The sequence below is a fragment of the Thrips palmi genome, unplaced genomic scaffold (genome assembly GCF_012932325.1).
Source record: "Thrips palmi isolate BJ-2018 unplaced genomic scaffold, TpBJ-2018v1 HiC_scaffold_18, whole genome shotgun sequence".
Taxonomy (NCBI): domain Eukaryota; kingdom Metazoa; phylum Arthropoda; class Insecta; order Thysanoptera; family Thripidae; genus Thrips; species Thrips palmi.
Window position 1 is genome coordinate 10,816,532 of NW_023144627.1, and position 69,325 is coordinate 10,885,856.

Consider the following 69,325-nt stretch of genomic DNA (forward strand, 5'->3'; position numbering starts at 1 on the left):
AATCAACTCCCATTTCTTTTGCTTGCGTTGTTTGTTTTCTTGGGAATGAATGAATGGCTTTCCTCTTCGAATCCTCGTGACTGTTTCGAATTTTTGGCGCGCTCAGCCTGTGTGTGTGTGTGTCGCGCACCGCGGGAAAACCAGGCCGTCTTTTCCCACATGCTGATGGGGGCGTGTACTCCTTGTCTTCCATTTGTTCGCCGACACTGGGTCAGCACACACACACACGCTCACTCACTCACGCGTGTGTGCAAGGTGCCTTGTCTATCGCGGCCCCTGGCCTTGCCCTGCTTGGAGCCAGTTCAGTGGGTTTGGGCAGTCTCTCCTCGCGCGCCGCGCCATTCAAAGCCAGCCCAGCTGATGCAACGGGTAAAGGGCTAATCATTTCGTTTCTGAGTGGTTTCTGTGTCGGGGGGAGGGGGAAATGACGATAATGCGTCGGCTTTGCTTAAGAGGGCCGGGCCCAATTTATTGTATTTATAATATTTACAATGTCTTTTCTCGTGCAATCACGAACATTTATACTTTAAAAAAATCTAGAACACAGCGGTTTTTTTTTATTCTCAAAAAAATATTACAAACAAGCACACGACAGTTATGAGAGAGGATCACATTAGCTAAATGGGAAGACCGACTCGAGTCTGTGAAGACCAGTGTCACGCTCTCCAGAGAAATCGGCCCGATTCCGATATGCAAGTAGCACCATTTGACTAGGGGATCATTTAATGCCAAAAAAATGTTTGTTTTCTTTTTCTGAATATTTTGGACCCTTTGGATCTAAGCCTCAGACTAAGGAGCATGGCACTAACAAATCAACCCTCACAATGATAATTCAATTCATTTACAAAAATAATTCAAACCGTCAAATTTAAATTCTAGGCGACACTTTTACTTTATACGTCGACATTCAAAATCAATTCACATGACGTCGATTTATGACGGGAAACTTAACAGGGTGCTGAGAATTCTTTATAACAAGACGGTTTTCCTTCTGTGCAAGCGAACATTCAAAAGAGAGTGAGTTACTCCCTGCCATGGCCGGAAAAGAATGGTTGTTGCATCAAAATCACGTCGCCTACAGTGTCACAACAATGGGTGAAGTGCCAGAAAAACAACATACAACGGTAAGGTATAAAAATGAAAAATGTGAGAGAGCAAAAAATGGAGAACTGCAGGAAATTATTCCTCGCTTAGAAAGATATGTTTCTAATCATTTTCATAACAATGGGAACCTTCTTTCATTACGGGCTATACACAGCGGGTTCACGCATAACAATATTCTCTTTGGCTGTGCACGTATAAACTTTTCAAAATGTACACTAAATACATTAATACATTAAAATCTTATTTGTATTTACAAATTTTAAGAACACGAAAGTTACAAAACAAGTTGACCAGTCTGTCATTCGGGGACAACTCTAGGCCCCTAAACGGATAGACCCCTTTCGTTCATTTCTCTGCATTACTTGTTAATCAGTCTTTGGTTGACATATATCCCTAAATGGGCGTACAGCTTTCCCGATTGAACTCAAACCTTTGTCCGGAATAAGAAAAGAAAAAACAGAAGGACGAAACCCGCGCGAAAGTCGCAAAAAGGGTGTACAGTTGTCCCCGGCTGAGAGGGCCGTAACCAATCAGGATAAATCTAACAAATATCATTCACAAAGTTGGGCCATATAACATTCATTTTTAGACACTGACAAAAAACAGGAAGAAAAACACATTCGCGAATGTGACATCACAGAAACTAGAAACAGGCCTCTGGGAGGGTCTCTCAGTCGGTTTAAGCCAGAAAGCTGCCCGATCGAAACAGGGATCGAAGCAAAACACGGAGTAGGTTCTCAACAGATCTGAGTGCACACTTCTCGACGCCGCGGAGCGCCGCTGGGGCGTCGACGGCGTGCTCGGCACGTCCCCGTCAACGTCCCCGAGTCCAGGCGGCCCCGGCGACTCGATCGCAGTCGACTAGATTGCTACAGCAGCGGGTCCTTGCCGGAGTCCTTGCCGGAGCTCTCGCGCGGCGCGGACACGCAGCACACCGCGGCGGACGCGCCCGCCGAGACGGCCGACGCCGCGGACGCTGCCACGGACGCCGCCGAGGCGCTGTGCTACCTGGCCACGGTGGGCTTCTTCTTGTTCTGCTTGGCCATCTTGCGCCGCTTGACGATCATCTCGTAGAGGACCTCCATGCCCTCGTGCAGGCCGTCGCCGGTGATGGCGCAGGCGGGCTGCACGTGCCACATGTGCGTCTGGCCCGCAGACACGGTGCTCTGGCTCAGGCCCAGCTCGTGCAGCCCCAGCAGGCGCTCCAGTTCACGCGGCTCGCGCGCGCCGGGCAGGTCCTGCTTGTTGGCCAGCACCAGGATGGGCACGCCCGCGTTGTCCGGGGACCTGCAAGCACAAGGAAGGCACACTTAGTCTCTCTGTTCGCAGCCTCGCATGACCCCCAGCGGCCGACAAGCCCCGGGTTCGAATCCCCCTTCACCGGCGCATTTTTACCACCGCGAACGCCGCTAAGTAGAAGGGGCACTTTCACCGCCTGCTCCGGGCCCTATTGTGGGGCACCCGGTCTCATTCAGGCCAGGCCCTGGCCAGGCAGCCCCGCCAGCCCAGCCAGGCCGTTGTAATGGGCAGAAACTGACACCGCCGGGGCGCGGCGGCGGGGCGCGGCGAGGCGCGCGGCGGCACGGCCCAGCCTAGTTGCCCCGTAAGTGGTCCTGGGCGACCTGTAAACCACCGACCGACCCATCCGGGATGGGCCATCCCACCGCCTTCCTAGCCGTGCAATGGAACGGCCCATTAGCCCACACGCCACTCGCAGCCCGCGGGAAAAGCGATCCGAAAGGAAACCTCTCCGAGCAGCCCAACGATCGACTGGAAACAGTTGTATTTTGAGGACAAGTCGCCCCGAAAGGGTGACGCCTGCACTGTAAAAGTATTGACAGTCACTTTATGACGATTTCAAGGCTAATTTTCTGTGGGGTGTCCGCAGTACGGCGTGGTGCCTGCCGGTTTTCCCAGTGCACCCTGCACGGCATGCACGCCACTGCACTGTACAACTGCAGCATGGCCGAGCACGGCAATGAATGGGCAGAGCGACGCGCCGCGCCTTGGCATTCTATTCTCACTGCCCTATGCAGCCAAGCAGACTGAGAGCCGTCGCCCTGTCTCTCTCGCGCCTGCACGGAACGCCCCGCGAGCGCGAGAGAGACAGAGCGAGTCTGCTGGTGGCGATCCAAGGCCAGGCGAGTCAGGCTCGCTGGATGGAGCGCGCTGCCTGGACACTGATTCCGAGAGTCGTCGCTCCGTCTCTCTCGCACCCGCAGGGGACGCCCGTGAGTGCGAGAGAGACAGAGCGACGAGTCTGCTGGAGAGCGAGACAGTGTCCTCAATCAGCCTGCTGGGCGCACGCCGCCACCTCGAACGACGGCAAGCCGACGGCCACCTGCCCGACGCCCAACAACCCCGCAAGTGCGCGGCGCGGCGCGCGCAGATACCCGCTTCTGTCGCGAGTTGCGCCACTCTGCGCCGCGGGCCGGTCCGCTGTGGGAGAGGTGCAGCACATTTCCCACACCGTCACATACGGCCTGCCTGGGCTGCCTGCCCTGCCTGCGTGCAGTGAGGCTTTCACTCAACCGGTTCCACGATCGCACCCCGGGAGAGGCGAGCCGCCGGCCAAAACTTTTTATTTCCCTCCTCATCGGACGGTATTTATTGTTTTGGCCGCTCCCGTGCAGCGACTGCGGCGACTGCAGCCGGTGGCAAAAGCGGCATTCCTCGCCATTTCATCCGCGCAATCGCACCCGGCACGCGCACTTCACGCCTGTCTGTCTGTCTGTCTATACATCCGTCTGCTGTCTGTACTAAAGCGCTTCAAGCGGCACGAAAAATGTAAACACATTTCTTACAGACATCCCAGAGTCTCTCTCTCTCTCTCTCTCTCTCTCTCTCTCTCTCTCTCTCTCTCTCTCCGAGGCGACAATGCCCCAATAGTAGCTGCAGGGCGTGGTGGCGGAGTGGGTGGCTGTGTGGCCGCCGTGCCGGTGGTCTCCATCAAGGAGAAGAAAGGCCCCTCTCTCTAGGAGCAGCACCGTGGCCGCCAGGCCGCCGGCATACAAATGACAACGGTGGGCGTGTGTGTGTGTGTGTGTGTGTGTGTGTGTGGCCTACGGGCAATGCACCGCCACTGGGCGGACGGACAGGCAGACACAGACAGGCAGACAGACAGGCGGACAGACACGAGACAGACAGGCAGACAGACAGGCGGGGCATCAAGAAGTGGGCGTTTTCGCGCCCAGGCGCCTCTTCGTATTCCGCAAATTCATTCCGGAAATGAGCGAGATGGTATTATAAGGGAAGCGCCGCCGTCCCGCGCGCGCTTCGAGAAAAGACAGAGCGCGCGAACGAGATATAGAGGAGAAAGAGAAAGAGGGGGATAACTTCCTGGAGAGCTCGTGATGCAATGTGATGGACAGCGTACCGTACCGTCCGACTGCGCTGGGCGCGCTGGGGCCGACGGGGATGCTGACTCACGGCCAGCAACAACAACAGCAACTAAAAGGGCAGCGCACAGTGGGCCAGAAGGCCGGCGGAGGCGGCCAAAACCCTAGACGCGTTTTGAGCTCCAGAGTCGCTAAACGGGACTCGAACCGAACGTGTGACCCCACCGATGGATTCCTCATTCGGAGAGCAATCCATTGGTGGGGTCACACGTTCGGTTCGAGTCCCGTTTAGCGACTCTGGAGCTCAAAACGCGTCTAGAGTTTTGGCCGCCTCCACCGAACGCTAGAGGTCTGCTGAGGCCTAACAGCGCCGATGACGATGACGTGACCGGTCTTCTGGCCCACTGTGCAGCGCAGCGCGCGATCCAGAGCGCCCGGCTGGGGAGGCAACGCGGCGGCACCGCTGTGCAACGGGGCGGCCTACCCCGCCGTCCGCGGGCGCTCCACTGAGTGCAGCGGGCGGCACAAAGCAAAGGCTGGACACAACGACTCGTGTCGGCTTCGAGTTGACGCGACACACACACACACACACACACACACACACACACGCACGCACACGCACGCCACTAAACCGGTAGCCCTATCGCCCTGTCGTCGCCCCGATATACGCCGCCGGCATATGCATGGACGCCAAGCAGGTACACTGCAGGGCCGGACTGCAGGGCGGCACAGAGAAGAATCCCCGAGTCGAATTGGTATTCCGGGGGCGTGGGGGCTCGGCTCGGACGGCGGCGACACGGCGACGACGTCGTCGGCGTGCTCGCAGTGTAGTACACCGCGGCGCGCGCGTGACGGGCACGACGAGACACGCAGCCACGCCACGCCACGCCGCACGTCTCCAAGTCCGAGCCAGTCATTAGAATGGACGGGGGCGGTGCGGTGGGCGAGGTGGGCGTCTCCAACGCGGTTGTCACAGCAATCTGCCTGCCTGCCCGTCTGTCCCGCTTGACCTACAGTGGCCGCGAAATTCCGGCGGGAAAAAGGGCAGTCAGGCAGGCACACAGTGGGCCAGAAGGCCGGTGCAGGCGGACAAAATTCTAGACGCGTTTTGAGCTCCAGAGTCGCTAGACAGGACTCGAAGCGAGCGTGTGACCCCACCAATGGATTCCTCATTCGGAGAGCAATCAATTTGTGGGGTCAGACGTTCGGTTCGAGGCCTGTTTAGCGACTCTGGAGCTCAAAACGCGTCTAGAGTTCTGTCCGCCTGCACCGGTCTTCTGGCCCACTGTGCGGCAGTCCGGCTTTCGAGGTCAGGGGGCCGGAAGGGCCGGGAGGGCCGGGAGGACAGCGATCATCCCAAAGTGACGACCGCGGCCGAACGGCCCAAAGGGCTAAGCAGCCGTGAAGCGCCATTCGCCATGCTAAACGGCCAGGCGATGCCGGGCGGAGTGAAAAGCCAACGGAGCCGTAAACGGGCCGCGAGGCCGCGGGTTCAAATACCCGCGCGCGAACCTTCTTTTTATTTTCCCCACTATGGACCGACGGCGCGCGTATAGAAAACACCGGCCGGCTGCAACGAGGTACAATATACAGTGCCGCGCGGCGCGGGTTGGGTCGGGTCGCCCGGGTCAAATCAACGTCGTCTCGCAGTCCGCCTTTGGCGCGCCTCTGGCTCCTCTGGCTCGCGCGGCTAATAGTGAGCCGAGTCGAGCCGACAAAAAGCCGAGCCGAGCCGGGCCGGGGTTTACGAGAGCCGGCGCACCGGGCCGTCCCGGGCAGTCGACGCGCGCCGCGACCGACCAGGACGCCGACGGCCTGCGCGTAGCTACGCCGCGCCTCTCGGGGTTAGGGAATGACCCCGCCGCATGCAGCGGCACGTCCGAGGCGGTACCGCTAGCAGTGTGCCGGCAGAGCACCTACACTCAAATCGGAGGGGACCGACGCTAGCCACATTCCACACGCAGGTCGGACATCACGTGGAAAAGGACTTGGTGAATTTACAAGTCTGTCTCGTGGATGTGCTTTCTCTCTCTGGCCGCGGGGCCGCCGTCAAGGCGACAGTCCTTGTCGCTCTTTGGGGTCCCTGGGCGCCCTGGGCGGCCCTGGAGGCCGCGGCACAGTGGGCCAAAAGACCGGTGGAGGCGGCCAAAACTCTAGACGCGTTTCGAGCTCCAGAGTCGCTAAACAGGACTCGAACCGAACGTGTGACCCCCCTCGTTCGGGGAGCAATCCATTGGTGGGGTCACATTCGGTTCGAGTCCCATTTAGCGACTCTGGAGCCCAAAACGCGTCTAGGATTTTGTCCGCCTGCGCTGGACTTCTGGCCCACTGTGCGTGGCCGGCCGAGACCGCGGCGGTCTTTGCGTCCGGCAGGCCGCGGCAGGCGCAGCCGAACCCTTATACGGACGAGCCGGGGTAATTACAAGCCATCGGCCCGGTATGGGGCCGGCGCGCCGCGGCGGGGCTGCAGCCGCTGCAGCGCCAAGTACGGGGAGCCGTCGAGGGAGCCGTCCGAACCAGGAGATCCGAATCTCAGCCCGATATTACACTCGTTCGCCTCTGCGCAACCGCGTGCCGATGGCGGCAATGGCGGCGTTAGCTCGGCGTTAGCATAGCACACACTGGCCATGCAGATCACACGCCGCGGCATTCCATCTTATCCATCCATCTATCTATCTACCCCGACGCGTGCGCGAGCCACGTGGTGGCATTGCCCAACCCGTCCCTCTGGATTCCTGCAGTCAAGTGAAATATGACTCGCTCGCTGAAATCCCGCAGAGCCAGCTGCAGACAGGTGCACCGCCTGCAAACGCCGCCACCGCGTGCCCCGGTTTCGATGGTCCAGTGGTCAACGTCGCCGACCCCGGTCCCGAAGGTCCCCGGTTCAACACCCTCCGGCGGCCGGAAAAACTTTCGCGTCACGTGGAAGCCGGTCGCCGAATGACGATAAATCTGACGGGCCGGGCGCGCCTCGGGCGGAGCGCGGCGCGACGCGGGCTGGAGGCGCTGCTGGGGTGAAAGCGGTTTGAATCGGCGAGCCGCAAGCGCAGAGCCGCAAGCGCAGAGCCGCAAGCCGAGAGCCCCGGCGGAAAAGTCCGATTTAAATTTTGCCGCGCGTTCCTGTTGGCGGTGGCGGCCTCGAACCGCAGAGGCACGGCACGCCACGGCACGGCACGGCGCGGCATGCGTGGACCGCTAATTGCGGCCACAATCGCACCGAGGTATCGATAGCTCGCTTCCAGGAGAAATACCTCGTCAGCGGTGGCGGCGGCGCCGTGTGTGAAGTATCGACGGAACGCCGCAAGCGGGCGGGGAAAGAAAAAAAACACACACACACAACCAGAAAAATTCGCAACGCGAGTTGCGCGCGATGAATGAAGCAACTTTTTCTCTCTCTTTCCTCCATCGCCGCCACGCGAAGAACGAAAAAGAGATTTTTCTGCGCAAGACGTGCGTCGTAAATACATTCTTTGCTGTTTTTTTTTTTTTGGCCGGGTACGTGCGTTACGTGCTTCATGGACACCGAGCGGCGGCTCTCTGCAGCAATGTCCGAAATGCGATATAGGACACGAACAGAGAGGAATTCGGCGGAGCGACCAGATAGGCACTGAATAGAGGGGCAGGGGCGTCCCTCCCCGCGACACAGCCTACAGTGCACCGCCACCGCGCCACTGCACGTGTGGGAGAATAACAAGGTGGTACAGACGATTGCACATTGCACCCAGTTCATCACAAAGCAGGCCCCCTTTTTTTACCCCGAGAGGGTGCATTAGGCTTTCCAGCGACTCTCTCTCTCTCTCTCTCTCTCTCTCTCGCTCTAACACACACACAAAGACTACTTTCCAGTGTGGGCGGCATAAACGGCCGCTATGAAAAATTACACGGCCCATTGCAAAGTCCCACCGAGAAGGCGCACCGCGCCGCAGTGCGAGCAGAGCATTGAGGCCGATCGGCTGCGATCCCATGGGACGCCATGTGGAAATCGATTGTGTTCGAACGGGCCGATGCACGCAACACACACACACACACACACACACACACACACACACACACACAATGGTCAGGGCACGCGCGGGAGAAAGTCCCTCCGCCCTGCGCTGTCTCTTTCTCTCTCTCTATATATGTATCCCTTTGAGCGAATTGCAATGTGTATCCCTTCAATCAATCTCCTTTCTGATGGCTTTGAAAGGCGCGCGGTGGCGGCCGAGACTCGGGCCGAGGGCGGCATTCAAACCCTTTCCCTTGTCGTCCAGCGCCTTCAAACAATGCGCCATTGTCCGTGACGAGACGCAGCACCGCCTTGCTCACCGCCGTGCTCACCGCCCGGACAAGTTCGGCGCGCCGTTCGAATTTGGCGCGCCGCGTGCCGCGCACACTGGGCCACAAGATCTGTGGAGGCGGACAAAACTCTAGACGCGTTTTGAGCCCCAGAGTCGCTAAATGGAACTCGGACCGCACGTGTGACCCCACCAATGGATTGCTCTCCAAGCGAGGAATCGATTGTTGGGGTCACACGTTCGGTTCGAGCCTCATTTAGCGACTCTGGGGCTCCCAAACGCGTCTAGAGTTTTGACCGCCTCCACCGGTCTTCTGGCCCACGCTGTGCTGTGCCTTGCTGCGCCTTGCTGCACTCACTCGCCCTCGCCACCACCGCCTTCCCTTTGTGTGATAGATGAACCGGCGAGTTCCTTCCACCACCGCCGCCTGCAAACGTTAATTTGCTTTTTGTTCTGGTCGCACTACCAGTAGTAGAAAGCAGTGGCTGCAGCGTGCAGCGTCCGCGCGCTTTTTCGAGCCCTTTTCGACCGCCACCCTTTCTCTGTCATTAAGTGCACGACTTGCGTACGTTTGCTAGCGTCGAGAGGCGCGAAAGTCACACATTATTCGGACCACGCACGACACACACACACACACACACACACACACACACACACACACACACACAGAGTCCAGCTGCCGGCTTTGGCCGCGGGGGGCGCGCACCGAGGCTGGCGTGCCGAGTTAGCACGCACGCACGCAGACCGCGACACTGTCGCACCACTACACTTGCAACACGCCACCCAGCAGCGGCCGAGGTGCGAAGCAGCGCAGCGACAGCCAGGCATGGGCAGTAAAGTAAAGTAAAGTATCGCGATACTCTATCGCGATACTTTTTTCGGTAAAGTATCGGTATCGCGATACTTTTTTCGGCAAAGTATCGGTAAAGTAACGCGATACCGATTTTCCTAGTAAAGTATCGAGAAGTAACGAGTCGATACTTTTTTTTTTCTTTTGGAGAGTAGAGAAAGCAAGAATATAGTGGAATAGCCGTGGCCGTGGCCTTGCCCCTTCTCGCCTGCATATTTGTTTGTCCTTCTGGAGGTCCCTCAATCCTCGGGGCCTGGGAATGGCCCAGAGGGGCGGGGTGGGGGAGACATTGCGGCCAGCCGACGGCAGCACTGGTGGTCACCACGTGTTTGCTGCACTTTGCTGCTTTTGTGCAAGCAGGTCGCCGGCCCCAGCGAGGGCCACCGGGGCCCGATCAAGGGCCCGCTATGAGTGACACGCAATAAACATAGCACCCTTCTCGCCAGGAAGGAACCAGGCCAAGCGGCCATCGGCGGCTGTGTCTTTCCTTTGCTCCCCCCCTCCTCCCCCCCTCCCCTGTTCGCCCTCGTCTTTGATGAACCCCGCGGCTGGACAATTTGCGACTTCATTTCATCTGCAAAGCAACGCTTACCTGCACATGGAAAATATTGTCAGTGTTCAATTTTAAATTTCTTTTCTTTTATTTAAAAATATCGAAAAGTATCGTCGATACTTTTGAAAGTAACGGTAAAGTATCGAGTTACCCATCGGCAAAAAGTATCGGTAAAGTATCGCGATACTGAAAATTTTGATAGTATCGGTAAAGTAACGCGATACCGATTTCAAAGTAACTTGCCCATGCCTGGCGACAGCGTAACTCGACCAAACAACAAAACCCGTGCGCGGTCCAGCTGATGTTGTTGTTGTCGCGTATTGCGCGTACAAAGCGCCGCCCGTGGACTTCATTGCCTCAAATTTGCATGTTTCTGACTCTGTCGCCGACAGACAGACAGACAGGCAGACAGACAGGCAGACAGACCGGCTGCCGCCGTGTTTCACGAGATGGAAAAGGCGCCATCGTAATACTTGTTCAATTTTTGGCGCCAAGCCGGCGAAGCCTTGGGCGGTCCACGGTGTAGGTGCCATGCGCGAGCAAGGGGCTTGCAGGACGACGCGAGGCGGGCGCGGTTGGAATGTCGCGCGGCGGGTAAAAGCCCCGCCCCGCCCCACCCCGCCCCGCCTCACCCCGCCCCGCCCCGCCACGCCCCGCCCCGCCCCGCCTCACCCCGCCCCGCCCCGCCTGGCCGGCCGGTCCGCGCGCCGCAGCAGCCCTAGTGGTGGTCATCAGGTATTCATGCAGCCCATGGCGGCACACACACACACACACACACACAGCGCGATGAATGCAACGAGTACACGTGGCCTCAATCTCCAAGGGCTTAACAGTGTGGTGTGCCCTCCCCCTTATCACGAGCACGCCGCCAACGAGGGGGTCGCATCACCGGCGGCGACCCGGCGGCGACCAGGCTGACCCGTCCTGCACACAGTGTACACACAACCCGGGGCGCCATCAAGATGACGACGAGCAAGGAGGAGGAGGCGGGTAAGGCAGGCGCATCCCACGTACAGTGGGCCAGAGGCGGCCAAAACTCTAGACGCGTTTTGAGCTCCAGAGTCGCTAAACAGGACTCGAACCGAACGTGTGACCCCACCAATGGATTCCTCGTTGGAAAAGCAACGCATTGGTGGGGTCACACGCTCTGTTGCCCGTTTAGCGACTCTGGAGCTCAAAACGCGTCCGGGATTTTGACCACCGGTCTTCCAGCCCACTGTGCCACGGCCGCACGGCCCGACAGCCGAGAAACGGCGAGAAAAACGCGGACCCGCCGGGATTCGAACCCGCGGCCCGCTGACAGCCGCAAGTTTCCCTTGGCACGCCGCTCTCGTCGTCCATCAGCGTGGCGGAAGGGAAAACGCCGCCATCGCGTCGCTTTGAACCGGAAAAGTTGGGGCCAACTTAATTTACGGCGAAACCCGGCGGGCCCGGGCGGGCCGCTCCATCTATGCAGTGCACGTTGCAGTCAAGGCGGGATGGCCACTTTTTGGTCCCCTTTTTGCCCGGCGCTCGAATGGGAAGCCCCGCGGGCAGCACTGCACCGCACTGCACCGCACTGCGCAGCACGACAAAGATGAGTCCAATTCACCGTGATTGGCCAGAGGGAGGCGGGACCGGCCAGGCAGCGCTCGACAGCCACGAGCCACTTACCTGCAACAGAAAAGAAATCAAGACATTAGAGCGGGCGTCTCGAGAGGACCAGGAAATACACTGGAGGCAGGGCAGCAGCATCGCACGGACCGAGAGCCAAAGCGAGTCGACGGAAACAGGAAATTCAGTCTGCAAGTGCAGGCCTCGGTGTGCCGTGCCGGGCTGTGCCCGCACAGTGGGCCAGAAGACCGGTCGAGGCGGCAAAAATTGAAGAAGCGTTTTGAGCTCCAGAGTCGCTGAATGGGACTAGAACCGAACGTGCGACCCCACCAATGGATTCCTCGTGCGGAGAGCAATCCATTGGTGGGGTCACACGTTCGATTCGAGTCCCATTCAGCGACTCTGGGGCTCAAAACGCGTCTAGAGTTTTGACCGCCTCCACCGGTCCTCTGGCCCACTGTGGCCCGCCGTGTTCCAGATGCAGCCCTTCAGGCCCGTCAACTTTCTTCGGCAGTGGATCCCCGCCGGGCAGGCTGCCAGCCGGCCCGCACCACCATCAGTCTCCTCATGTCAAGCCGCAGAGCGAAATTCATGTGGGGCATTCCGGGCCGCCCCGAGCTTGCCGCCGGCTTGCCGCCTACATGCTCCCCCTCCCCCAGGACCACATATCTCGGCGCTATGGTATGGATCTCCCGTTTCCTTCCTCCAGGACGTGGCCCAGTGCATGCTTATGGATGACTGCGCCAATCCGGAGAGTGCGCGGCCAGGCAGCCAGCCAGGCAGCCAGCCAGCCCCGATTCCAGGGTCCCGCAGTCGCCCACGAGATGCATTCTCAAATCAACTTACTCCATGAGAACGCGGGCAACTCGCCTCGCCCCCGAGCCGAGGTACAGGGTACGGCCTACGGCCTCTAAAATCGCTCGTTCCCAAAAGTTACGAGCCCAGGGTCCTAAACCGCCGCTCCGCCCCCTGACCCACCGCCGCCGCGTCCGGCCGCGTGGCGGTCCTCCCTGGCCGCAACTTTGGCCCGATTAGTTTTAGGCCTGCCTGTACCTGGCTCGCAATTAATAAAGTTGCGCGGTCAACAATAGTCGCGGGCCTTCGGGTGAGCCGAGCCGAGCCGAGCCGAACCGAGGGATGGCCGGTCTGGAGCGGGCCGCGGGCGGGACCGGCCACCAGAAGGAAAAGCTCTCCGCGGCCGCCAGAGCCGGTCGGCTAGAGTGCAATGCAAAGCTACCACGAAAAAATGAAAACAAACACAGAGGAAAGCACGCGTCAATTTTTAATTTTTAACGCCAACCGCCGCCATTAATTCCCCCTCCAGAGTCCATTCCATTCGGGCGCGCGGCGGGAGGCTGCTGGAGTCTGCGTCTAGCACCGACTTGCGCAACGAGGAGGGAGAAGAAGAAGAAGGAGGACCAGCGAAAGAAAAATCTAAATTGCTAACCGACACCACCTAGCACGCGACACTCGCGCGCGCGGCGCGGATTCAGATTGGGATTCGGACAGGAAAATAATGCCCTAGGATGGACGGACCAACGCCTCCCTGTTTCCAGAGCCTTTGCTGCCCGGCTGTCGCAACGGTCGTGTGTGTGTGTGTGTGTGTGTGTCTGCAGCGCGGCGTCGTCATGGAAACACGTGATCGCGCACGCTGCAGCGGCCATCACTACCAATACAGCCAACGAGGCGGCAGCCAAAATGGCCCTCCGAGTGGTAAATGGCCGGCACACACACACACACACACACACACACACAGTGTTATCCGCCATGGGGCCCCGCGGCGTAGAATGCCACACAGCCGGCGCGCCACGGCCGCACCACCGCCACTATCCCCATAACGAAGGGCCCGATCTATCTTCACGGATTAGACAACCATAGCGCATACTACTATATATTTTCGGTCCCGAAAGGAATAAAGTTTCTCCGGCGGCCGTTTTCTAAAACGGTTATGTTTCGTTTGGGGGCTGGGGGACGGCCGGCCGGTCCTTGACGGCGGCCTCGCGGACCGCGCGCGGAAGTGGTATCGAACGGCGTTCACGACGACGGGGCCGACGGGGCCGACGGGCGGGACACACAGTGGGCCAGAAGACCGGTGGAGGCGGTCAAAATCTCGGACGACTTTTGAGCTCCAGAGTCGCTAAACAGGACTCGAACCGAACGTGTGACCCCACCAATGGATTGCTCTCCGAACGAGGAATCCATTGGTGGGGTCACACGTTCAGTTTGAGTCCTGTTTAGCGACTCTGGAGCTCAAAACGCGTCCGGGATTTTGACCGCCATCGCCGTACTTCTGGCCCACTGTGTGACAGCCCAGCGAACGCCTGGCGACGTCTCGAGGCCGTGGAGGCCGTCGGGGCGGACGCGGGCAATCCGTCGTGGCAGAGGCCCGGACGGCCCCGGACGGCCCCGACGACACTGTCGTCTTGGATAACGGACAAGGGGACGGGGACAGACAAGCGGAGTCCGAGCGGAGTGGGCTACAAACGAGTGCAGTGCAGTCCGTAAGCCCTGCCCGCCCGACGCGTCTCCAAGACTCTCCGAGCGTCTGTCTCCAAACGCCGCGCGTCGCCGCCAAGTGGGGATTACTCGCAGACGAGCCGAGCCGCCTCATCCAGGATTAAACGCGCCGCCAGCCGGACAGGAAAAGGTGCTACACTTTGGCGGTCGTCAACGCCGTGCTCGAGCGGGCCGGACACGGTGACCCCCCCCCTCTCTCTCTCTCTCTCTCTCTCTCTCTCTCTCTCTCGCTCTCTCTCGTTTCTGGCCGATGGTTGTCTGTCTGCGTCTTGTCGGCCAGTGCCACGCCCGCTGAATCGCAATGGTTTCGACACCGATTCCCCAGCGCTGCGGCTTGCATGCTGCATTGGATGCAACACCGTGTCCGACACACACACACACACACACACACACACACACACAAACAGGCAAACGCGCAGATACACGGTGACCCGCGCGCGCGACTTCGTCCATGACCGGTAGACCTATACCGGTGCTACCCGTTCGCTGACGGTACTGTACCGCTCCATTCCGCGCGTGTCTCTCTCTCTCTCTCTCTCTCTCTCTCTCTCTCTCTCTCTCTCTCTCTCTCTCTCTCTCTCTTTCACTCTCTCGATGCCTAGCGGTGCCGCGCTGTGTGCGAGCGAGAGAGAGAGCGCGAGGACGGACCCATTGACGACAACGAAGCCACACGCGCCGAGCCTCGCTCCGTTCGGCCTCTCTCGCTCTCCTCCCTTCTCCTCCTCTCTCTCTCTCTCTCTCTCTCTCTCTCTCTCTCTCTCTCTCTCTCTCTCTCTCTAGCCGCAGCGAGGATCCGAGAGATTTGAAACGGAGGAGCGAGTGCAGCGACAGGCTGAGAAACAGCCCACTGTAAAAAGGCAAAAATAAAAGGATTCTCGGAGCGCGTGAGTGGGGTATTCGAAGCCGGGATCGGACGATGCAGTCGGACTGGCTGCACTTTGACGCGCCGGTCCGGACTTTACGAGCCGAGCCTCGCCCACAGTGTGGGCCCCACTCGACCCACTCCGAGACTGGTCCCCGCAGTCCCTGACGCGTCTCGGACACGGCCTCCAGCACGGCCTCCAGCACGGCGTCCAGCACCTCCGCGACGACGCCAGGGCGCGCCGGGGCGTGTCGCCATCGCGCTGACGCCGGCTTTTACAGGAGGAGCGCCGCGGACCGCCGCCAAGCAACCAATTTAGACGCCTGCCAGCGCTCGGCAGGGCTCGGCAGGGCTCGGCAGGGCTCGGCAGGGCTCGGCAGGGCGACCGCGCCGACGGCACGCCGACGGCAAGCCGCCGAGGCCATGCAGTGCACCAGCCATTAGCCCGCCTTCGATTAATCGCTCCTAATCGAACGACCCGAACGACCGATACGCATCTGGCTAGAGAGCCGCCGCCGCCGCGTCACGCCGCGTCACGCCGGGCCCACATTCAGATCCGGATCCGCTCGGCCGCTCCGCCCCGCGGCCGCACATTCATATTCGGGTCCGCGGCGTCGCCGCCTCGGTCAGCGCGCTGCTGCGCTGTCGCTGCGCTGTCGCCGCCACGCGAGCAGCACGTGATGGCGGCGAGCTGCTGGACCGCGGCCAAGAAGGGCGAGGTAAACAAATCGACGGGAGCGCACCGCACAGTGGGCCAGAAGACCGGTGGAGGCGGCCAAAACTCTAGACGCGTTTTGAGCTCCACAGTCGCTAAATGGGACTCGAACCGCACATGTGACCCCACCAATGGATTGCACTCCAAACGAGGAATACATTGATGGGGTCACACGTTCGGTCCGAGTCACGTTTAGCGACTCTGGAGCTCAAAACGCGTCTGGAGTTATGACCACCTCCACCGGCCTTCTGGCCCACTGCGCACCGCCTCGCCGCACTCTGTCTCTCTCGCGCCCCCACGGCACGCCGCCGAGCCCCGCGAGTGCGAGAGAGAGATGCACCGGAAGTAGTGGAGGAAGAAGACGAAGAAGGCGACGAGGGGAGAGTGGGCGTGGCCACACTGCAGGGCGAGGACGGCGAGGGCGGAAGATGAAAACGGACGAGCTCGCCGACACAAACATCCAGCCTCAATTCGATTCAACGCGCACCGCCGCCCTACACCCAATGAATGAATGAATGAATGAATGAATGAATGAATGAATGAATGAATGAATGAATGAATGAATGAATGAATGAATGAATGAACGAATGCTGCACGTCAAGAGCGCCCCGACGAACGAGTCACGACACTTGGGGCACAACATGCGACGAAGCACTCCGCCACACACTCCCACAATCTCTGTCTCTTTCTCACACACACACACACATACACACACACACACATACACGTAGCTTTCTACACGATTTGGAGCACCCGAAACACTCAGACACTCAGAGAGGCGGAAACAAATGAAAAGAAGCCGTGGCCCGAATACAGCAGTGCGAGAGAGACGAAGCAACGAAGCACGCTCCAACGCTAGCGTCGCTAGTGCACTGTGCAGATGACGATGCAGAGATACTGATTCCGGTTCTCGGCCGCGACGCCGCGACCCCCAAAGGCCAAACAGCAGCAGGATGTTGCCGACAACACCCCTTACACTGTGGCGGGGCGCACGGACACGTGTGCGAGCGCGAGGGAGAAAGAGAGAAGTGGAAAATGTATGATGCTGCTGGTGCCAGCATCAAGGGATAGGAACACACGCAGCGACACACACACACACACACACACACACACACACACACACACACGAAGTTTGCCGGCCATGTGGGTAATGCGGATCTGATCGTTGCAGCTGCTGGCAGCCAAAGCCCCGACACCCCCATCCACAAAATCACAGAAATCAGAGCAGAGCGCGCGCCGTCTTTCGCGCGTAGAGCAGCGAACGAATCGAATCCGTTTTCTGTCTCTCTCGCTCTCCATACCGGCGTGAATGCATGAACTCGCCGTACAGTGGGCCAGAAGACCGGTGGAGGCGGTCAAAATCCCTCTCCGAACGAGGAATCCATTGGTGGGGGGTTCGCGTCCCATTTAGCGACTCTGGAGCTCAAAACGCGTCTAGAGTTTTGGCCTCCTCCACCGGTCTTCTGGCCCACTGTGCGCCGCGCCGTGCCGCCGATCAGAGCGGCGGCATGTATTGGGCGGCCATGCCGTGCAGAACAGTGAGGGCATGGCGGCCATGGCGGCGTGCCACTGACACGGCCGGCCAACATATCGCCCCACACCGCCAAACGGCGAACCGGCGGCGGAAAAACAGCAACAAAAACGAAAACACACGTCGGAAAAACACGGAAAAAGCGCGCCTTTTCAGCGCCAGGCCGCGAGGCCCGCGAGGCCGACACACCGTCAAATCACAGCCTTCCATCCGCGCGCCGCCCCACCGCCCGCCCACCAGTCCGTCGGTCCGGCGGGCCTTTGGCGGCCTCCACCTTGGCACGGCGATCCGATCGCACTCGACACTCGAAACTCGAAGTCCGTCCGCAGTCCACACGCAGTCCGCATCCAACGGCGCTACGGTCCAAGGGCGGGCGCTCCGCTAGCTCAGGCCGACTGTGCTCAACCAATAATCCCCATCGGGAATCGGGACGTGGGCGGAACTTCTAACGGACCGAAGCACAGCAAAAGTACACAAAAAAATGTAAACAAAAGTTTCTAAACCCAATATTTTTAAAAAACTGTTTGAAATTTAGCTAAAAATTCAGAACGGATTTCTTTTTCTTTTTTTAATGTTCTGTGCGGTCATTTTGAGAAGGTGTTGCCCTCTCACTTGCAAGCCAAGGCAGCCAAGGCGTCGGCCGTCACGAAGTGGCTGGGCGCCAACCCCCCTTCCCGGGTCAGTGCCGCCAGCACACCGATTCCGAGAGTCGTTTTCGCCGCTCTGTCTCTCTCGCCCTCACGAGCGCCCCGAGTGAGTGCGAGAGAGACAGAGCGACGAAAACGACTCTCGGTCTGCAGTCCGGTCGGCCGGTCGGTCCGGCGGGTCCGCGGGGTCAGCCCCTCCGCCTTTCGGCGCCTTCACCGGGCTAGGCGTCTGTCTCTCTCGCACTCTCGCCCCTCCGCCTTTCGGCGCCTTCACCGGGCTAGGCGTCTGTCTCTCTCGCACTCTCGTCCCTCCGCCTTTCGGCGCCTTCACCGGGCTAGGCGTCTGTCTCTCTCGCACTCTCGTCCCTCCGCCTTTCGGCGCCTTCACCGGGCTAGGCGTCTGTCTCTCTCGCACTCTCGTCCCTCCGCCTTTCGGCGCCTTCACCGGGCTAGGCGTCTGTCTCTCTCGCACTCTCGTCCCTCCGCCTTTCGGCGCCTTCACCGGGCTAGGCGTCTGTCTCTCTCGCACTCTCGCCCCTCCGCCTTTCGGCGCCTTCACCGGGCTAGGCGTCTGTCTCTCTCGCACTCTCGTCCCTCCGCGGGGGGTGCGAGAGAGACAGACAGGCTCGGCACCAGCCGGCCAGAGATACTCCAAGTCGATACAGCGCCGATATAGGGGCTCAGCGTCGGACGGCCGGACAGCCAGCCGGGGGACCTGCCCTCCCCCCTCCCCCCCGAAAACCTGTCCGCCTAATTATGTTTGGGCCGGAAGTGTGGGTGGAGGCGCGCGGAAGAGGCGCCCCCCCCTCTCCAATCTCCCACACCGGGATGGGTTGATGCACCAGCAGCACGGCTGCACTCGGAAATCCGTCTCTGTCTGTCTGTCTGTCTGTCTGTCTGCGCGTCCGCTTGCCGCACGCACGTCCACGCGCGACGCAACCATTACTGGATTACACTGGAAAAAGTGTAGCGGAGGAGCCGCATTCCCGGCAAGTGGCACGGCGTGATTCACATTCCGCGGCCCGCCTGCCTGTCTGTCTGTCTGTCTGTCTGTCTGTCTGTCTGTCTGTCTGTCTGTCTGTCTGCCTGTCTGTCCGTCCGTCTGTCTGTCTGTCCGTCCGTCTGCCCGCTGGTCCGCGCGACTTCCCCGGGGCGTTGCGATCCGTTCGTGGAGCGCCGCACGGTCCTGCGCGCTCGGCATCGACAGAGTGCCGTAAGTGCTCTGGCGCCGCGGTGGAGTTACGGCCTTGTGAGCGCAGCGCGAGATGAAGCAGCGGCGTGGCGCCACGGAGTGAGTACGCGCGGCGCGGTGCTGCGCGGTCGTGAGGAGAATGACTCCACCGACTTGCAAAAGACAAACCACCACACCGTCGAAAACAAAAGGCGAAGGTTCTCTCTCTCTCTCTTCCACGCTCTCTAACCAACACGTGTCCCTGCTGCATCCGACGCCCTCGCACTGCTGGCATGAGTGATGACACGGGAAGGAAACAGAGACGGACCCATTTTTTCACCTCTACCTCTCTCTCTCTCTCTCTCTCTCTCTCTCTCTCTCTCTCTCTTGGCCCCTCCAGTTCGCGCATCGCACCCGCCCCGCCTAGCCGCGCAGACCGCTGGAGCGGGTAACGAGTGGCCCGCCCCGCCCCGCCCCGCCCCGGGTGTCTCGTTGCCGTCACCCGAGACACTCCGTCCACCGAGTCCGGGCCGAGTCCGGGCCCCGCAGCTCGGCAGCTTCGCACCTGCCAGGCTTCCCCGATTCCATTCGACCGCCGGATCAAGCCAAGTCCTCGTGCCGGGCCTGCCGTGGGCCTGCCGCGGCCGGTGAGGGAGTGACTACACCGCAAAATTAATTTTGAAAAGCTTAAAAAAATGCAAAAAGTTAAAAAAAATAAAATTTGAAAGTTTTTGGAGGCGGAAATTTTACGCGAAGGTTTCCCTGGAATGCACATCTGGTCGCCGGGGTCGACGGGGCGGTGGCGTCACCGCGCAGCAAAAGACGCTAAAAACGGAGGACGGTTCTGCAGTGTCGTGGCACTCTGGAGCCACGACTTGCAACAGCGTCCCGCCGTCAAGAACAAAAGCCTCATCTGCTCATCGAATAAAACTTTTTCATCACGGCGCCTCGTAAAACGGACGGCCAAATTCACGAAAACAACGTCCCGGCGTTAAATCACGCTCCCCCTCGCTGGGGCATGCGAAGTGAGTCCCCGGAAAAAAGGCACAGCCTGCTTGATTTGCAGCTCGCCGATTTCATATTTCCCGCGTCCTCGATGAAAAATGCGCGTCAAGCCCCCGGGGCTCTGAGGGGCCTGTTGCACAAAGGGCGCCCGTCTTTATCAGGTCCAGGAGGACGACGAGGAGGACGACGAGGAGACGCGTCCCAGCAGCCGAGGAAAACCTCGGCCCCAAATCAATACAGGACGCTACGCCGCGCTGCCGTTGGGTGCCGACGCTATTCTTAGATCTTTGGGCACCACACTGTTTCCCATGCACTGCACTCAGGGCGCAGCTGCGCTTGGGGAGGGGGGAGGGGAGGGGGAGGGGATGGGGGGAGGGGGAGGAGGCAGCCCCCTCAAGGTGCAGCAGTCCCCCCAGTCCCCACGGTCCAGTTACTACGCGTGTGTGCGTGTTATGAAATCCGAGATGGGCGCGTCCACAGCCCAAAATGGCTGGCCGAAATTTCGAAAAAATAAACAAACGAAACAGTGTACGTAAATCATATGAAAATCCCACACCACCAGAAGGGCCACCACCACCACCAACGCGCTGCTGTGTTGTTTTGTCTGTAGAGCGCGCCGCGCGCATTTGAGAACACGGGGGTTTATGTTTCGCTGTGTGTGTGTGTGTGTGTGAGAGAGAGAGAGAGAGAGAGAGAGAGAGAGAGAGAGAAGAGAGAGAGAGAGAGAGAGAGAGAGAGAGAGAGAGAGTGAGAGAGAGAGAGTGAGAGAGAGAGAGAGAGAGAGAGAGAGAGAGAGAGAGAGAGAGAGAGAGAGAGAGAGAGAGAGAGGGGGGGGATGCTGGCTGGGCATCTCCTCATTAGACGACGCGCGAGACGATAAGCCGCTCTATCCGGCTTCAGAAAAAAGAGAGAGATACTGTAAAGAGAGGGAAAGACAGGCTCGCGCGAAATCTAAACGGGAGCAGCCAGCGAAGCAGCCAAGGAGAAGGAGAAGAAGAGGCTGCTGGTGTTGCTCGCGGCCAATCAGTCCACCAGGGCCGGCCAGAGTGCGCCATCGAGCGCGCGAGCGCGCGTGTGTGTGTGTGTGTGCATTAGCGTTTGCCTAAATGAAGAAATACCGCGTGCGGGCGGTGAGGGGTCTGTCTGGCAATTATAACCACGCGGCGCAGAGACACATCCGCACACACACTGCAGTGTGTGTGTGTGTGAGCTCACGCACACAGACGCGCGGCCACACACGGACGGTAACGAGCCCTTGTGTGTGTTTGAGGAAAAGAAGCACCATGTCACACAACGCCACCCTTCCGACACACCGACAGAAACACACTCACACACACCTACACACTCACGCAAACGCGCTTAGCCGGGAGAATGAAGCCAGACAAGCCTGGCGTAGCCTGGCTAACCGCGAGGCTCTCTCTCGCTCCGCGTTCGTCCACTCATAGAGGCGGACCGTGAATCGACAGTGTGCCGGGCAGCGAAACGCAGCGAAATCCGAGTGGCTCCCACCTGGAACCGCCAGGAACCTGGTGCCGCCGCACTGCAAAAGCGGCAACGTCAACAAAACTAGGCAGGAAGTAGGTCCGCCTGGTCTGACCCTGGTCTGCCCGCCACCGCCGCGTGGCCAGGCCGGACAAGCGAGCCGTTTTACGGTGGTGAAGGCGAGAGAGGCAAGCTTGGCGGAGAACCTCGGTCCGAATCAGTTATGACGTACTCCAGGTTTTAGTGGGTAACTCTGTCTCTGAGTCACACACCACTCGGACAGAGTGCACTCCACGGCACTCCGTACTAGCTAGCCCCGCCTCTGGAAAGCCGCACTGAAGGCCCTCCTCAGTCCAAAACACGGAGAGATACATTCATGAGCCACGAGGAGCCCCACGGGTAAACAACGAGGACATATCGCGGAGCCCCAATCTGTGTGATAGCGATGACGGCAACGATGCACCGCGCATACGAGAGAGAGAGAGAGAGAGAGAGAGAGAGAGAGAGAGAGAGAGAGAGAGAGAGAGAGAGAGAGAGAGAGAGAGAGAGAGAGACGGGGGCTGAAGGAAGAAGGGCAGAGATGAATGGGCCGACCCTCGTCCAGTGGTCAGTGCCCTGTCGATACCACCCCGGAAGGGGCAAGCCCGCCTAGCCTGCGAAGGGCCGAAAGGGCAGGGAGAAGGAAGGACCGAGGTTTCGCAGACAGTCGTCAATATCGTTTTTTCTTCCCGCAATCGCTCTCTCTCTCTCTCTCACTCTCTCTCCCACTCCAACCCCCGCGCCACCACACTGTCCTTCCTGATGGCACGGCGGTGGGGCGCGGGCCGACCAACCTGACTCGTGTCCCGATAATCGGCGATAACCTGACCGGGAAGCGCAGCAAGCGTAGCGCCACTCACCTGAAACAAAGAACAATCCACAATTAGGTTCGATCAGTGGATAAGCAGAGCGGCAGCGCAACGGGCCGGTGGAGCAACCACACGCCGATGCACGCGATAGGGAGACACACGCGCTCTCAGCAAAAATCGGACAAATTAACATTAAAAAAAAACGACGTTGGAATAAAAATTGCCTGTGGTCTTTATAAGATTTTTAAAAATTTTAGAATCTATATTTTATTTGAGTCTCCATTGCAAATTTGCAAGCAAATTTGATATCTTTATAAGCCGAACCGCCGGAAATTTTCCCGGATTTCACGAATTTCCTTTGAAACGGTGACACACGTCGTGGAAAAATTTATCTCGCTGATTTTTTTTTTTAAATTTTCATATGTCTTTCTTTTTTGTCCGCCAGCTTTCCGATCCTTGATTCGAATGACACCGCGATGATTGGCCAAGGACCCGTCCGGCCGGCCCTGGCGGCCCTGGCGGCCGTGCTGGCGGCGGTGGCCATATCGGGACCGGTCGAAAAGGAAAGGAATTTTCGACGAGTCGTTCGCCTGGCCCCGTTCCATCGGCGGGATCCGGCCCGAAAAAAAAAAAAAAAAAACACCACCGCGCAAAAACTGTACCGCCTTGCCAGCGGGGAGAGGAACTGAAGGGGAAAATTCGGGCTGGCGCAGTCTGGGAAAGCGGAAAAGCCATCGGGGAAGCCGCGCTGGCGCTTTCCAGCCGGGAAAACCTTGGAGTTTTCCGCGTTGCGGGTCAGCCGGCCACTCCACTCGGGAAGACCCGATTCGGCACGACACTGTGCAGGCGGCCAGGCGGGCAGCCGTTATCCAGGATTATGGTAATCATCCACGCGAGGATGAGCCGAGCAGAGGCTAGCTCCGAGCCGCGGGCCTTCATAGGCCATTTCCTTCTCTGTCTGTCGGTCTGTCTGTCTGTCTCTCTCTCCCCGGCGGCGAGGCGTGATGCAGGTTTCGAGGTCAGCCGAATCCCCACGGCATTGCAGGCGATGCACCTTGCGCGCGGTCCGCGCAGAGTAGCGGAGCACAACAACCTTTCCAACACAGTGGGTCGGAAGACCGGTGGAGGCGGCAAAAATTCTAGACGCGTTTTAAGCTGCACGGTCGCTAACAGGACCCGAACCGGACGTGTGACCCCACCAACGGATTCCTCGTCCGGAGAGCGATCCATTGGCGGGGGGTCACACGTTCGATTCGAGTCCCATTTAGCGACTCTATGTTGTCTATGGCGACTCTGGAGCTCAAAACGCGTCTAGAGTTTTGCCGCCTCCACCGCTTTCTTTGCGTTCAACATTGGCTGCCGATTGCCTATCGAGGCTAATTTGGCGTCGACTAAGACGACGGCGTGTCGAGAGAGTGAGAGAGAGAGCGCCACAGGTGGGTGCTGATCAATACGCCCGAAGCGACGCGCCCACTGAAACCCCCCCCCCCTCTCTCTCTCTCTCTCTCTCTCTCTTGATGCGAAACCTGCAGCGAGGCAACCCCATTCCATCATCATAGGCTGGTCCCAAAGGGCACTACCTCCTCCACCACGGAGCGGGGTAGCGCGCCACAGATTCGCAAACTCCATCTTTTTTCGCGCTCTAAGACGGTGGTGGTTTTGAGGCGCCGTTTGAACCCTTTGAACCGTCCGGATTTCGGCGGCCCACTTCGCGTCACTTCGTGGAGGCGCTAAAGTGCAGCGAGGTGACCCCGAAACAAAGCACTCCGTTTGGCTGCGCGCCCGGCGGGGCGGGGTGGGGCGGGGTGGGGCGGGGCGGAGCGGGGCGGGGCGGGGCGACACGCTGCCCGCGGCTCTCAGGTGGCGGCAGGTGGCGGCAGCACCTCGCCGTCAACACAATACAGTGTACCACCGCGATGCTATCAGGGCATTAATAAGAAGATCGCGGTCAGACGCGCCGCCAGGGCCCGCCGCGGTCGGCGCCAGACTGGCCAGACGCACGCCGTCTCTCTCGCACCCCTCGCGCGCCGCCCTGCGAGTGCGAGAGAGACGGTCAGACGGACACACCGCCGCGCTGCGAGGCTGCGAGGCCCTCGGGGCGTGGAGGAGCATGTGGGGCAGCAAAGGGCATGCGGGACGCCCGCGGCACGCCCGCGGCACGCCGAGACCCCCGCCAGCCTGAACGGCCGGCACGGCCAGCTTGCACCACCAGCGTACTTACAGTCTTACAGTGTGCCTCTCGGGGGGACTTCGCCGCCTCCGTCAGCCTTCGCAAGGCGGCGGCGGCCCCGAATCACAAAGGACCGGCCGGTCGCGTGTGAATTCCCCTTCATAAAAGCGCACACACGCACACACACACGCACACACACCTACACACACGTACGGGTCATGACACCCCAGAGAGTAACCTTTCTCTGTCTAACGTGTCTGCACGCACACACGGTGACGGACAGCTGTGCCGGGCAGCCCACAGGGCAGCCTCCTCGCTGGGAGCGAGTGAGCTGTACTTCGTGTGGTGGTGCACAGGTACAGTACCGGGTTCAAATCGGTCGACCCTGCAGAAAACCCGAGGCCCTCGCCGCCTCTCATACCGACCCATTTCACTTGTTGTTGTTGTTCTAGCTTTTGTTGTTGTTGTTGTTGTTGTTGTCGCGGTGGGGCCCCTAGGCCTCTGGGCCTGGGGGACCGTTGCACGCCGCCTTTACGGCTGGACCCGCGAGAGTGAGGCGGGCAACATCATGGCCGCCGTGAACCCGGCCGGCCTGACCCCGCGGGCCGCACAGCTCACCGCCACACCGCCAAAAACAACAAGAGCGCCCGGATGTCCATGTTGATGTTGTTGTTGTGTCCGCTTCCGGCCATCCCCGTCGCGCCCAATCACACGCATCCATCACGGCTGCCTCGCTCGTCAAACGGCTCTGGTTCGAGTCCCGGCGGCGGCGGCGGAGAGACGCGAAAAACCGCAGCGCAGTGTCTGCAGCACTAATAAGTCGACTGCATTCCCAGTTGTTGTTGTTGTTGTTGCTCCAGGTCCTGCTTCGGCCCTTGCAGTGGCGCGCCGCAGCTTCCGGCCGCCGAGAGTCGAGCGAGGCTTGGCGAGGCTGGCCTAGAGGCTGGCCTGGGCGGCCGGCCGGCTCCCCACATCCGGAGGGAGGATGATAGGATAAAAGCGACTCTAATTGTTGTCTGTCTGCGCGACGCGGCGGCAGTAGGCGGCAGCGCAGACAGAGGCAGCCAGTCGCTGAGATACGCATCGCCGGTCGCCATGGCAACCAAAGCGAAAAAGAGTAAGGGGAGGGGGCACAGCGGGCGTGGAGGCGGAGGCGGACAAAACTCGAGACGCGTTTTGAGCTCCAGAGTCGCGAAACAGGCCTCGAACTGAACGTGTGACCCCACCAATGGATTCCTCGTTTGGAGAGCAATCTATTGGTGGGGTCATACGTTCGGTTCGAGTCCCATTTAGCGACTCTGGAGCTCAAAACGCGTCTAGAGTTTCAGCCGCCTCCACCACCCGCCTCCACCGGTCTTCTGGCGGGCCCCCGCACGCCCGCCGAGGGGCCGCACCGCGACATCTCCGGGACCCGCTCCGAAAAAGCGCGATGGGGTACTTCAGGGTGACCCTCACGGAACGGCGAGGCAGCGGGGGTCGACAACGAACGACGGCGTCCTCGAGAGGCCGTCGAAATAAAGACACAACTTCGGCGAGTGTGCCGGCGAGTAGAGCGGCCCCACGAGGGGCGCGCCCGAAAATGACTCTGGCGAAAGGGGCTCCGGCACGGAGTGGGGGTGTTTGTCGAGGGTTATTACTGGAGCGCCCCGCCCCACCGTCCGGCGCCGCCGTGCTCTTGACGCCCTCCGCGGCGCCCCGCTGCCCCAGTGCACCGCGGCCATGGCGGCGCGCGTCCGAGAGGGCAGGGCGCCCCGGACGCGGCCCCCGCCGCGCCGCCGCGCTCGGCAGTGCTGTGCGCCGTGGCCGCCGTGCGCACTGACACGATTGTAGTGGGAAGTTTCTCAAGCGCGGCCCGGCCTGGCCTGGCCCGGCCCAGGACCGCCCGGCGCGGCACTAGGCGCGGCCCTAGAGGACCGCCCGGCCGCCCCCGCCTGCCGCGCCTTGCGCCACCACGCCTACACTGCTAGAAAGGGCCGCGCCACACAGTGGCCCAGAAGACCGGTGGCGGCGGACAAAACTCTAGACGCGTTTTGAGCTCCAGAGCCGCTAAACAGGACGCGAACTGATCGTGTGACCCCACCAATGGATTCCTCGTTCGGAGAGCAATCCATTGGTGGGGTCGGGGTCACACGTTCGATTCGAGTTCCATTTAGCGACTCTGGAGCTCAAAACGCGTCTAGAGTTTTGGTCGCCTGCGCCAGTCTTCTGGCCCACTGTGCGCCTCACTGCGGCCGACCACCACACCACAAGGCCTGCACCGCCTGCACCGCCAGCTCATCCTGTTAGGGATGATCCTCCACGCCACGCCACGCCACGCCACGCCTGCGACCAAGCACCCCGCCGTTACACCGTTAGGCACCAGCAGGGGGAAGCCACGCCACGTCGCAACGACCCGGTGTTGGCGCCAGCCGGGGAAAACCGCCCCGACCGAGCAGGCAGGCAGCAGGCGGGCAGGCGAGGGCGAAGGGGCCGTGGAGTGAGGCAGGCCAGGGAAGGGGCACGTCGTTTGAATTTCCCGCCCTTCACGGCGGAGCTTCAAGACGCCGGCCCTCTTATCCGGATGCTCGATAAATCACCGCTGGAGCCGCTGATTGCACAAAGCGCACAAAACAGCGAAAAAGAAAAAGAAAACGCCAAAGAGCAGACGGCAGCAGAGCAGCCACCGCCCCCATTGGCCCAGTAACCCAGTCAGTCCAGAGTTGTTCCAAGCGAGGGGTGGCGCGGCGATGGCGAGGCGAGGCGACCTGGCCGAGTAAGCGCCCCGTTCTTTACAGCGGGCAGCTTGGCGGTGGTGGGGTCGCAGCCCCTACACTGACCGCACGCACCGCACAGTGGGCCAGAGGACGGGCGGAGGGGGTCAAAATGCCAGATGCGCTTTGAGCTCCAGAGTCACTAAATGCTCCTCGAACCGAACGTGTGACCCCATCAATCGATTGCTCTCCGAACGAGGAATCCATTGGTGGGGTCACACGATCGGTCCGCGTCCTGTTTAGCGACTCTGGAGCTCAAAACGCGTCTGGAGTTTTGGCCGCCTCCGCCGGTCCTCTGGCCCACTGCGCGCCGCCACCGTCAGAAACGGCCGCGGCCGGCACCTCGAGGAGCATGCGAAGAAGCGCGATACCCATCGGACAAAACGGCGAGCTAACAGTCGTGGGAAAAAACACGGCGGCGAGGTGATACCATCATCGGGCAGGGTCCACGGCCACACCGCAGACGCGCAGCGCCGAAACAGCGACCTCTCGCCCCACATCGACACACTCATCGAGCTATCGAACTCGAAGCCCCTTTGTTTTGGCCGCCGATCACAACGTACGGGAGGCGTTGGCGCGTCTGGTTCACACCGCCGGTGGACCGCCGGGTGGCGGTGGCGGTGCATGCGCGTTGCGTCAGCGCGTCAGCCTCGCCTTATCTCTCTCTCGCACATCGGTTCACTTGAAATGTCACAACCTGGTCCCTCTCCCAGCAGCTCCCAGGCACTGCGGCACTGCCACGCGCTCCATGACGAGGCCAGCACGTATTGTCCCGGTCCGCGGCCCCGCCATGTACCCACAGTGGGCCAGAAGACCGGTGGAGCGGCCAAAATTCTAGACGTGTTATGAGCTCCAGAGTCGCTGAATGGCACGAGAACCGAACGTGTGACCCCACCAATGGATTCCTCGTTCGGAGAGCAATCCATTGGTGGGGTCACACGTTCGATTCGAGTCGCATTTAGCGACTCTGGAGGTCGAAATGCGTCTAGAGTTTTGGCCGCCTCCACCGGTCTTCTGGCCCACTGTTGCTGCCTTGCCCCCGAAACCGAGCCCCCGCTTCGTGACCGGGTCCTGCAGGCCGACTCCGAAAACTCTCTGTCTCTCTCGCACCCGGCCGGGACGCCCCACGAGTGCGAGCGAGACAGACAGACACGGTTCAGAACCAGCCTCCTGGGAAAAGTACACGACAAACGACACGCGCCGAGTTTGGGGTCGCCCGCCGCTTCATTTGTGGCGCGTGCCGCTCCGTCTCTCTCGCACCGCCGCGATACGCCAGCACGCCTCGCGAGAGCGAGAGAGAGAGCGAGAGAGAGAGAGAGAGAGAGAGAGAGAGAGAGAGAGAGAGAGAGAGAGAGAGAGAGAGAGAAGAGAGGGCGCGACGGAGCGAGATCGTGACCCGCACCACTCCATCACGCTACTTCACTGTAAATTCTAGCGCAGGTAACACGCCCGCTACATGCGACCCGAACTAAGGAAGGGAACCACTGGGGAACCACAACTAGGGAACCGGCGCGTTTCTCGGATGCCCAGCCAGGCCAGGCGGGCCAGCAGACTGATTCCGGGAGTCGTTTTCTGTCTCTCTCGCACGCATGCGGTGAGCCGAATACGTAGGTTTACGAGAGAGGCAGAGCAACGAAGACGACTCTCGGAATCAGTCTGCAGCGGGTCGCCGCCCAAGTTCCGCCTTTCTTCAGTGTAAGTACTTCTCGGAGCGCCGCCAGAATCCCCCTTTCCCAGCGCCTTTTTCGTTTTTACAGTGTGCAAATCGCCGGCAGCCCTGCGGTGCCCTGCGGTCGCCGGCGGCCGTTTGCGAGATGTTGACCCCGAAAATGCTAGTGTAGTGGTGAGTCGCGACGACTTTCGTCAAGTTTACGGAGCGCAGCGGCGGAGCGGCGGTCGTCGGGACGCGACGCACAGTGGGCCAGAAGACCGGCGGAGGCGGCCAAAACTATAGACGCGTTTTGAGCTCCAGAGTCGCTAAATGGGACTCGAACCTAACGTGTGACGCCACTAATGGATTCCTCGTTCGGAGAGCAATCCATTGGAGGGGTCACACGTTCGGTTCGAGTCCCATTTAGCGACTCCGGAGCTCAAAACGCGTCTAGAGTTTTGGCCGCCTCCACCGGCCTTCTGGCCCACTGTTCGGCGCCGCCAGACTGCCGACGCAGCTCGACGCCGCGGCGCTCCGCGACTAGACGGCCAGACGCTCCACTCGCGCGGTGCGCTTTGCTTCCGAAACTACCGCTGCACTTTTTTCGCCGCAGTTCCCGCTTCCCGGCGCGGCGGCGGTCGGCGCCGTTCCGAGAATCCGATACACGCCGCGCAGCCAGCGCAGCGCCGTCCCGACTCGACGGGAGCTTTCGGGGCGGCGACCGAGGGCCTGCCCGCCCTGCCCGCCCGACCCGGCGCCCTTTCCGAACGGACAAAACTTCAGGCGCGTTTTGACCTCCAGGTCGGCCAGAAGCGACTCAAACCAATCAATATACTGCCCGTCGAACGGCGAATCCTTCCGCTCTCCGAGGTTTGGACTCGAGTCGAGGAGAACTGCACCGCGGTCAGAACGTTTCCAGAGTAAAAGTGCCCTTCCGGCCGCCGCCGCCACCGCCGGGAGTCGAACCCGCGCCACAATACCGCTGTCTGATTGGCCGGTAGGCAGTCAGGCACGCTGCAGAGCTGCAGGCACGCGGCCGCAGTCAGTGGCTCGCCCCCACCCGCCGCCCTGACCCACTTCCCTCGCGCAAGATATCATTTGTGACACGGGAAGGGAAGGGCCCCCCGGGGCCGAGGGGGCCTGCCGGGGCCTGGGAGGGGGAGGGGGGGGGCGTGGGGCGAGGTGGAAACCAGCGTATTAGCCCTTCCCTGGGCGATATGAGGCCAGGAAGGGGCGGATAAAGGTGGTGGCTTCGACTACTACGCCCGCCTCGCCCGCCTCGCCTGCCAGACCGCGTGCGGGGGAGTAAGTCGCACACGCCGCCCCGCCCCAACCGCAGCGCGCAATTCACTCCGTTTAGCAGCACACAGCGCACTGCGCTGCCATACGCACGCCGAGCCATGCCGCCTCAGTCCGGGGGACCTAAGCCTGATCAGGCTAAGTGAATAGAAGCCACTGCCCTGCCGGTGGGGAGGTCACGAGAGGACACACACACACACACACACACACACACACACACACACACACACACACACACACACACACACACACACACACACACACACACACGCACACACACAGTCGCGCAAACAAAAAGAGCTGCGACTCCCGAAACAAAACGACAAGCGAGATCACTTTAAATTAGCGGTCCGTGTGCGACGAGATAACGCCCCCCCTCCCCCCTTTTTCGAGCGTGCAGTACGCACACCCCAGGAAGCTCCCTCGCTCTCCCCTTCCCAGCGGGATCGTCAAAAAAGGGGGACATCGCGAAGGGAGGGGCCCCCGGGGGGGTCTTCCCTCACCGTCCTCGTGCGTGCATGCGGCCCGCGGTTGACTCTGTGTGTGTGTGTGTGTGTGTGTGTGTGTGTGTGTGTGTGTGTGTGTGTGTGTGTGTGTGTGTGGTAGTGTCCGTTCCCAGCCGGGGCGTGTGGGAGCGAGTTCGCGCCCGCGTCCGGCCGGCCAGACGCGGAAAGAGAGGGGGTGGGGGGCTACAAAAAGAGACGCCCGTAATTTCGGTACCATGCCGTGCGAAGTAAGTGTCGCGTCAGCACCCGCGGCAACACAACGAGCATTCATACTACGTACTAACACAGGTGCACACGCGCCCGGAAGGCGCTAGCAGAGCCTTCTACTCGAGCAGGAGGAAAATCTGGCGGGTGCTTGCGGCATAGCTTGCTGCGCAAATGAGGCCACTTGGCCACTTTTCGAGAGGAGACCTGCAGCATACGCGCTGCGCCGCAAGAGGAAGAGGGACGATCAGAATTGGAGGAAAAGTGGCGGAAAATGAAAAAGTCGATTAAAACGGCCATGGGCGAAGATAGTCATCTTAATGAAACGAGCAGTCAAAATACGACCGCGGAGGCTGGGCCGGGCCGGGTTGGGTTGGGCTGGGCTGGGCCGGGCCGGGCGTCAGGCCCTGGCCGGCTGACCCGGGCGACCCGCCGCGCCCTCCAAACTCGAATTAGTCATTTCAAGGCTGCAGCACCACGCCCCGGCCGCGCATTCTTGCACCTCGCGCTGTCCGTCTGTCTGTCTGTCTGTCTGTCTGTCTGTCCGTCCGTCCCGCAAGCGCCGCCATTACAGTGGAATGCGGCCCCGATGCCGCGATGCCCCGATCCGCGGCGGACGCGTATATTTATTAGTGTCACTCGCCGCGACACGGGCCAGTGCGTGCAGGCACACTGGCTGGCTGGCTGGCTGGCAGGCACCGCGCAGCACCGCGACCAACATCGCGGCAACCGAGTCCGCCATCCAGCGGCGGCAGCGGGATTCGAACCGAGGCCGAAGCACCGTCGATTATTTAAGACTCCGTCGCGCTCCTCGTGACAGACGCCAGCCGTGTCCGCGCCGTGCCCTCTGCCGTCTCCATGGCAACGCGGGCGAGCGGACGGACAGACAGGCGGACGGACAGACGGGCGGCGGCGAGGCGCAACTATCCGCGGACTCGGTGCGGACAATGACCGGTGGCGTGGCGTGGCGTGGCGTGGCGTGGCGTGGCGGGCCGGAGGAGAGGACGCAGCGGACCACGGCGCCGCCTGGCACGCCACGCCTGGCACGCCAGACACGGCCAGGGAGGGGAAACCTTGGCCTAGGGGCTTTTCCTGGTTCCGCGCCTCTTCCAGTGCCGTGCCTCGTCTTCCAGTCCGCCAGTGTGCCCGCCCGGCACCTGGAATTGGAGAAAACGGCGACAGGACCACACGCTCACGTGCAGCCCGGCCCCGTCTGCGTTCCGCGAATAGTAAGTGGCCGTCCTCTCGATGCGCGCAGCCTTCTGTGAATCCGCGGCGCGGACACCGGCCGCGTGTCGCCGCACAGTGGGCCAGAAGACCGGTGGAGGCGGACAAAACTCTAGACGCGTTTGGAGCTCCAGAGTCTCTAAACAGGCCTCGAACCGAACGTGCGATCCCACCAATGGATTCCTCGTCCGGAGAGCAATCCATTGGTGGGGTCACACGTTCGGTTCGAGTCCCATTTAGCAACTCTGGAACTCAAAACGCGTCTGGAGTTTCGGCCGCCTCCACCGGTCTTCTAACCCACTGTGCATCGTCTCTCTCGCACCCGCACGCGATGGACCACGAGCGCGAGAGAGACAGAGCACAGCACTCGCTCCGCGCAGCTCCGCGTAAACAGCGTGAATCACCCGCAGGGCCCGCAGGCGGAGGATGGCCGGTCGCTCTGTCTCTCTCGCACTCGTGCGGACCCCACGGGCCGGCCCATGAGTGCGAGAGAGACGGAGCGACGCCCCTAGCAACGCGCCGGAATCGAACCGGAGTCCCAGAGCGCGCCGAGCGAGCCGTTCGTTTCGCCGCGGCCGCGACAAGCACGCAAGTGGCGGCCCGCCGCGGTCCAGATGCGCGGTTGCTCGCGGGGCACGGCACTGTGGGGCACGGCGCACAGTGGGCCGGAGGCGGACAAAACTCCAGACGCGTTTAGAGGTCCAGAGTCGCTAAACAGGCCTCGAACCGAACGTGTGACCCCACCAATGGACTCCTCGTTCGGAGAGCAATCCATTGGTGGGGTCACACGTTAGTGTTCAGCCCCATTTGGCGACTCTAGAGCTCAAAACGCGTCTAGAGTTTCGTCCGCCTCCACCCGTCTTCTGGCCCACTGTGCGGCGGGCACGGCCAAGCCTTCCCGACCGCAGAACAAAACGGGGCCCATACACACGCGCTGGCTGGGCTGCGCGCTGCGCGCTTCGCCTGGGAATACTACCAGTGTACTACTCCGAGCACCGTTCGCCGATCATGAGCGCGGGAAAAAAATAAAATCATAAAAAGCAAGGCGCCGATCGCGACGGTGTGGTGGAAACTTTCCAGGGCCGCAAAAGGGAACTGTCGTGAGAAATTTTTGAATTTGGAAAGGGTGGTGATTCTTGGCAGACAGACAGACAGACAGACCTACAGCAGACAGACAGACAGACCTACAGCAGACAGACAGACAGACAGACAGACAGACAGACAGACAGACAGACAGACAGACAGACAGACAGACAGACAGACAGACAGGCGGACGTGCGTGGTTCCGTCTTATTTGTCGGGCCGCCACCCTGTAAAATAAAGTAGTTTATCGGCGGGTGACGCACAGCAGCGTGGCGGCCTGGTGCGGCCTGGTGCGGCCTGGACGCGGCGTGGCGGGTTCGGTTGCGATTAGGCCCGTGCGTGCGAGTCTTGTCTGTCCCTGTCTGTCCGTCGGGCCGTCGGGCCTCGGTCCGGGCCTTGGCCCCAACGCCCCGCCGCCCCGCCACCTCGCCGCAGTGCGGTCCAAGGTGACGCAGTGCACGGTGGAGCGCGGAGCGGAGCAGCGCGGCGCTAACAAAAAGCAGTGTATCCACTTTCACAAAAGCGGCCGCCAGCAGCGCCCCTGGCGGCAAGCCGTTGGCAAGCTTGAGTCAAGCGAACGGCCCCAAACGGCCGTCCGTCCGCGCGGACATCTCGCATGACGCGGCGCTGCTGGGAACGCCGTCAGGACGCCGTCAGGGACAAGGACCGTCCCGCTGGTGCCAAAAAACACAAGTCCGTGGGTCCGCCGCGGCGGCGGCCTTACGGGCGGGCCCCTTGAACCGCCGCAGTGCCGCGCCGCGACGAGGCGGCTTTCTCCAACACGCCTCTGGTGCGGCGCCACGCCCTGCCGCCCTGCCGCCCTGCCGCCAGCGGTCCAGGCGTCCCGGCCGTCGCGGAGTCCAGAGGGCAAGCACCTCCGCGGCGCGCGATTCAAAATCGCCGTCGCCGACGCGAGCGAGGACACTGCCTACACTGTAGGCTTGTACAGTGTGCTGGCTGGCGTCGACGGCGTGGGCAGGCCGCGCCGCCGCCACCCTCCTCCGCACCTTGCAGCGCAGCGGCGTGATGCAGTCGGGGGCCGGACCGGCCGGCCGACGAGGGGCATGTCCTCTGGTCACTTTCACCGGGCGGGCCGCGGGCCGGGCCGCACGACCGCCATGTCGCGGGTTGCGGGTTCAAACCCCGCTGCCTTTATACTTTCTGCCGTTCCCTCGCCTTGACGCCGCACTGCGCGGTCCAGAGCGGACCGGAACGCTCTGGCTTCTGGCGGCCGGAGATGGGCCGAACCGCGAAGCACGCCAAGCGCGGCCAGGACCTTGGGCCTTGGGCAGACCTCGGCGAATCCGTTCCGCCCCAGCCTGGAGGCGCCTGGAGGCGCCTGGAGGTTGCCGTCCACGGCAGTCCCGCGCCGCCGACTCGCTCAGGCCCAGACAGACCTCAATTTGCGTTAGATAACCATATACAGTGCCGGGGCGCGGCCATGGCGCGGCCGGCCCGCGAGTTGACCCGTTCATGGGCTGCGCTGGGCTGGGCGCTGCGCTGGGCGCGCCGCTTGCACAACAACGCCTTTGCGACTCACTTGAGGAAGAGGCGCGCTCCACCATTATCATAAGACGGAAGAGAGCAACTACCACGCCGAGGTGCCCCGCCAGCCCCGCCAGCCCCGCCAGCACGCGCCGCCGCCTCCACGTACCTGCACCGTCAACGCAGTGTTGCGGCGCCGCGCCCGCCGCGCGTGCCTGCCAATGAAATGCACCTTGCGGCGCCGGCGTGGGCGTGGCGAGGCGTAGCCGAGATCGCTGGCGGGTCAAACCGCGAGGCAAAAGGTCGCGGGTTCGAAAGCCCACGCCCTGTCGAGTATTTTCTAGAGACCCTCCCGTCAGAGATGCGCAAGCCAGCGCTTGGTAGTCCCGTGGAGTCAAAGGCACCCTGAGTCAGGCTAGCGGGCGACCGCCGTATACCTGCTGTGCCGCACCAGATGCTGACCTGCGTAGCCTCGCGCGGGGCGAATTCGGGCTTCCCGCTCCGCATGGGACTACCAATCGTCTGTGATTGGCTGAGAGGGCCCCCCCTTGCGCATCTCTGACGGGAGGGTCTCTAGTATTTTCCCGTGGTCCACGGCCCCGCCGAGGCGTCGCGTCGAGGGGGGCACTACACTGGCAGGGTGGGGGTGAATCGGATCAGCCCTAATTGCATGGCGACCCCCGCGTGCCCCTCGCTACCCCAAAGCTTCCCCCTTCCCCCGCAGACAAGCCGCGACTGCAAGCCGAGACAGTCGTCTGCCCGCAAAACCGTTACATTATGGAGGTGGGCGGGCTGGCAGGGCTGGCAGGGCTGGCGTCGCCGGGACGGTCCGCCCGTCTACGCCCGTCTCCTGTCGCCACTGTTCATTCCTCACTCAGCCTTCCCATTCCTAGACGAACGGCAGACAGACAGACAGACAGACAGACAGACAGACAGACAGACGGACAGACAGACAGACAGACAGACAGACAGACAGACAGACAGACAGACAGACAGACAGACAGACAGACAGACAGACAGACAGACAGACTGACAGACAGACAGACAGACAGACAGACAGACCGTTCGTCCGGCGATGTGGATTTATGGAAATAGAAGGCAGGACGCGGCCCTAGCGGGGCCATGGCGCCGGGGGTGTGGCTGGAAAAGGCTGGAGGCAGCAAGAGACGCGCCGCCGTCGCCGCCCAGCGTCGCCGTTAGTCGGCCGGCGCGGGTTCGATTACCGGCGGCGGCGCGTTTTTCGTCTTCCTAGCCGGCGGGCCCGGCCTCTAGGCCCGGCCAGTCCCACGACTGCAACACGCGTAAGGCTTACAGCGTGCTTACAGCGTGCTTACAGCGAGCCGGCCGATTGTAAGGTAATGCGGGCCTCATTGTCCCGGACGGCGATTACGGCCAGCCGGTCGCGACGACCGCCAGACCGCCAGTCCATCGCCGCGACGTCGCCGCGACGTCGCCGGGAGGCGGGGCAGTCTCACGCCCGCAAAAAACGGCGAGCCGCGGCCCTGGGATTCGAACCCGCGTCCGTGTGACGCTGCTGAAACGAAAGGACAGAGAGAGGGGACGTACTTTGCGGTTCTGACGAGCTCCATCTTGGCCTCCTCCATGCGCTCCACGTCGACGCTGTCCAGGACGAAGACGATGCCGTCGGTGCAGCGCGTGTACGACTTCCACAGCGGCCGCAGCTTCTCCTGGCCGCCGACGTCCCACACCAAGAAGTTGATCCCCTTGGCCTTGCCGGACTGGCAGCGCACCTTCTCGCAGTTGAAGCCGATGGTGGGCACCGTGTTGAGGTACTGGTCGAACTTGAGGCGGTACAGGGCCGTCGTCTTGCCGGCCGAGTCCAGCCCCAGCATGACTACGTGCAGGGTGCCCTGCGTGGACGGCAGCGCGTCCAGGAGCGACGAGTTCTTGCCCATGTTGGCGCCCATCACCCACACTGGCAAGGAGCTCACGTCGCGGTGCTGGCGGGCGCGGCGGGCGCAGCGACGGCGGGCATAGCACCGTCTATGTTTATCCCTTCGCAGGGGGTGCACAGCGCGGCCAGGCACGGCCAGGCACACTGCGCCGTGGACTGCAGTGGACGGCGGGCTATTTCGGTGGACTTGCCGAAGCGGCCGAGCAGCCAAGCGGCCCAGCTGGCGCGGATTATGATGTTTTGAGAACGAGATGCACTGTGGCACACTGTGGCGGGCACCCACCCTCCCAGCTCAACTCAGGTAAAAGCGGGGAGTGGGCCAGTCCCGAGAAATACACTGCTCGCTTTTAAAAGGCCGAAATTAAACTTGGGCTCACTCTCACTGTTGTCACGTGGTCGGCCACCACTCCAGTACACTGTCACACGACACTGCCACTTGCAGGCTGGCGCTAACGGCCTCGGACACACACACAATCACGCACACACTAGCACAAAGTGTATCCACAGCGTTGGCGGGTGGCTTCAAATCCAGGGGTACCACACGCCGCTGTCCGGGTCGGAGCGCGGAACACTCGAGCAGCCGCGTGCCGACGCGGTGACACGCACCACACACGCACGCCGAAGGCCGAAGCTCGCTGTCCTGCAGCCAGGCTAACCCCGTCGCGGGCGAGCCATTTCGGCGAGGAGCGAACGTGTGGCCCCCTCCGCAGCCAACGAGATACTGGCTGGCTGCCCTGGCGGGGCGGCGGGGGGCCGCGGCAGCGCGGAGCAGCTTCCCCCGCCGCCGCCCGCCCCTCTACCCGCCCCTCGCCCGCCGCGGCCGACTCAAGTTCGGCTCCCCGCCGCCGGAGCGCTAGCTGTCGCGGCGGCCGAACGCAACAGCTTGCGTTGCCAACCTCCGCGCGACAAATCCCGCCGTTTCCCGCGTGTGTCGTCAACCCGGGTGCACCCCGAACACCCCGCACCGCGACCCCGGCTCCGGGAACACCAGGCACCCCTCTGCGGCGACGCCACGCCCCGCGGCCCGCGGGTCAGGTTCGGACTTTGGCGTTGCAAGGTTTGCCGCCCACGCAGCCGCCGCCGCAGCGTCCGATTTTGAATCTGTCCGTTACGCTCCGTTCGCTCCGGCGGCTCCGGCGGCTGAGAGCGGAGGTGGGGACTTTGTTCCGCAGCATCCAGGCCGTCAGGCCGTCGGCAGCCCGTCGCTGTCGCCAAGGCCTGGAAAACCGTGGTGTATTTATGCCCCTGTCGGGTCGGGCAGCCAAATGAATCTGTAACGCACGCCGAGTGCCATGCCAGCCTGGATGCTGGACGTGACCTCAGGCCAGGGTTGCCAACCTGTCCAGTCGGATGACGTTCCTTTCAAATCGCAAAGTTCGACACGTCAGAATGATCTCCAGTTTCATGGCGAAAGTGGCTGGGAATAAAACAAACAGCTTGACCCATTTGACCCCTTGCGTGAATCACCGCTTGTTGTGTCCGATTGTTATCATTCTTTGTGACTGTTAGCTCCGTTTTACAATCCCAATTTACTTTTGTTGTCATTAGTGCATGCTCGTTAGAGGCGTGCGCGATGCCCCGGGCGTGGCGTGGGCCCCATGGGCCCCATGGGCCCCATGGACCGCGTGCTAGTCACGAGGAGTACCGACTACCAGGTACCGGCCGGTCAGCCCCGCCAGCCCCCCGGCCGACGGACACTGATACCCCGACGACACGCACGCTGCCCCCTGTCAACCCTTCGGGCATTGGCCCATCAAGTCGTTTCGGCTCGTAGAAACACTATACGGCCACAATAACGAGGTCTACTCTGTGAAACGCATAAGTGGAAAAATGTTTGTTTTTCGGACCCTGAGGCGCTGAGGCTGCTTGTGCGTCTATGCGACATAGAGCTTACTGCGAAGTCTGGAAGACTCTTTGAAGCCACAACGATCACTGTGGATTCCTTCCATGGAAACAATAAAACCGTCCTACGGGTGCTTTCTTTTTAACTGTGCCTTGAACACCTTTGCTCTAGCCGACCCAGCCTTTCGCCCCAGCTGCGCCAGAGCAGAGCCAAATCATCATCTTTGTGGTAATCGTCTGGTATACTTTTGGAAGTAGAGCGCCGCAGTAGTAGTTGCAGACAGGCAAATGACTTGTGGCGTTTAGGCCCCTGGCCCGGCCGGCCATCTCGGCAGAACGACCCTACCTGCCGTTTAAAGGAATGCCTGCGTGCTAGGGCCAGTCAGCCCTCGGCCTGCCTCGGCCCCAGCCGGGACATAATGGGACGGGACCTGTTTGGAATTATTAATCGGTGCTTGCTAAGGCACGCCAAGCAAATTCGGAAACTGTCCACGTCAGCGCCGCCAGCTCAGTGCTCTGGAAGTCTGGAAGGCCCCGCTGGAGTCTGGAGTCCGTGCTGGAGTGGAGTCCCCGGAGGCCAAAGGGCACAACGGCCGCCCTTTGTTTTGATGCAAAGAGGGCAGCCTGACAGGTAGGTATGCATTAGCATATGCAGCACCGAAAACTCCTTGCTGTTGTTGTTGTTGAATTTGCTGGATCTTAGGACAATCCGGTTGTTGTGAGCATGCCCTTCTGAGTGGCGGCTCTCCCCGCCGTGGAGACTCGAGGGGTGTCAAGAAGTAGAATGGATTGCGCGTGACGCCTCTCAACCCTTTCCCAGCAACCCCCTCCATTGTCCTGTTCCTCACTCCTCTCTCTTCTTCTCTCTCTCACCTCCCTCCTTGGCACATAAACAGCTTCCTCTGGGGTAGAACGGGGCGTGACAGGTGGATCGGAAGTACTATAGGTGTGTGTGTGTGTGTTAGTGAGCAGAGGGGGAATGCACACCACTTTCACACTCACACACTCGCAGTCTCCAGATTTAAATCGGTTCCAATGCCGAAGCTCCGCACAGCAGCTGTCGGGAGGTTCTGCTGTCGATAAAACCGGTGCAAAACACACTACTACTACTCGCGCGCGCACAGGAAGGGGCAGAAGATGAGGAGGAAGGGGAGTAAGTGAGCAAGAAGCACGCGGCCGCCTTGCGGAAGAGAGAAAGATGGAGAGCAGAAAAAGGAAGGCGAAGGCGAATCAATTACTTTCCCTGTAAATCTTGGTTCCGCCGGGGATCGAACCTTATTTGGTACCAGCTGCAGAGCCCAGAGCCCCCGCGGCTGCCCCGGGGCACCAGGAGGAGCCAGGCGGAGCGTAGCGCGGAGCAGGGCGTGCGTGCAGCCCGGGATTGCCTGGGCGCGTCGCGTCTTCGCTCGCATATATTGGATTTTTATCAGGGGCCGATAGAGGGAGGGAGGGAGAGGTACACCAGAGGATCTTTAGTTGTTGTTGTTGCTGCTTGAACGTTGTCACAAGGTGTGCCATGATTGGACACGCAGCGTCAGTTATCATTTATCATCATCAACGATACGTTGCATTCATTGCCATGGGTACCCTCCTCACACACATAGACCCCCCCCCAACACACACACACACACACACACACACACACACACGGGCACTCACACGCGCATTACTCATGTCTATTTAAAATAGAGGTGCGTCATGGGACGGAACGCAGGTCCCCTAAGTACGCCGATTGAGCGCGCAACGGTACCTCGCCGGCTACTCGACTGCAGGGACATACCAGACCGATAAAGTACTGTATCAGCTGGTTGGCGAGGCATTCCCCGTTTTATTGTGGGCTGCTGGCTACCTAACCGATAACCAGGCAAAGTGAACCTAACCTAGAATTCAAATGTCCGTCTCTGCGCGCGGGAGATCCTCTCCGCCTTTCGAAAGCTAGCTGCTGCTCCGTCCGCATAGCGCTTTCCACGAGTACGTCAGCCTTGTAATGAACAACGGCGGACTCACTTTCAAGGAACACGGGGGTCACGGGGGCGCGGCAGGCACAGCCGGGGCACAGCGCGGACAGGCTGGCGAGGCGATTTGCAGCGACGATAGAGTAGCGCCAGCAAGCACTGCAAGCTAATGGCGAGTCGCTCTTGCTTTCGAGGCCTTTCGAGGTTGCCAGCAAGTGCACTGCAAGTGCTCCCTTCACCTCAGCACCCGCGTAGCGCCAGCCAGCCGGCAGACCAGGCGGTGCGGACAGTGGAAAGAAACCGTTCGAATATCGCCAATATCGGTTCCAATTGTTTTTGTTGGGCCGCGCACACTCACGTGAGGGTGGTCCATGGTTCAGGCCTGCCGAACTGGGTCCTGTCGCCGCCCACTGATGCTGCTGTACTACTCGGTTCAAGACTGCTGCCGCAGGACACTTTTCAACTTATTTTTCGGTTCCGGTTTTTGCTTTTGTTTTCTGGGAAGCAACTGAAACACAGTTGTTGCGGGTGTCAAATAGAGGGCGGCGGCCGGGGTTTGATTGACGGGTACCCCTCGCTGTGTCCGAGACAATGAGGCAATCACGGTGAGGGAGAGAGGGGGGAGAGAGGCAGGCAGAGAGTGGGCGAGGTTAGGAACAAATAGTCCGAAACGGGAGAAAGGGACCTGGACGTGGAGACCAAGATGTCACCGACTCGCAAGGTGACGTGCTCTACTTGTTAATTTTCCATTTTTTTTCAAAGTGTGAGAGAAGTGCTTTGAACTGCAGCAGGTTGCTGGCGCAATTTAAGACCGACCCGTCAGCGACTTCATCCTCCACAACATCTTCAGGGGCGGGCGACGTGGCGTCATCAACAAGCTATGCGCTATGGCAAAATCTCGTCTTGGTGTTCGGGGCGACGTAAAGAACCTGAAAGGGATGGGCCTAGGGACCAGGGACCCGGCCCAGGGACCCGAGTCTTGGGTGGTCCGACGGGGCCGCTTCGACATCATCATCAAAGGCCGTGCTGTCGGTGGTCGGCGCAGCGAAGGCGCAGCCATAGCCGAGGCGCAGCGCTGCGGTCAAAGAATCGCTCAGCGCGAGCCGCGCGCCGTGCCTCAGAAGAACCACGCAACTTCCCTGCGAGGAGTGGACGTTGCGTCCTTTCCAGCAGGCCGGGTCCGGTCTAGATAGGCGCGCTACGGTACCAGCGCCGCTAGCGCCCTGCCGCCCTGCACAATGCATATACCGCCAGTCTCAGTGCGCAACAGAGTGAAAGACGCCAGCTGGGGTGTCGCGTTGGTAGGCACAAGCAGACTTGTGGTTCCAGTTGGGCAAAAGTAATCAGCAACAACAAAGTTTAGTTTACTTTACCCTTTTGGTGGCTTATCGCTGAAATAGATCACTGTTAAAAATAATAGGAACATCCTGGAAACCACGTTTCAACAGTGATACCGCCACTGGCTTGCAACAGACTCAGCTGTTTACTTTCCATTACACCGTGGCCGTGGTGACGCAGCCGTGTCGCTATTTGGACGCACACAAAGCGAGAGATATGACAGCGATGAAGCCGCATGGCCCGGCCTGCCCATAATGTTTGCTGTCACATGCCTAAATAGCGGGAGCACACTGGGTGGCCGACTGCTAGCAGTGGCTCATTGGGAGAGTGATGGCATTCCAGCAGGCAGGTAGGGCCCAAAGGCGAGCCCAAAGGTGTCCCAAAGGAGTGCCAAAGGTGTCCCTGCATCGCCCGACCGGCGTGACAAACAGATCCAGGGTATTAGAGCGGTCCGTTTCGAAGACGGCAAAAAGCGCCGTGTTCCGGTTTTAATTGAGCTTCATTACTGTTATTACGACGACACCGCGGGGCAGCGCCGAGGCAGCGCGCTGCGGCGTGCATCCATGATAGCATGTCTGGCTGGGATGCCGTGATGATAATGCACGTACGGCGAAGCTTGACACTGGCTCCAGGCACTGCAAAGTTATGCCGGACGGACTTTAGATCGTGCAGGCGAGAACACGCGAACCGGCAAGTTCAAGGAGCTCAGCCTGGAGCCCCTAAGAACTGTTTCAAGAACTCGGAGAGATATTCTTCAAGGACTTGTTGAGCTTCCAGCCAGCAGACGTTTGAATTTTAGCAAGAACTGTCGCTGATTCTCAAGATAGATTGACTTCCTGCTTCCTGAAGCTTGTAGGAATTCCTGTGCCGAAGCTGCATGCCATGGTCTTCCCCAAACTTGTTGTTTCTTCTTATAGTGCTGGCAGGTGTGATGCATGGCTGGCTGCGGCTATTCGCTGCGTTCTGTGCGCGGGTGGAGACCATTACTCACACGCACACTCGCACACACACGCAGTCACACACACACACACACACACACACACACACATCTACACACACACACACACACACACAGCAGATTAAACACGCAAAAAAGCGAGCAGAAAGGACGTGCTCCTCTGAGATAAAGTGGATCTGGGGGGATTTCGCGAAGGCAGTGCTTTTTGCTGACGGCGTCCTCGTCCTCGTCGCGTCCTCTTGCGAAAACTCGGCAGTCGATTCAATCGTAGATCCCGGGAGATTTCTCACGTCGATAGCGGGGATATCTCGCGAGCGGCTCCAGGGAGGAAACTTCGGATTCGTTAGGCCGTTAGGGGAAAACATGGCCTTCCGATCACAGTGCTCCCGGAGACGCCGGGCCGGCAGGGTGGGCGGGTCTGGACAATTAATTCCTCACTAAACAAACAAAATCACTTATCGGCCGGGAGGCGGGGAGGTAAACATAGGTGTGGACTGGCGCCTGGCGAGGTGCCCCGGCCACGCCTGCTCCGCCTTCAAACCACCTGACAGCTGGCCGGACACAGTCCCAATTTGGAGGTCTTTATCGACCAATCTGTGGCATCTGTGCATGAGTACATGCAGTCAAGATCTTCAAGCAATGCAGAACTGGGTTGTTGCTGAGGATGTGCTATCGAAACTAGAATGCAGTCCACGTGTTTGTCAATATGTTCCATCGAGATCATATTAACATACACGGAGACCAGAGAGCGAGCAGCCGCGGCTTCCAGAGCCTCGCCTCAGGGCTTGCGCGGCTTGCGCACTGCGAGTGTTGTTTCATCAGGCCGGGCCTGCTTGCAGCACGTCATACTGCACAACATACTCAGTACGTTTCACACGGAATGCGCAAGTTCGGCCCAAGATAAATCCGTCGAGGTGTAATGACAGGGTACGCGCAGCGACGCGACCCCTCCCACGAATTTTGAAACAACTCTCGAAACATTGTCTGACGCGGACACGAGGTTCCAAACCAGGAACTGCGAGCCCAGCGACCACCATGTCGCTATTTAGCAGACGTCCACGCGGACGGTGTAGCTGATGACGAGCGCCATTTTTCATTACACCTCATTTGTGATTTAAATTTCTCATAGTTGCTAGCGCGGCACGGCGCGCGCTCCTACGCCCCGCTAGTAACGGAGTAGTGTGGATTACCTCGTTGGCAGGCGTCCGCTCATTTATTTTTCGCGTGGGCTCGCCGGACGCTGCACTGGCCACGCACACACTGTCCCACACTCACACACACGCCACGCATTCACAAAAAGTGCTCTCGCGTGACCGCGGCACACTCGTGTGGTTTTTCTACCCCCGTTTGCTGTAAGTGACACTACCTTCCGTCCGTCTCTCTCGCACGGCAGCTGACTTCCTAATTGTTTCTCAAAGGTAGGTAAATTACGCCCCTTTTTTGCCGCTCCCCCCGGTGCCATCGACGGGCCCGCCCCTTCCGCCCGGGACGACGCGCGGGACTCCAAAGTGATTTTAAATCCCGTGTAATTATCGGCTCTGCCCCCTCCGCGCCCGCATCGGATTAATTGTTTCCAACAATTATGAAAAAGCAAGTGATGCGGGCGCTCGCGGCGGACAGCACCGCCACGGTTTGGCCGGCCTTGCGCAACGACAGGAGGTCGAATTGGCCCCGGGGCGACACTGCAAAGACTGCATAACAGGAAACGGGAAAGTTTGAATCGAACCGTCGGAATGGCAGTCCTTGGCTTTGTGTGTGCAGGGCCTTGTCACATCTCCGACTCATTACCGGCCAGCCGAACCTTGTTACATCACCACGCGCCTTGCACAACAATAACAAACGACCCGTTTGATCAAGATTGTTTTTGTTTGCGCGGATCGTTTATAAGAAGGCGGTGTGTGTGTGGAGCGGCGCAGCGCGCGCGACTTGAGTTTCTCTGCCGCTTGCCGGCGGGCTTCGGCTTTACCAAATTTTTCCGGGTTACATCATGCACCCGCATATGCGCGAGAGAAGGAGAAGAAGAAGAAGAAGAAGAAGAAGAAGAAGAAGAAGAAGAAGAAGAAGAAGAAGAAGAAGAAGAAGAAGAGACCCGAAGGTGACACGGTGGTCAGTCCAGTGTGACTCTTTATTCAGCTCATTATCCAGGCTGGTCTATTGAACGCTTTCTCCTGCAGAGAAAGGGCGTAAAAGTCGGGGCACTGCACTGCGTTACACTGTCGCAGGGCGTTGTCACACACCGGCCGGCCCTTCCGGCCCTCTGGTTGCGTCACGCGGCAGCGCGGCCAACGAAATGAACGGACAAAATGAATGGCCGTACGAATGAATGGGGCGCTGCTGCAGCCTGCCTGCCCGCAGCCTGCTGCACTGTTACTCGAGACCGGTTTGCAGCGCGAGACAGTTGGTGGCGCAGAGCAGTGCGATAGGCGCGTGCCGCGGCGTGCCGGCAGGCAGGGAAGAGGAGGTGAGGTACCACCCGAGGTACCCGAGTCGTCGTGCGTACTTGAAAACCGCTTAGAGCGGCCCGCCTCAAGCCAGCCTGTGGATTGGCTCTGAGATGAGCCTGCAGGCTGCATGCAGCAAATCCGCGATCGGCCTCCGCCAGCCAGCTCGAGGCAGCCTCGCAGCTGTTGCCGAAAAAAGAGCGACACGCACTGCGTCGTACTGCGTGGGAACGGCGAGGAGGGAGCCGCTTGGTGGGGGTGGAGCACAGCTGCAGCACACCGAGAGAAGCTTTGTCGAATCCAGGCACCAGTCCGCACCTGCGGCCTACCTGTGGCGAGCCGTACGCCAGCCATACGCACTGGGCAATAGACAGTTGGTACATGCAGCGGCGCACCTGTGCAGTAACGAGCTCCCGAAAACCCCAAGGACCGACGCCGTGCTCCAGGCGACTATGCGAGGCAGACGATCCTAGATATCAGCGGGAAAAGCCTCCTGCTTGCGTCTGTTTTTCCCACAGAGTGTCTTTTCTTCACCTTCTTCGTCGTGATGCTCCCCGTGATGCTGTCTGCAGCACTGCCTGCCAAACGCGCGTCACGTGTCACTTCAAAGGTCCTGGCGAGAAGCCCTGCAAGTCGCCTCTCCTGGCCAGCGAGTTGCCGTCCTCTGCCTCACTCGTCATCCGCACCCCTGCCTCCTCCAGCCCGCTTCTCTTGTTCGATTCGTCATCGTAAAGGGTCTCGATTACCTGGTGGCCTGGTCCTGGTCTTGGTGGCTCACCTGGAGTCCGTCCTCCGTCCGCATGACCTCCGTCTGTCTGTTTTTCTTGACATTGTCTGTTGTGGCCGCGGGGTGTTTGTCCTGCGGATATTAGCGAAAGTGACAAGGGATGATGGCTTTGCTCGACACTCGGCTCGAGGGTCCTTACCTCGTCAATGCTCACCCCGCCGGTCAAATGAGCACTGCACTGTGAACATAAGCTCCAAGCAAGGTTAGAAAACCAACTGGCATTTGAATTTTGCAATGGTCCAACGGACTTCTAAAGCCACGCGACTCTCATCACAGGTATTATCATCAATTGTGACCTGCCGAGTGATCTTTCGAGTCATTTCCCTCAAAGAAGGGACCCTGTGGATTTTTTTTGATCGACTGGGCACCCCCCGGGGAGTAGTTAGTGCTGACCTCTGCCAGCAGGGGGTACAGCCACCACCAAGAAGAAGTGTGACTCATGTAAACAGGCAACGGTCGAGCCAGGAAGGCTTTGTGGTCGGTCGTGTCGAGCCTTGGGAGATGTTGTTGCTGGTGTTTGCCGTAGCAGGGAAAGGCAAAACATTTATTTGTGTGTTTGGCCATCATTCATTTTGAAATGACCGCTCAGCTTCACGATCCACAATGCTCTGGCGCAGGTCACTGTTTGGTTGGGCGTTGATCCGAGGGCTTTCGTCTCGCTGAGTCTATTGCCGTGGTAATCATCATCGCCTGCTGCAGGATGAGCAGCTAGCGCACCTGCAGCAGCCTGTTGCGAATTTCACTCAACTACTGTTTTAAAGACAACTGACTTCCGGACAGATGGGTTGTGAAATCAGTTCCACCTGCTGTCATCTCCAACTAATGTCCCCCCATTTCCGAAAGGAAAACAATCTCGCTTCCTTTGAGGCGGTCGGAGTGACGAATCCCGAAGATAATGATAATACTTTCTCGACAATCGATGACGGCGTGGGCTCTGGTTTTTTATTCGGAGGCGGTTTCTGGGAGGGTGGCAGAACTCAGGTGTGTGGACTTCCAGGACTACCTGCCTCATGATGAATCACAGTGCATCCCATTCGCGTGGACAATGCCAGGCGAGCGCCCAAGAGTTGAGTGTAGGGCTGTCCACGCTTTCAGTTAACACACAAAAAACAACAGAAATCAATTACGAGAAAAGTCCAGAGCGGTAGAGTACGAAAGTTCATGCAGAGTTTGTTTCTTCTTTTGATAACAGTCACTTGTTTCAAAATAAAGGCAACGCATTAAAAATCAGTTTTGCAGCCCTAGTCGGGCTTTGGTGCTGATGACTCGGACAGGTGAAAAGCATGCAGAGGCCTCGGCGCGTCCCAGTCGGTCCCAGTGCGATATTCAATTGTCTGGCGACATTGGGGCCGCACCTGAGATGAGGGGCTGCTGGGCTACCTGGCCGTTTAAACCTCGTGCAATTTAAAAACTCTCTTTCTTGGCGCCTCGTCTCCTCGGCCCCGAATCTCATCACGCACCGGCTGATGAGAAGGACCGGCTACGTTTAGGACGTCCGTTGTCATGGCGACGCCCAATTATATTCAGATTATCTAATTTCTCTCCAGCCCTAATGACGAGCACACCTGTCTCCCAGTCATTAATGAACTTTTTCTCTTTTCAATTATCTGTCCGACTGCGACCGACCAACCGCGCGCGTGTTGCGTCTGGCAGACTCGCGGCGGAGGTGGTTTGGCTGCAGCAGCCGGTCGATGCGAAGGTCGCTGGTTCGAGTCCCGTCGAAGTGCTCTCCTTTCTGCTCATAATTGGGCAGGACGGAGTGGGCAGCAGTGCCCCTCTACGCCCACTCGCCGTGAGTGCGCCGGCTAGCTGCATTCTAGATTCTGGGCTAAAGTGGCACTGTTCAGTGAGCTCGCGGTCTGCTGGAGGGAGAACCCAGCTAAACGGCAGTCTCTTCATATATTTTGAAAAAACATCCCAGCAGTCTTGTTTTCTTCTTCCTTGAATCGGCTGTTCCATTCAAGCAGTCTCGCTGGCCGCTACCGGGAGGCTGCCTGCGGCCTCTGGCAAGGCACGTCGGTGGCTTCGCGAGCCTTGTAAAACAAAACAGGAAAGCTGCATACAGGCTGCACAGGTGTGTGCTGAGAGCTAATCTCGTATTCATAGCCTCGCTGTTGTTGTTGGCTGCACTTACTCCTTGAGGCGGGGCGGATGAATGAATGGAGGCCAACAACAACAAGAAGAAGGGGGAGAAGGGCAAGCAGACTGCGCGCTCAGGTGGTGTCCGATCAATTAGAACATCGAGGCGCTGAATACGCTTGACACCTCCCCCACTGCGCGGGCAGCGCGGGCCGCGCGGTGTGGGAAGCAGATAAACATCCGGCCAGACCAATCAGAAGCAGCGGGGGTCTCTATTCTGGTCCAGCGTTTCCCGACGGTCGAAAGGGCGACTTTGCTGAAAGCGCGCTGACTACGGGGTTTCCGCAGACGACCCCGGGGGACTCGTGCGAGTTGTATCACCAATGAAGGGGCCACGCCGCCACGGTGACGCGATATTACTGTTTACTGTGTTTGGCTCCCATGCAACGTGCTCTAGTGAACCTGGGTGGTCCAGCGCGGCGCAGCAGCGCGGCCTAGCGTGACAGCATAGCACTGTCTGATACATCTCCCCGGCCCCGTGCTCGTCCGAAAGGATTCCAAAAAACGAGTTACGAAATGGGAATGTTCACCGGAGTCCTTATGCTAAATCTGAACTTCGAGAGATACAGTCTCACATCTGATCGTGCTTTCAAATCAAGTGTAACGCGGAAGCCTTCAAATTCAAAAAATTTCTGTCTCCTTTGAGAGTTTTGCTTACGGCCTCGCGGTCGTCCGGGCAGTCCGAGATGCGTCCGTGGCCGTCCATGGCTTGGAGACCCATTCCATTCCGGACAGGACTACTTCACTTGCGCCGCCCGGGTTTCCATTTCTGTTTGGATCGGACCTCCCAGACGCATCGGCGGCCTCAAACGCACTCACACACACACACACACACACACACACTCACACACACACACACACACACAACACACACACACACCGTGCCTTGAGACGGCCGGCCGTCGCGCGGCGGATACAGCCATAAGCAGGTTCTGACCCTGGAATCGGAACGAATACCGCGAGTCGGACTTTGGGGGCCATCATTGCATCGGCTGCGTGTGGCTGTGGGGTGCTGTGGGCGCGTTCACTAGGCGAGTGCCCACAGTGTGCCCACCGCTGGAACACCTCCCGGGGCGCGGTTCCGGTGTCGAGCGGCACAGCACGGCAAAGCACACAGAGCGACGTCTGTGTTCCCCCACAACGAGGCCACCGTCCTCGTGGGACGCGCTCCGGGGTCGCCGCGAGCCCCCGCCGTCCCCGTGGCGGTACCCACCGGCTGGGCTCGGCTCGCGCGCGTCGTCCTGTGTGGCATAGCCTTTATGGGCAGCGAAATAGGCAGACAAATTAGCCTTTTTGGGCCCCAGGGGGCCGAGCGGGGTCATCGGCAGCCTGCACGCCCTGCCCTGCCCGGAGTCTGTGGAGTCTGTCTGCCCAGCCAGGCCCTGGAGTCCAGTGGAACCACTCGCTTCTAGCAGCTGCCGGATTTCTATAGCGAAAGCGACAAGAGCCTATCAGGCAGGCTGAGGTCAGCATCCCTTGGATGGGGCTGGCAACCCTTGGCTGAGGTTGGCAACCCTTGACGGAGGTTGGCAACCCTTGGCTGAGGTTGGCACCGCTTGGGTGAGGTTGGCGACCCTTGGCTGATGTTGGCACCCCTTCCTTGGCTGAGGTTGGCAACCCTTGGCAAAGGTTGCCAACCCTTGTCTGAGGTTGGCACCGCGTGACTGAGGTTGGCAACCCTTGGCTGGGGTTGGTAACGACCAGTGGCAGCACTGAGCAGTTGGATAGTACTCTTGCGGGAATGCATCACTCCGAAGGTCGCCGCACGCACGGATGAGACGAAACAAAAAATTGGGGACAATGTCGGCCTAGTTGTTGACACTGATAACGCGCCGATAGGTAAAAGCTCGCTCAGACGGTGGCCGACACGGAAAACCTCTCCCGGACCCTCCTGGACCCCCGGGACTCCGGGTCCCTTGGGCCTGGAGCCCTGGCGCCTTGTCGCTATCGGCGCATGGGTCATGCCGGTATGCGTCCGTGCGACTCTGTCTCTCTCGCACTCACGGGGCGTCCGGGGGTGCGAGAGAGACAGAGCGACCTCGCCGGTCCCGTCCGGGCCGGGCTAGGCGGGCCGCACCTCGGACCACACGGGGTGGCGAGGCGCCGCGAGGCGCGCAAAGCGCCGAGACTAATTAGACGGAGAGGTCCGACGAACCGCGTCGCGACTGGGCGGCGGCGGCAGAGTCCTGCGGCAGGGCCCTGCTACGCCTGCGATGACTAATGGCCCCCAAACTCCACTAAATTCCGTTTTATTTGGGAGAGAATGATGAGCAGCACAATAAAAATGCACTTTAGTTATGTAGTACGGGACAAACCGATTTCGTCACGACACGATGCGCCCGAGAAATGGTCCCAATACTAGTGCCTCGGTCTCACGGCTATCACCACACACACACACACACACACACACACACACACACACACACACACACACACACACACACACACACACACAGAGGAGGGCGCCGCGTGGCCTTCATGCGATCGAGCCAATCTAGCGTGGACGGACACAGTCATGGCTCAGTGGCTGGGTCCGGCTGGGCCAGACTGGCCGTAATGGTCACTGCATGAACAGAGGCGACCGACCAGCGAGCTCTCCTCTCGCGCGTGCACCGGGAAAAACCCTCGCATTAAACCCCATGGAATATGTGCCTAGAAACATTCCGAAATGTCGTTGTCAGCTTGAATTAGAGCGACCCGTGAGTCACCACGCCGCGCTCGCTCGGCCCAGCGCTCGGCCCAGCGCTTCGCTCGAGACACATTCCAGGCGGGAATCCTTTATGGGATTGATTTTGACGTATGGACGACATGAATGCGGTCGTACGGCGCGTGTAACGTGATGCATACGGACGGGCCGTGAGTGCGGGACGGGAAAAAAATGTGTTTAAATTACGCCTTCGGTAAGCGAGGTCTCGTCAACGACGAGAATATATCCAGATTTAGAGGTGCATCAACGGGGGGACTTTTATTTCGAGCTCGACCACTGGCAGGGCTCCACCCACCCCTATTGTCCGCGCATCTGACCCAGCGTTCCAGATTTTATTGCGACAGTAAGTGACAAGAATAACATACGCCTCGCGTTTGGCGCGCGGAGGTCACCGGGGGGGAAAATAATAAATAAAGAATGCCAACGAAAACGTGAGTGAGAATGGAGGCCTTTTGTGCGAAAGATAATCCGGTCGCGGATCTTCACGCACACAATACTAATAGCATTACGCCACCGACTGCGCGGATGTGGGGGTGCCCTACGGTGCCCTGGCGTGAGGAACACTCGGCCAAGAAAAATCGTATGACGCTGTCCCTTTTTGCCCGGAGTCGCGGAGTCTTGGTGATTGGATTGATCACAATTGATTGATCACAATCGGGTAATCCACGTGTTTGGCAATCGAGCGTGCATAACGTTGCATTTTCCTCTCATTGCGTTCTCTCTCTTTTTCTCGCTGCACCCCGCGTGCACCTGAAGGCCTGGAGGCAACAATAGGCCTACCTGGCCAGGAAGCCTCCGGGTCCACGGTCCGGGTCCACGGTCCGGGTCCACGATCCGGGTCCACCGGAACTCCGGAAATGACACAGAATGGCCGGAGCAACCGGAGGAAGCAGTGGGGTGACGGATGGGGAAAGGCTGGCCAGCCAATCAGGATTAACGACACTGTCGACAAGAGTGGGCGTCAGTTACAGTGTGGGAGTGTAAGGAATTCCGCCAGGTTGGCTCGCAACAAGGGCTGCTTAGCAGGTAAGCCGCGCGCGGTCCAATGAGGCGGCCTCCAACTGGCCGCGACGACGAGAGAGCCATGAAACTCAAGACGCTCTGCTCAAAATGAGGTCGAATCTCTAAAGTTAGTAAGTGACTTTTGCTTACATTGGGCGGCCACTAGTGTATCGTCAAAACCCTTTCCAGCGCCCTAGTACTCTACCGGACTCAGGGTGACTCCATGGGATTCCCACGAACGACGCGCTGTCATCAAATCCGCGTCGCTCCGCCATGGCTCCGTCTTTGGAGTCTTTGGAGGATCAAGATGGCGGTAATGAGGCGAAATGAAGAGCCACCGCCTTCGGGGCCCAAAGGACGCCATGAGTTGACAAAACACGGCGGTACAGTTACGCGCTCCAGCCGCCATGGGCGGCGCCTTTGGTGCCTTTCAAGCTTGACGCGCGGCATCTACGCATCTATCCTAGCCATCTATCTAAAGGGCCCTCCTAAAACAATGTTTATTTTCCACGAGGCGCTCGCCCGGTGGTGACCTGTGTATACCTAACCCACCCATCGCCGGGCAAAATTAGATCCTCGCGCGAAACACTAGAGCGTCGTGGGTGTGGGTCCCGCCCCGTGTGTGTGTGTGTAAGTGTGTGTGTGTGTGTGTCACTCACTTTTTCTCGTTCTTACTTTACCTGGCACGGCCCAGCTAAACGGCAGCGCACGCAGCAGCCCAGAAGTCCAGGCATCGGTCGGTCCCGTGCGCGGTTAGAGAAAGTTCTGAATCACACACACAGACACACACAGACAGACAGACAGACAGACACACACACACACACACACAGACAGACAGACAGACACACACACACACACACACACACACACACAGACAGACACACACACACACACACCAGCGGCCGACACCTCCGCGGGAGGAAACGCATCCAGTTTTACATAACCTGATCTTAATTGATGATGATCGTGTGTCAGGCCGGACACGGCCGGACACTAACGGAGCAGCGGCCAGGCACGGCCAGGCGGCACGGCAGCGCCCTCGGCGGAGAGAGAGAGGGAACTAGCGTCTCAATCAACGACGCCCTCCTGCCGAACGCGCGCCGTACCGGAATGAGCGTGCAACCCGCTTATGTCACGTCGCTCTGTCTCCCTCGCACTCATGGGGCGTTTCCTAGGGATGCGAGGGAGACAGAGCGACGAAACGTTCCTCCGGAATCGCGGGGCAGACGACGCGGCGGATACTCGAACGAGGTGCTGGCGTTTATGCACAGTGGGCCAGAAGACCGGTGGAGGCGGACGAAACTCTAGACGCGTTTTGAGCTCCAGAGTCGCTAAATGGGACTCGAACCAGGCGTGTGACCCCACCAATGGATTCCTCGTTCGGAGAGCAATCCATTGGTGGGGTCACACGTTCGGTTCGAGTCCCATTTAGCGACTCTGGAGCTCAAAACGCGTCTAGAGCTTTGTCCGCCTCCACCGGTCTTCTGGCCCACTGTGCGTTGGATTGGGAGAACGCGACTCGCTTTGCCGCCGGCTCGACTCGCTCTGTCTCTCTCGCAACCTGAGCCAGGCCCGTGAGTGGGAGAGAAGCCATTGACACCGAGCTCGAAGTACGGCCGGAGTCATAAACGCGCGAGTGCCATGCAAGCGAAAGCGCCTTCTAAACTCCTTCTTTGCCTGCTTTGCCACTTTCTACGGGCGGGGCCATGCCCAGGCCATGCCGGCCGCGGCGCGAGGCGCGGCAGTGACAAGTTGGGTTGGCAGCACTGGCAGACAGGCACTGGCCCGGCCGCGTGTTTACATGTTTACCCAGCGAGCCGGGCCGCTGTCTTCACTTTCTGATCTGCATGTCGCGCGAGAGTTGGCACTACTGGAAACGCGCCGCCCTTTTCCCGCGCAATCGGACCGAATCGCACCGGCCGAGTACAGTCGCCGAAAGTCGAAATTGATAGAACCATTTGAAGCGGGCTGCGGTTACGACGGAGGCGGTAACCCGAGCCGGCTTTCACTCCCGGCGTGATGCCATGACTATTAGAGATTAATTCGGGGGCATTGATCGGAATTGTTTTCGATCCCGGACAGGTCGTCGACACACTTTTATATCGAAAATCGGTCGGTGACTCTCGGCGTTTCGTCCAGATTTTCCAGCGTGTCTACGCAGACGTGGGCGCACGCGGGGTCAGCGTGCGCAGGCTTCTTGTTTTTCTCCCGTTGGGCCCGTCTGGCCGCGTCTGGCCGCGTCTGGCCGTGCGGTCCATGCCCGGTATTATTTCGGTGCGGGGGCTTTGGATCGGCTGGCGGAGGCTGGCGGAGGCTGGGCGGGGCGACGCTACCTGCGGGGTACAGTCCGGTCGAAAAGTGGAGACGACGTCGCCACCCCGCCACACCTGCACCGCGGACGCAGTCCCGCCCCCGGCGCCGCTCCCCGCGCCGCGGTCCGGAGGTACAGTCCGCCTCGAAAGTGGGCGGCTCGCTTCATCTCTGCGTGACTCTGAACCCCGAAGGGGCCGCTGCCGGTGCGGACTGTACCGTCCCGACAACACACCTGCCTTCTGCGCCTTCTGCCCGTGTGCCGATGCAGACAAAACACGCCAGAAAAAGGAACGAAGATTAAAAACCAGGCCCTGGCCAACGCACCGTCGTGGATGTAAACAAACCCCTGCCGGCCGGCTGTCTCAGCGATGACCAGGATGACCCAGGACGACGAGTGGGGGCGCTGAGTTCGGTGGTTCAACCAGAGTCATGGACATGGTAAATTTCTGAGATCGTGGACTCGAAAATGCCCGCTCACTCACAGTGAGCCAGAGGTGGAGGCGGACAAAACTCTAGACGGGTTTTGAGGTGCAGAGTCGCTAATAGGACTCGAACCGAATGTGTGACCCCGCCAATGGATTGCTCTCCGAACAAAGGAATCCATTGGTGGGGTCACACGTTCGGTTCGAGGCCCGTTTAGCGATTCTGGAGCTCAAAACGCGTCTAGAGTTTTGGCCACCTCCACCAGACTTCTGGCCCACTGTGCCACGCCTACCTGCTCGGAGTCGCCTTGACAAATCATTTGAAGCCGTCTCATCTCCGACGAGTCTCCGACGAGTCTCCGACGAGTCTCCGACAGACGAGCTGGCGAGGTCTCTGTGATTGGATGAGGGCGACCCAGTATGGGACTCGATCAATAAAGCAGGGGCCCTTAGTCAGTCGCATCGCAGCCCACGCACGGCATGAGGAGCTGTCTCTGCCGCACTCACCCGAATGGGTGCGAGAGAGGCAGCACTGTTCAGACTGCAGGCCGAGGCACGTCGCGCCGCGTCGCGCCCAGACGGCCTGTAACATTTTGTGACCAATCAAACAATCAAAGTAATTCGTCTGGCATCCGCGGGGCGCGCTGGCAGCGCTGTGGCGGCTGTAGCAGCGCGAGGCTTGTCAAAAGCCAACGCCTCCAAACAACGCGGCGACGCCATCGGAAATCACAGCCTTCATGAACCGCAGCGCGGCATCGCGGAGTGGAGGCCCCTCATCATAGTCCTGCAAAGGCCACGCTTCCTTGGAACGCACAGTGGGCCAGAAGACCGGTGGAGGCGGCCGAAACTCTAGACGCGTTTAGAGCTCCGAACCGAACGTGTGACCCCACCAATGGATTCCTCGTTCGGAGAGCAATCCATTGGTGGGGTCACACGTCCGGTTCGAGGCCTGTTTAGCGACTCTGGAGCTCAAAACGCGTCTAGAGTTTTGACCGCCTCCACCGGCCTTCTGGCCCACTGTGGAACGCCACCAGATGGCGCCGCTGTGCGCAGCGTGTATTGGTTGGGCCACTGCGGCTAACCACACGCCTCGTTTCCCCCGAGGCAAAAGACGCTAATTTTGTTCCAATAAGCCAAAGTTCAGTGACGGATGGCTCGGCGTGTCGAACGGGTGACTTGGCGGGACTTGGCTTGGGTCGGGTCGCTGGCAAGACACTGGTCCGTCGGCCCGTGCGTCCAGCCGCGTCCAGCCGGGGCCCCAAAACAAAGCAAGGAGAGAAAAAGGGTAAAAAGAAGCGCTGTCTGGCGTGGGGCGCGTGGGGGCAGACCTGTTTCAAATGGGCGGGAAAACTTACCCTGCAAGAGGAGCCCCATCGTTTCCAACAACAGCAACGCGGAAAAAAAAATGTTTCGCTTGCACCATTAATTAATTACTCGACGCGCATATCTACTCGTCAAGACGAGTAGCCGTCCTGCGAAGATAATTGGCGAGTGCGTTTCCTTTTATTGCGTCTGGCGAAATAACACGCCTGTTGGCGGCCAAATTACACACACACGCACGCCGCGCACGCACGCGCACCAATGCAGTGTAGTAGTAATGCAATCGCAGTGTAAATAACACGCACTTGTTTGCTCTTTTATTTTCCCGAGGAATCGGGATTTAGTACTGCTCCAATCACGGCCCCAGCCTGGCCGTCTCGCCGCGTCTCGCGCCCCACCTGCGATCCTAAATCAGAGCTTCTTGTTGTTGTTTGGTTTGCCCCCTCATAACCCCGGCCCGGAGTAACTCGGTAGCGAGGGGAGCGAACGCAGCGGAGGAGCCCCGGGGCGATCACGTGACGTGCCTTGCTGCGGTCGGGGCCGTCGCACAGTGGGCCAGAACACCGGTGGAGGCGGACAAAACTCTTGACGCTTTTTGAGCTCCAAAGTCGCTAAACAGGACTCGTACGTGTGACCCCACCAATGGATTCCTCGTTCGGAGAGCAATCCATTGGTGGGGTCACATGGTCGGTTCGAGTCCGATTTAGCGACTCTGGAGAACTCAAAACGCGTCTGGAGTTTTGTCCGCCTCCACCGGTCTTCTGGCCCACTGTGCGTCGGGGCACTGTGGGGGCAACACTCCGGGCCCTAGTACCACCGGCACCACCCGACTCCGGCTTCGCCACTTACAAGTCTAACAAATTGGTCCAGTCCAAGCGCCGCGGCGGGATGTTGCTCGGCCCCTGCACTGTGGGATAGGTTCAGGTAGCCGTAAAAGCGTCCATGCCTCGTTACAGGAGTCGAGCGGTCGGAAGCGGTCAGCATGCGGAGCGCCAGCGCGCCAGCAGGGCAGGCCATCGACAACCGGCACCTCACGCACAGTACGTGTGATGTTCGTCACTTCACGCACCGTTCAGAACGAGTTCCGTCAGAAAACTGGACTGTGTCCGTCCAAACATCCCAGACAGATCGAATTGTGTACAATTCCTCATAGCAGTGCCTCTCCCTTGTCAAACCGCAGCTAGTGTATGGTGAACGGCACCCGCATCCCGACTGACACCAAGACCAATCAGAAGAACAAAACTAAACATGTGATCACCATCACGAGGCACCACCGGCCGTAACCAAGCAATCTGGCCATTTCATTCAACACATTGTGGGCCTGCTGCATCGCAGTCCCATTCGACATGATTGTCTCCCGGACACACAGACGAGCTGGCCCATCATGACTGCGGTGGGAAAAGAAGAGCACCTTGCCACCGCCAGCGATTCATCAACAAAACGAATCCAAACCGAAGCGCTCTCATTGTGGCGTCATCATGGGCCGTTCATTTATCAGGCACGCCTGTTGGCACCCCTGGCCTGGCAGGGCAGTATCCAAACGACCGATAACGCATGGCTGTGCAGCCATTTGTTTACGGTGTGAAGGAGCGCACTGTCTATCCCGGAATGACGTGATCGACTTCCTCTCTTTCCTTCTAGGAGAATGAAGGACTTTACTTTTCGGGTCGTCCACGCGCTTGTTTGGTTGCCTGCGCGCGCGGCGGCCTCGCGCCTCGCCTCGCCTCGCACCGCCTCTGCCAGTTGGGTTGCCTGCGCGCGCGGCGGCCTCGCGCCTCGCCTCGCCTCGCACCGCCTCTGCCAGTTGGGTTGCCTGCCCCCGCGGCGGAGCCGCTCTCGTTCGACTAGCGCCGTGGCGGCGGGCAACCACTCGTACACTAGAGTGGTCAGTTGAGTGAATTTCTCATACGCGAGGCTAGTCTCGCGGTGGGGCCTCCTGAGGACAAAATAAGAGGCGTGTTCTGATTTGTAACGGAAGCAATCTAGCTTCTAATTTGACATCTAAGCATCTGTAATTGAGAGAATTCGGCCGAAATCAATGAGTGCTTCCCGTTGATGAGTAATAATCAAACCGAGTGGTTGGCTATGCTCGCTGAGCTAGCGGTAGCGGTACCCCCTCCCCACCCTACTTCCCTAGCACTTAGATATCAAACGAAAACCACACGACACACACACGGTTGTCCTCTGTCTCGCTCCCACACACGCACAGGCCGGCCTGCGGTGCGGAGTGCGGAGCTGCGGCAACAAGTACTGTACCACCGCGCCCCGCGACGTCGACCATTGCCCGTTGCCCGATCCAGTCGGCTTCTGCAGGGACTCGCTGCCGGACGTCAACATGCTGCGCACCGTGGTCAAGTCGGCGGCCGTCCGCCAGCTGCAGGAGGCGTGCAGGAAGCCGAGCTCGCTGGCCGGCGCCGTGCAGGCCGTCAGCAACTACGCCACCGCCTCCCTGCCGGCTCCCCAGCAGGACGCCAAGGCCCTCTACACTGGCGTAAGTGAAAGGGCACTGTTTGACTCAATGCCGGCAGCTGTCCGCCACGCCTCTGCCTCGGCCGCTTTGTTTATTTATTTACCAAAACGCCGACATCCCTTTCGGCCCTTTCGTCGTCTGCTCCTTGACAACAAACAGCAGTCAGCTGGCGGCGCGGCGAGGTGTGTTTTCTTTGTGTGCTTTTCGGCCCCAGCCGAGCATGATTTACCGGTTCGCCGGTGTTGTTCGCGGTACGCGCAGCCGATTTGCAATTTGCTGCGGTGCGCGAAGGGTCCCAATATGTGAGCCAGCGGCTCGAGCCTCGTCCAGTGTACACACCTGGGGAACCTGAGGTTATGCAATCCAAGGTCACGGACCTTACGTCCCGGCCTGGACCCCAGCAACTTAGCACCCGATTAGAATGCTGATGTGAGTTCCCAAACAGCGTTCGGTGTGTCTATTTTAGGCCTGTTGCATAGAAAGTACGTTTATCCTAGCGCTGAATTAGAAAAAAAAAATTTCATGAACGTGTTTGGATGTTACAGCATGAACCATACTTATTTTCGGTTATCTTTTCTTATCTTTCTCAGAGTGGAAGCCTCTGTTTTGTCCATTTATCTTATCACATAATTTTAATTTTTTTACAGATATTTATCGACAATGAGTGGCACAAATCGTCTTCTGGCAAGACTTTCAAGACGGTCAACCCAGCCACTGGTGAGGCCATCGCCGAAATTCAGGAGGGTAGCAAGGTATGCTTTAAGAGGCCCTTATTACTTTGATTTTCCCTTGAAAGATGTGGAGTTTAATTTTTTGCCGTTTGTCTGACTAGGCTGATATTGACAAGGCTGTCAAAGCCGCCAATGAGGCCTTCCGCCTTGGCAGCCCATGGCGCACTATGGATGCCTCCCAACGGGGCTTCCTCCTTAATAAACTTGCCGACTTGATTGAAAGGGATGCTGTGTACCTTGCAGTGAGTAGAGTAGTCCAACGTCAACACTTTATTATTTCTGTGAGTTACGTCCTTTTATTTTAATGTCGGATCTTTTGTTTTAGTCTCTGGAAACTTTGGACAATGGCAAGCCATACAACATGTCTCTGCCTGTTGATGTGCACGGGGCTGCCAACAACTTGCGCTACTTTGCTGGCTTTGCTGACAAATTCCACGGCAAGACTATCCCCATGGACGGACCCTTCTTCTCATTCACCCGTCAGGAGCCAGTTGGAGTTGTCGGATCTATCTTGCCATGGAACTTCCCCATCATGCTCCTCTCATGGAAACTAGGGCCAGCACTTGCCATGGGCAATACCATTATTGTGAAGCCCGCTGAGCAGACCCCTTTGACCACTCTCCACGTTGCGCAGCTGGCTAAGGAGGCAGGATTCCCTCCTGGTGTCATCAACATTGTGCCTGGCTACGGTGAGGCAGGCAAGGCCTTAGTAGAGCACCCCAATGTAGACAAAATTGCCTTCACTGGATCTACTGAGGTATGTACGGCTTCTCCTTGACATTGACTCACTTGTGGACTTACCTACTATTTGCAGCCTGTACTCTTAGTCTTGATTTTTTCTCAGGTTGGTAAACTTATTCAAGCTGGAGCTGCTCGCACTCTTAAGAGAGTGACTCTTGAGCTTGGTGGAAAGTCCCCTAACATCATTTTGGGTGATGTGGATCTCACTGAGGCTGTTGAAACCGCTCACTTTGGTCTCTTCTTCAACATGGTAAAATTTGAATATAATTTTTGTTGTACCTGATCACATTATGTATTTTGTTTGTTCTGATATGCTTATTTTTAATCTTTTATTCGTTTTATTTATTTTTAAATTTTAATTTATAGGGTCAGTGCTGCTGTGCAGGCTCCCGTACTTTTGTACAGGAGGACATTTATGATAAATTTGTTGAGGCTGCTGCTGAGCGTGCCAAGAAGAAAACAGTGGGCAGCCCATTCGACCTGAATGTGGAGCAGGGACCCCAGGTAATTTTTATTGGTTCTCTTTCCATTGTACTTATTAAATTCTTTCCTGTTGATTGAAAACTGTGAAACTTTTGCCCTTTGTATAGATTGATGGTGAGCAGATGGACAAAATCCTTGACCTCATCAAGAGTGGTGAGAAGGAAGGTGCCAAACTTGTTGCTGGTGGCAAGAGGGTTGGAGACAAGGGCTTCTTTGTTGCTCCCACTGTTTTTGCTGATGTCAAGGATAACATGCGCATTGCAAAGGAAGAGGTAAGAAAATTGTCCAATCAAAGTTGTTTTTTTTTTTTTTAAATATCTTTCTAAGTATCTGTTTTTCTTGTTTTAGATTTTTGGTCCAGTTCAGCAGATTATTCGTTTCAAGACTGTTGATGAAGTTATCGCCAGGGCAAACAACACTGACTACGGTCTTGCTGCCGCTGTTATGACCAAGGACATCGACAAGGCTATGTACATCATGCAAGCCCTGAGAGCTGGAACTGTCTGGTTAGTTTTCTCTATTCAATAGGGCCATTTTTATTCAGCATTATTGTTTCTTTAAATTCATTTTTAAATGTTTAAATTTTCAGGATTAACACTTACAACGCCCTGTCTGTCCAAGTGCCATTTGGTGGTTACAAACAGTCAGGATTTGGTCGGGATGCTGGTATGGATGCCCTGAATGCCTACAGTGAAATCAAATCAGTCATTGTCAAGGTTCCTCAGAAGAACAGTTAAACTCCACTGGTATGTTATATCAAAAAAAAAAAATGTATGTTGTTAGGCACATGCAAAGTAGCTCTTTAATTTGATTATAAGTTTCTTTCCTGTATTTGCAGGTCGCTCCTTCTGTATTCTTCTGTATTTCCAATGAAACGCTTAAGCCCAAGCCCAAGTCAATAAGTCAATAAGCACAACTGCCTACATGTGTGACATGAGCTGTGAAAATTTTGTAATCAATGTTATTATTTTTGTCTATTTCTGATTGATTTTTGTTCTGATATTAAATGTTTAGTCATGTAAGTTTTGCACCAATAGTATGAATGGTTAAAGTAACTGATGTGAATGCTGTGAAAATAAAATCCGTACTCTTTACAAAACAGGATAAGCTTTTTATTTGTACCTTAATACAGTCCCATCAATAAGTTAATTATCTACAAAATCTAATAGTGCTATCACTTGGGACAGTCTCAAGTTCAGAATTTCTGCATATTATACAGTCCTGGTCAAAATGGAACAGCACAAAGTCTGACCAATAGAATGAACAAATAATGGCAGAGGACAGCAAAATGATTGAAATCATGGACTAAAGTTTAAATATGTGGATGGATGAAAATTAATTTGAGTCTTTTACACCAATCACTATTAGGACTAGCATTGTAATGGCGAACACTGCCGATCCAAAGACAATCACAATGAAGTAGTAGCTCTGGACTTCCGTGAGCTGAAAATAAAAATAAAGACATGAAGTCAACTGTGATCATTTTCTTTTCTTCTTCAAAATTCAAAATTTTAGAAATAAAAAAATTTGAAATTAAAAAAAAAAAAGTTTAAAATTTTGGAGGTCTTTGCGTACCGAGTGCAGTGCGTGCAGCGCGACGTAGAAGGCGACGTAGACGCCCAGGATGATGTACACGTAGGAGGGCATGCTGGCGACGGGCACGGCCAGGAAGATGGTGATGACGGCCAGGGTGTGGGTGAGGAAGCCCTGGCCGCGGTGCAGCCAGTTGAACACGGGGCGGTGCTTGTGGTCGGGGGAGGGCCGCAGCAGCCCGCCGGCGCCTTGCAGCAGCGCCAGCGCCGTCGTCACGCCGCCCAGGATGCCGTGCACGCCCGAGGACGAGGACCACCCTTGCAGGTAGATGAGGGCGGCGATGACGGCGATCACGTGCAGCACCACCGTCAGCACCATCAGCAGGCGATGCCACTGCGAGGGCAAACGACGGAAATGATTCGCCGCCACGGCGGCGCTACCCCGCCACCGCGCGCAAGGGGTATCGCCGCAGCCCGGCGTCGCTAGCCGTCGCTACTCACCGCGAACCACATGGCCTTGCCGCAGATGGTGGCCTTCCCCCAGGCCGCCTTGAAGTAGCGCGCCGCCAGGGACCCCGACGTGGCCGCGAACAGCCACGCCACCACCATGAGCGCGCCGTGCAGCCTCATGGGCCAGTTGGAGGCGGAGCCGGCGTAGGCGGCCTCGGCCAGGCGCACGGCGCGGCCCCCCGCGTTCCTGTTGGTAGCGTGGTAGCTGATGCCGCTCGCTGCGGAAAGAGCATGGCGGTGAACAAGGCCGTCAACAAGCACCACGTCGCGTGGTGGACGCGTCCCGACCTGAGGTCGTCTTGCCGTGCGCCAGCTGCAGGAAGTAGGGCGTGGTCTCCAAGTTGAAGTTCTGGCCGTCGACGATCGTCTGGTTCACGCGGAACACCTCGCAGTACAGGTCCCCGTCCATGCTCTTGAAGTTGAGCAGCTTCACGGCGCTCTGCTGCAAGCTCTAACCAACAATGTTCGTTAGGAAGCTTTTCCGCGATCCGGCGAGGGTGGGCACCAGTGGGCACCAGTGGGCCAGAAGACCGGTGGAGGTGGCCAAAATTCTAGCCACGTTTTGAGCTCCAGAGCCGCCAAATAGGACTCGAACCGAGCGTGTGACCCCACCAATGGATTCCTCGTTTGGAGAGCAATCCATTGGTGGGGTCACACATTTCGTTCGAGTCCTATTTAGCGACTCTGGAAGCCCCAAATGCGTCTAGAGTTTTTGCCACCTTTGCCTGTCTCCTGGCCCACTGTGACACGGCTGAAGGACTCACCCCTACTATCCGGTCGCAGCCGCGAGGTGCACTGGGGGTCGTCTGCGACAGGTAGGCGTTGACAGTGCCCACCGGAAGATCTACGCATTCGATCACACTCGTGTCCCACTAGAAAAGAAGGAGTTTCGTTTTTGTTTTTGTTGTTTCCCCCGGCCAAAAGCTCCGACGGCCGACGCGGAGTCGCACATTCACATTACCATCTTGTCGGTGAGGCCGAGGCCGACGCCCACCCAGTTGGCGCCGGTCGCCCTCATCCTGAAGACGAACTGCTTGTCGACGACCTGGACGGTCACGATGGACTTGCAGTTGGCGGTCTGCTCGCAGTCCGCGGGCACGCCCAGGCAGTTCTTGGCGGTGCCGCAGCCGTCCGCCAGCACGTCCCAGTCCCAGTCGTTCTACAACACCAGGGCGGCCGTCAGGACCGTCAGGACCGGCAGGACCGGCAGGACGCACAGTGGGCCAGAAGACCGGCGGAGGCGGCCAAAACCCAAGACGCGTTTGGAGCTCCAGAGTCGCTCAACAGGACTGGAACCGAACGTGTGACCCCACCAATGGATTCCTCGTTCGGGGAGCAATCCATTGGTGGGGTCACACGTTCGGTTCGAGTCCCATTTAGCGACTCTGGAGCTCAAAACGCGATCAGAGTTTTGGCCGTCTCCGCCGGTCTTCTGGCCCACTGTGGGACGCAAACAACAAGCCTGCTCCACCAAAAACGACAAAAAAAAAGCTGTTTGATTGACGCATCGGTGAACTGACTGACACAGGGTGAACTGAAAAAAGAATCAACAAAATGCACGTGGAATTGATTGGCCTCCTCGGCCCTCTTGAGGCAGTGCGGCCGGTGCCCTGAGAGTCCAAAATTAAAAATAGCCGTGCGATGTGAGGTGAAGGGGTAGTTGTGCGAAACGCGCCTTTCTCCAGCGCCGCCTCGAGGTCGAGAGGTCGCTACCCGGAAGCGCGGGAAGGGAACCACTACACTGGTAATTTACCGCCTCGCGGTTTAATGCGAGGAAGGCGCTGGACGTGGTCGGTGCGCAAGGCGGCGCAGGGCTCCAGGCCTTCAGGCCTTCGGGGCGGCCCGACAGCCCGCACGCGAGCCGGGGAGGGGGAGGGGGTGGGGGTGCTGGGGTTGAGGGTCAACACTCGGGCCCGCTCAAGGCGGCCGCGGGCTAAGAGGAGGAATCGTCAAGTATTTATGCAGAGGGAGCAACGAACCGCGGAACCGCGGCCACGGCGCGCCGGAGGCACCGCGCGGTGCTACACTGGACGAAGGCGAAGACATGCACACTGTGAACTAAAGACGTTCAGCTTTACAGTGTCTGGTGACTACTGGTGCCGCGGCGGGGCTGTCCTACGGACGTGCGGTTCTACAGTGGCGGCTGACGGCATGCTTCTGGACTGACCGAGGCCGCGTAGGCGTCCAGGCGGTCGTCGGCCTGCTGCAGGCCCTGCGGGCGGTCGTTGGGGAAGGCGATGGCGCCCGGGGCCGTGGCGGGCCGCAAGGGCAGGGGCACGGGCTGCACCACCTCCTCGGCGCGCACGGCCGGCGGCCGGACCAGGATGCGCGGCTGGCGCGCCGACGGGGTGGCGGGGGCGGGCGGGGGTGGCGGGGGCGGCCGGGGCGGCCGGGGCGGAGGGCACGCTGCGCCCCGACACGCGGCTCGCGCGGCCAGGGGGGACTCCCCGCACCGCGGCCTGTCCAACCTTGGCGTCAGCTCAGGGGCGCGCAAACGCAACCACACCCTTACTTCGTTCATGGTGGGTGGAGTAAACTCCCAAAAATATCCAAGAACTATACAAAGGGGGGCGTTTTGGATTCTCTTCACCTCAACACACGGCTGCACTCGCCATCGTGTTCTTGTTCACCCAATAAGACGAGACGCACTGTACCTTGGTCGACGACGGCGTGGTGGGCCTCGGCGAGGTGGTGGGCAGCGTTGTCGGCCCGGGCTCGGAAAGCTTCACGGCGCGCTCGGCCGCGGCGTGGTTGTCCCTGCCGTGGTACCGGACGCTGGTGTCTGCGGAAGGGCGCCGGTCACGCGCTGAAGTCCAAGTCCCTCCCCAAGCACCCCGACGAGGACCCCGACAAGGACCCCGACGAGGACCCCGACGAGGACCCCGACGAGGACCCCGACGAGGACCCCGACGAGGACCCCGACGAGGACCCCGACGAGGACCCCGACGAGGACCCCGACGAGGACCCCGACGAGGACCCCGACGAGGACCCCGACGAGGACCCCGACGAGGACCCCGACGAGGACCCCGACGAGGACCCCGACGAGGACCCCGACGAGGAGGAAGCCCTACCTGTGGCCTGCTGGCCCAGCGCCAACTGCAGGAAGTACGGCGTGGTGTCCAGGGCGATGTCCTGGCCGTCGAACACCGTCTCGTTGCTGCGCAGCACCGAGCAGTACAGCCCGCCGTCGATGCTCCTGGAGCTCTGCAGCGTCACCGCCATTTTCGCCGTGTCCTGCACGCATCAACACTCTCAGTTTCCGTGTCGCCCGGGCGGTCGGTGCACTTGGCGCTGCGGCGCGCTGCGGAGCTTGGCGGGGCTCACCCCCTCGATGCGGTTGCAGCCCCGCGAGTCGGCCGGCGTGTGCGACAGGTAGGTGTTGATGGTCCCCACGGGCAGGTCCACGCACTCGATGACGCTCGTGTCGAACTGAAACAAAACCCCGCCATTTTCATGCGTGCGGTACACTGGCGCACACTGCCCTCGCCATCCACGCACAGTGGGTCAGAACACCGCTATGGTGGCGGCAAAAACTCTGAACGCGTTTCGAGCTCCAGAGTCGCTAAACGGGACTCGAACCGAACGTGTGACCCCACCAATGGATTGATCTCCGAACGATGAATCCATTGGTGGGGTCACACGTTCGGTTCGAGCCCCATTTAGCGACTCTGGAGCGCAAAACGCGTCTAGAGTTTTGGCCGCCTCCACCGGTCTTCTGGCCCTGCCACGGTACCTACCATGTTGGCGTCGCGTCCCAGGCCGACGGCCACCCAGGTGGCGTTGCTGGCCCGCATCTTGAAGACGAAGGCGCCCTGCACGACCTCCACGGCCACGATGGCCCTGCAGTCGCTGCCGCCGCCCTGCTCGCAGCCCGTCGGCACGCCGAGGCACGTCTTGGTGGAGCCGCAGCCCGCCGACAGCACGTCCCAGTCCCAGTCATCCTGCCCGCCAAAAACAAAACAAAAATTAAATCTTAAAATATTATTGTTGACTGTGGAGTCGTGCATAATTTTTAATCAAATTTTCATCCTCATTTATCTATAGAAGTGTGACACTAACCTTGGCGGCGACGACCCCGACGGCGACCATGGCGACCAGGGCGACCACGGGCAGGGACCGCAGCATGGTGGTGGTGGCGGTCCTGGCACAGACATGGACGTTAGTAAAGCCGTTTCGATTATGCGGTGAGGGCAGCCCGAGGGGCAGCACCACACTGTAGGTTGCACCATGCACACAGCCAGATTAAAAACCAAACGTAAGTTTAGAATTAATTTGCTCATGAACCAAAACAAAACCCAAAATCTTACTCAACACTCGATCGATTCCGGGAGACCTTCCTCGCCCCTAGATTGGCCCTCACGCTCCTCCGCGCCCTGGCGAGCGCGAAAGCCTCGTGGCCTCGCCGGCCCGCGACCGAATTTTCTCGCTTCCGGTCAGTATTGCCACCATGAGGCCGTAGCCGGCGCAGTGCGGCGCGGGCCGGCCGCGGCCTTGGACTTGGTGGACGGAGACGGATTGCAACGCGGCTAGCGCGGCGCGGCGGCGGGCCGGTCTGGTTTACGTGCCGACTCTCACACCGCTGCGGCCCGGCCACGGCCCGGCCCGGCCCGGCCCCTCTCCGCGCGATTACACCTCGCGACTTGGCACCACATGCTTAGCGCGCTTATTGTCAATCTGCACCGTCACGGACCGGTCACGGACACAACACGATACGGATGACGCACTTTTTGGTTTTCGGATTTTCAGTTGCTACGTGAAACCGATCGGTGACGCGGCTCACAAGGTGGCTCATATTCACGGAAGGAGAAGCTTTTTCTGATCTTGGCGCTGTTTCGCACATGTTTCGACTAAAAACTAGAAAATACGTGGTTGAAAAAATTCGATGCAGACTGGCCGGCTGACCCACAAACTACACAGGGCCTTCGTCTCTCTCTCTCTGATTAGTGCACTCCGAGTGGCCCGACCTAACGAGTACGTGGCGTGGTCAGCCCCTTCAACGACCACCGCCGAGACCGGCTACAAACTTCAGACACTCAATAAAAAAATATTCGCCATGTCACCACTCCTTTCTTCGATCTAAATTAAAATCCAGTTCAATCAAATCACCAACCGACCTTGGGCGAATCTAAACATTCCCCGCGTCTGAAAGTAGAATACCTTTTGTTTTTGGAGGGCAGTCAGTCAGGAAAGCCGCGACGCAAAACTAACTCCTAAAACGGAACGGACGAAAACACGTCACCGCGGACGGGCGGACGGGCAATGCGCTTTCCCGCGAGTCTGCCGTCCTAGTTAGTGCACCTGGTTCCGACAACTGACAACAAACGCCATCTGCGGATGAAACGCGCCCAGAATTATCTTGACACTACACACTCTCTCACACACACACACACACACGCACTCTCTCTCTCTCTCTCTCTCTCTCTCTCTCTCTCTCTCTCTCTCTCTCTCTCTCTCTCTCTCTCTCACAGACACACACACACCTGAACCGCTTGACTCAATTTGACCGACAGTATCTTTTGGCTGGGAAGTGCATCACCAGGTGCAGAGTCATTGAGGTCTTTTTTTTTGTCCTACTAAATAAAAACGAAGTGCGATTACTTACACGCAGCGTTTATATAATTTAAAAAAAAAACACTTGCGAACGAGATACCGACTTTCTTGTAAGGCTTACTCTCATCTCGTCCAATGGTGGAAACCCCATCAGTTGCAGCCCGTGAGTGCTAGCTATGATGTACCTTTCGCTGCTGCTTGATGTGAAATAGCCAAATGATGCTCTGCTAGGTTCACCTATACACTCCACGCCGTGAACGCCTAAAGCCCTGGTCACGTGGGCGCTTTGGAAGGTTGGCGGCAGAGTAAGCCGGCCCGATAGGTGCCAAAGATTACGGCCCCACTCGACTTGCGTCAGGCTTTGTGTGGCTCGGCAAATTGTTTGAAATCCTCGCGGAGCGAGGCGGAGCGGGGGCTGCCCCATTCGATTTTGCAGTGTCACTGACCACTAAAACCGGGCTGTTTGGCGAGCGATAGCGAAGTGTATCACTTGGCACCTCTGTCGGTGTGCGTCAGAACGAAATAGTCTACCAAAAACGGGAAAAATGATACTGAAAAAAAAAAAAAAAAGCCCGGCGTTGGTGGGAGTCGAACCCCAAGATTGGAGGTCGAGGGCGGCATTTCCTCTCTGTAATGGGTGGGGCGGCACGCCTCGGCCTAGGCCGCTCACGGAAGGCGCTGGCCAAGGCGCTGCCCGAGGCCCTGGCCGCCTCGGCGCGTATAGGCTCCGCTAGACGTGTAAGTTTCCAACCCCGACGGGTCGATGCGCTGCCGCGGCTGCCGGAGTGACTCGGGTCAAGAGCAAGGTCCCCATTCACACTGGAGTCGCATACGCAAACTTTGCAGTGGACACCCGGTGTTCGGTTTTGAAGGCGTGAAGGCGTTTCCTCCTGCTTCGAAAACAATCAAAACGACAAAGACGTCGCAAATCAATTCGAAATCAAGATAAGCCTCGCAGGACGCAGGAAAGGGTTCAGGAAGGCGGTGGTCGTCCGAGTATTTGCTTCCGTCGGAGTGATTTATCACGAAAGCGTGTGTGTGTGTGTGTGTGTGTGTGTGTGTGTGTGTGTGAGAATGTGTGTGTGTGTGTGTGTGTGTGAATGTGTGTGTGTGGGTGTGTGTGTGTGTGCGCGCTGTGTGCGCTATGCATCGCGATGTGGAAGTGGGCCGCCCCCTCCGGACGCTCAAGACCGCCACAATGGTAACAGATCAATACGATTCCATCTTTCTATCGCGAGGCGAAAAATGACCCACATCCCCACGAACCCCCCTTATTTTTTCTTTCGCGCCGAAAGTGAGAA

The 69,325-nt window shown here is 59.0% G+C and overlaps 3 protein-coding genes across 3 annotated transcripts; 1 reads left to right on the forward strand and 2 right to left on the reverse strand.

The window, feature by feature from the left end:
- Positions 1-441: 441 nt before the first annotated feature.
- On the reverse strand, positions 442-37,498 carry LOC117644898 (ADP-ribosylation factor-like protein 4C). The gene is made up of 2 exons (XM_034384608.1): positions 36,435-37,498; positions 442-2,391 (listed from the first exon to the last, which is right to left on the reverse strand). The coding sequence occupies exons 1-2, from the start codon at positions 36,794-36,796 to the stop codon at positions 2,109-2,111; spliced, it is 645 nt and encodes a 214-aa protein (XP_034240499.1). The 5' UTR covers positions 36,797-37,498; the 3' UTR covers positions 442-2,108.
- Positions 37,499-58,195: 20,697 nt separating this feature from the next.
- Positions 58,196-61,534, forward strand: LOC117644841 (aldehyde dehydrogenase, mitochondrial). The gene is made up of 10 exons (XM_034384489.1): positions 58,196-58,498; positions 59,125-59,229; positions 59,310-59,450; positions 59,534-59,965; positions 60,053-60,199; positions 60,316-60,453; positions 60,540-60,704; positions 60,781-60,938; positions 61,022-61,178; positions 61,271-61,534. Exons 1-9 carry the CDS (start codon positions 58,343-58,345, stop codon positions 61,167-61,169), a joined length of 1,590 nt encoding a protein of 529 aa, XP_034240380.1. The 5' UTR covers positions 58,196-58,342; the 3' UTR covers positions 61,170-61,178; positions 61,271-61,534.
- LOC117644840 (putative ferric-chelate reductase 1 homolog) lies at positions 61,523-68,301 on the reverse strand. The gene is made up of 12 exons (XM_034384488.1): positions 68,210-68,301; positions 66,534-66,615; positions 66,212-66,415; positions 65,799-65,903; positions 65,546-65,708; positions 65,129-65,256; positions 63,436-63,633; positions 63,239-63,346; positions 62,763-62,925; positions 62,466-62,692; positions 62,008-62,358; positions 61,523-61,875 (listed from the first exon to the last, which is right to left on the reverse strand). The coding sequence occupies exons 2-12, from the start codon at positions 66,597-66,599 to the stop codon at positions 61,768-61,770; spliced, it is 1,821 nt and encodes a 606-aa protein (XP_034240379.1). The 5' UTR covers positions 66,600-66,615; positions 68,210-68,301; the 3' UTR covers positions 61,523-61,767.
- Between the last annotated feature and the right edge of the window lie 1,024 nt (positions 68,302-69,325).

What these genes read in the sequence shown, in the direction of transcription:
- LOC117644898 (XM_034384608.1), bottom strand. Translation starts at nt 36,796, where the DNA reads ATGGGCGCCAACATGGGCAAGAACTCGTCGCTCCTGGACGCGCTGCCG. An exon ending in GAGCTCGTCAGAACCGCAAA is followed by an intron (nt 2,392 to 36,434) that starts GTACGTCCCCTC and finishes TTGTGCTTGCAG; the next exon opens with GTCCCCGGACAACGCGGGCG.
- LOC117644841 (XM_034384489.1), top strand. Translation starts at nt 58,343, where the DNA reads ATGCTGCGCACCGTGGTCAAGTCGGCGGCCGTCCGCCAGCTGCAGGAG. An exon ending in CCAAGGCCCTCTACACTGGC is followed by an intron (nt 58,499 to 59,124) that starts GTAAGTGAAAGG and finishes ATTTTTTTACAG; the next exon opens with ATATTTATCGACAATGAGTG. An exon ending in TTGGTCTCTTCTTCAACATG is followed by an intron (nt 60,200 to 60,315) that starts GTAAAATTTGAA and finishes TTTAATTTATAG; the next exon opens with GGTCAGTGCTGCTGTGCAGG.
- LOC117644840 (XM_034384488.1), bottom strand. Translation starts at nt 66,599, where the DNA reads ATGCTGCGGTCCCTGCCCGTGGTCGCCCTGGTCGCCATGGTCGCCGTC. An exon ending in GCTGGGCCAGCAGGCCACAG is followed by an intron (nt 65,257 to 65,545) that starts GTAGGGCTTCCT and finishes GCCCTTCCGCAG; the next exon opens with ACACCAGCGTCCGGTACCAC. An exon ending in GCAAGGCCATGTGGTTCGCG is followed by an intron (nt 62,359 to 62,465) that starts GTGAGTAGCGAC and finishes TTGCCCTCGCAG; the next exon opens with TGGCATCGCCTGCTGATGGT.